The sequence below is a fragment of the Pelobates fuscus genome, chromosome 1 (genome assembly GCF_036172605.1).
Source record: "Pelobates fuscus isolate aPelFus1 chromosome 1, aPelFus1.pri, whole genome shotgun sequence".
Taxonomy (NCBI): domain Eukaryota; kingdom Metazoa; phylum Chordata; class Amphibia; order Anura; family Pelobatidae; genus Pelobates; species Pelobates fuscus.
This window is the reverse complement of record NC_086317.1, coordinates 258,987,435-259,059,523: the sequence shown is the minus strand read 5'-3', so window position 1 is coordinate 259,059,523 and position 72,089 is coordinate 258,987,435. Positions and strand designations below refer to the sequence as shown.

The window sequence follows — 72,089 nt, the reverse complement described above, 5'->3', positions numbered from 1 at the left end:
TTAGCTCGTTCCGCTGCACCATTGGATTGCGGGTGGTAGGCCGAGGAGAAGGAAAGCTGAATTCCCATTTGCTTACAAAAAGCTCTCCAAAATCTGGACACGAACTGGTTACCCCTATCTGAGACTATCACTTTGGGTAACCCATGCAAACGAAAGATCTCCCGACCAAAAATTGTTGCAAGTTCCTGGGAAGTTGGTAGTTTTTTCAAGGGAATGCAATGCGACATCTTCGAGAATCGGTCAACAACCATGAGAACGACTGTATTGCCACGGGAGACCGGAAGATCTACGATAAAATCCATGGACAAGTGGGTCCAGGGTCGTTCACCATTAGGTATGGTTTGCAGGAGACCCACTGGAGGGCGTCGTGGGGTTTTATTTTGAGCGCACACAGGACAGGCAGCTACAAAAGCGGTGACATCCGAACGGAGACCAGGCCACCAAAATTGCCGGGATACGGACCAGATTAACTGTTTTTTGCCTGGATGTCCAGCTGCTTTGGGGTCGTGGTATGTACTCAATAGTTTCGTACGGAGGTTAATAGGTACAAAACAACGGCCATTAGGTTTCTCTGGAGGAGCATTACTTTGTGCAGCCAGAATCTCCTCGCCTAGGGGTGAGGTGAGGTTAGTACAGATGGTTGCCAGTATATGGTCCGGAGGAATCACAGGAGTAGGGGTTATCTCCTCTCTAGATGGAGGGGAGAACTGTCGAGACAAGGCATCAGCCCGAATGTTTTTTGTACCGGGCAAGTAAGAAACCACATAATTGAATCTTGATAGGAAGAGAGCCCATCTAGCTTGCCGGGGGGAAAGTCGCTTAGCTTCCGAAAGATATGTTAGATTCTTGTGGTCTGTGAGTATGAGGATTGGCACTGAAGTACCCTCAAGAAGGTGCCTCCATTCTTTGAGAGCTAAAATTATGGCTAGAAGTTCTCTATCACCAATCTGGTAATTGCATTCCGCCGGGTTCAATTTCCTCGAGAAATACCCGCACGGATGCCTGGAGCTCTCTGGGTTAGGACGTTGAGACAGGAGGGCGCCCACTCCTGTCTCAGACGCATCGACCTCAAGAATGAATGGTAAGGCAGGGTTAGGGTGTGCCAGTATAGGAGCAGCAGCAAAGGCGACTTTGAGAGACTCAAAGGCAGTAATGGCTTCCTGTGACCAATGCTGTGGATCAGCATCTCTCCTGGTCATGTCCGTGAGAGGTTTAACCAAGGAAGAAAAGTTGCGTATGAACTTCCGATAATAATTGTCGAAGCCCAGAAAACGTTGTATAGAGCGAAGACCCGTAGGTCGAGGCCATTTTAGTACAGCCGAAAGTTTCTCTGGATCCATAGAGAATCCAGCATCTGAGATAACATATCCCAAGAATGTGACCTGTTTGCAGTGAAACTCACATTTCTCCAATTTGCAGAACAGATTATTCTCTCTAAGTCTATGTAGAACACGAGAAACGTCTGCGTGATGGTTCTCGAGAGATGTGGAATGGATCAGAATATCATCAAGATAAACCACCACGCATTGCTGCAGCATATCTCGCAGGACGTCATTTATAAATTCTTGGAAAACCGCCGGAGCATTGCAAAGACCAAAGGGCATTACTAGGTATTCGTAATGGCCGCTCCTGGTGTTAAATGCGGTTTTCCATTCGTGGTCCTCTTTTATCCGGACGAGATTATATGCCCCTCTCAGATCAAGTTTGGTGAAGACCGTTGCTCCCTTGAGGCGGTCAAATAACTCCGTGATTAATGGAATGGGGTAGGCATTCTTAATAGTAATGCGATTGAGACCCCTATAGTCGATACAGGGTCTCAACTCGCCATCTTTTTTCTTTACAAAGAAAAAGCCGGCCCCGGCAGGAGAAGATGACTTCCGAATAAAACCCTTAGACAGTGCATCGGTAACATACTCCTCCATGGCTCGATTCTCTGCTACAGACAGTGGGTAAATCCGGCCCCGGGGAGGATTGGTACCCGGTTGGAGTTCGATACCACAGTCATACGGACGGTGTGGTGGCAGAACGCTGGCTTGACCCTTGTCAAATACATCTTGGAATTCTTGGTACTCAGCGGGTAAGGAAGAGGAAGAACATGCGCCCAAAACTTTGACCGGTTTCTGGAGACAGGACAATGTGCATTGCTGGGATCATGATAATATCTCAGCTTTGCGCCAATCAATTGTGGGGTTATGCTTCTGTAACCAAGGGTATCCCAAAACAACCTGGTAATATGGAGAGGAAATGACCTGGAATTGGATCGTCTCATGATGTAGAGCCCCTACAGCCAGAGATATGGGCACGGTTTCTTGGGTCACGTGGGTTGGCTGTATTGGTCTGCCATCGATGGCTTCGAAGGCTAGTGGGAAGTTGCGAGACTGTAAGGGTATAGAGTGCTTTGCTGCAAATGCACAATCTATAAACAAGCCTGCGGCCCCAGAATCAAGAAATGCCCGGGTCTCAATGGATGAATCAGGCCAGGAGAGGATAATAGGCACCAAGGGTTTGCCCACACATATCTCTGGGTCTGCAGAAAGACCACCCAAGATCTGCCCCTGACAGTATCTTGGGTGCGGACCCTTTGCCGGACGGATCGGGCAAAACTTTAACATGTGACCGTGGTGTCCGCAGTATAGGCACAGGCCCTCCCTCCTCCTAAAGGCTCGCTCCTCGACCGAGAGGCGTGAGAAGCCTAACCGCCTTAGCTCCACACAGACAGAGGACTCAGGCCCAGGAGGCATAGGAGGTGAGGGAGGTTTGGGTGGGCAAGAAAAGCTTGGTGCCAAATATACAGGAGGCCTCCGCCGGCGCTCCCTGGATGAGGATCTCTCTCGGAGTCTGATGTCAATGAGGGTGACAAATGAGATCAGTTCCTCGAGATCTTTAGGTAACTCTCTGGCTGCAATCTCATTTTTAAACACATCGGAGAGACCCTGTGCAAAGGCAGCCACGAGAGTCTCGTTGTTCCAGTCACCCTCTGCTGCCATGGTACGGAATTCACTGGCATACTCGACAATAGTTTTTGTGCCCTGAGCATTAGGCATGAGTAGTTCGGCAGTAGGGGTGGAGCGAGCTGGAATATCAAAAACCCTTTTAAAGGACGCAACAAATTCAGGGTAATTGTAAATAATAGGCCTCTCTGCCTCCCAGAGAGGTTTTGCCCAAGCTAGGGCCTTTCCAGACAGCAAAGAAATCATGAAGTGAACTTTGTCACTGTCTGTAGGAAATGCCTGGGGCAGGATTTTAAGGTATCCTTTAACTTGATTTATAAATTCTCTGCACTGAGCTGGGTTGCCCCCAAAATACTGAGGGAGCGGGACAGACCCAGTCATTTCTCTAGCCGCTACAGGTTTGGAGGCTACAACCGGTGCTAGAACAGGAAGTGAGGCAGAGGCGGCCGCAATCGCAGGCTGGCCGGGTACTGGATCCAGATGGGCATACTGGTCCAAATGGTGGTTCTGCTGGTCCCACTGGGTAAGCAGGTTAGGTATAGGTGTCTTGCCTGTACCATCTGTATTCATGGCCCTTGCGTAATGTCAGGGACCAGGAACCAGACAGAGACAGAAGTAGATGCAAACACACCTTTATTAATAAATAACAAATAATAAACAAAAGCAAAGTCCAGGAATCAAGCAGGGGTCAGTCACCAGAGCGGGTAGTCAGACAAGCCAGGATCAGGAGCACGGAGAGCAGCGGAGTCAGGAACAAGGCCGGAGTCAGGAACCAGGAGCAAACAGGAAACACAGGAACAAGGAGACTTCTGGGAAACAGGAAACCACGCAAGGGCAAGGAGGTTCTGGGCTTAGCTGTTTAAATAGGCAGAACTGATTAGCAGCAGGGTTGATTACTACTCACAGGTGAGTAACCGTGGCAACAAGCAGAAGGAGCTGATAGTAATTGCAACTGAAACTCAATCACTGAAACAGAAAAGGGTTGCTGTTTAAAACAGCAAAGAAACCCTGACAGTACCTCCCCCTCAACGACTCCCCCCATCTCTGTTGGTGGGTCCGGGCTTCATGGGGAAGCGGGCGTGATATGAACGAAGGAGGGATGGTGCATGGACATCAGAGGCAGGAACCCAGGAGCGTTCCTCTGGACCGTATCCTTTCCAGTGCACCAAGTATTGGATCTGTCCTCTGAAGACCCGTGAGTCAATGATGCTGCGTATTTCATATTCCTCATGATTGTCAATCAGAACAGGACGTGGACGTGGCACTGAGGTGGTGTAGCGATTACAAACCAACGGTTTCAAGAGGGAAACATGGAAAACATTTGAGATGCGCATGTTAGCAGGAAGGTCAAGTGCGTAAGCTACAGGGTTAACCCTTCGAAGTATACGAAATGGCCCAACGTATCGGGGTGCCAGTTTTTGTGAGGGAACACGGAGGCGTAGGTTGCGGGAAGACAGCCAGACCCTCTCTCCGACCTGATAGGTAGGTGCAGGAAGGCGTCTGCGGTCGGCCTGGAGTTTGTAGTTCTGCATTGCGCGTTGCAAAGAACTCTGGACCTGCACCCAAGTGGAACGGAGTTCCCTGAGATGTTCCTCCAATGCCGGTATCTCCTGTGGCAAGAACGTATCAGGCAACATGGACGGTTGAAACCCATAGTTTGCCAGGAATGGGGATAGCCGGGAGGAGGCATTAATCGCACTATTGTGGGCAAACTCCGCCCAGGGTAGCAGATCAGACCAGTTGTTCTGGTGGTCAGAAATGTAGCAACGCAGAAACTGTTCCAGTGTTTGGTTAGCTCGTTCCGCTGCACCATTGGATTGCGGGTGGTAGGCCGAGGAGAAGGAAAGCTGAATTCCCATTTGCTTACAAAAAGCTCTCCAAAATCTGGACACGAACTGGTTACCCCTATCTGAGACTATCACTTTGGGTAACCCATGCAAACGAAAGATCTCCCGACCAAAAATTGTTGCAAGTTCCTGGGAAGTTGGTAGTTTTTTCAAGGGAATGCAATGCGACATCTTCGAGAATCGGTCAACAACCATGAGAACGACTGTATTGCCACGGGAGACCGGAAGATCTACGATAAAATCCATGGACAAGTGGGTCCAGGGTCGTTCACCATTAGGTATGGTTTGCAGGAGACCCACTGGAGGGCGTCGTGGGGTTTTATTTTGAGCGCACACAGGACAGGCAGCTACAAAAGCGGTGACATCCGAACGGAGACCAGGCCACCAAAATTGCCGGGATACGGACCAGATTAACTGTTTTTTGCCTGGATGTCCAGCTGCTTTGGGGTCGTGGTATGTACTCAATAGTTTCGTACGGAGGTTAATAGGTACAAAACAACGGCCATTAGGTTTCTCTGGAGGAGCATTACTTTGTGCAGCCAGAATCTCCTCGCCTAGGGGTGAGGTGAGGTTAGTACAGATGGTTGCCAGTATATGGTCCGGAGGAATCACAGGAGTAGGGGTTATCTCCTCTCTAGATGGAGGGGAGAACTGTCGAGACAAGGCATCAGCCCGAATGTTTTTTGTACCGGGCAAGTAAGAAACCACATAATTGAATCTTGATAGGAAGAGAGCCCATCTAGCTTGCCGGGGGGAAAGTCGCTTAGCTTCCGAAAGATATGTTAGATTCTTGTGGTCTGTGAGTATGAGGATTGGCACTGAAGTACCCTCAAGAAGGTGCCTCCATTCTTTGAGAGCTAAAATTATGGCTAGAAGTTCTCTATCACCAATCTGGTAATTGCATTCCGCCGGGTTCAATTTCCTCGAGAAATACCCGCACGGATGCCTGGAGCTCTCTGGGTTAGGACGTTGAGACAGGAGGGCGCCCACTCCTGTCTCAGACGCATCGACCTCAAGAATGAATGGTAAGGCAGGGTTAGGGTGTGCCAGTATAGGAGCAGCAGCAAAGGCGACTTTGAGAGACTCAAAGGCAGTAATGGCTTCCTGTGACCAATGCTGTGGATCAGCATCTCTCCTGGTCATGTCCGTGAGAGGTTTAACCAAGGAAGAAAAGTTGCGTATGAACTTCCGATAATAATTGTCGAAGCCCAGAAAACGTTGTATAGAGCGAAGACCCGTAGGTCGAGGCCATTTTAGTACAGCCGAAAGTTTCTCTGGATCCATAGAGAATCCAGCATCTGAGATAACATATCCCAAGAATGTGACCTGTTTGCAGTGAAACTCACATTTCTCCAATTTGCAGAACAGATTATTCTCTCTAAGTCTATGTAGAACACGAGAAACGTCTGCGTGATGGTTCTCGAGAGATGTGGAATGGATCAGAATATCATCAAGATAAACCACCACGCATTGCTGCAGCATATCTCGCAGGACGTCATTTATAAATTCTTGGAAAACCGCCGGAGCATTGCAAAGACCAAAGGGCATTACTAGGTATTCGTAATGGCCGCTCCTGGTGTTAAATGCGGTTTTCCATTCGTGGTCCTCTTTTATCCGGACGAGATTATATGCCCCTCTCAGATCAAGTTTGGTGAAGACCGTTGCTCCCTTGAGGCGGTCAAATAACTCCGTGATTAATGGAATGGGGTAGGCATTCTTAATAGTAATGCGATTGAGACCCCTATAGTCGATACAGGGTCTCAACTCGCCATCTTTTTTCTTTACAAAGAAAAAGCCGGCCCCGGCAGGAGAAGATGACTTCCGAATAAAACCCTTAGACAGTGCATCGGTAACATACTCCTCCATGGCTCGATTCTCTGCTACAGACAGTGGGTAAATCCGGCCCCGGGGAGGATTGGTACCCGGTTGGAGTTCGATACCACAGTCATACGGACGGTGTGGTGGCAGAACGCTGGCTTGACCCTTGTCAAATACATCTTGGAATTCTTGGTACTCAGCGGGTAAGGAAGAGGAAGAACATGCGCCCAAAACTTTGACCGGTTTCTGGAGACAGGACAATGTGCATTGCTGGGATCATGATAATATCTCAGCTTTGCGCCAATCAATTGTGGGGTTATGCTTCTGTAACCAAGGGTATCCCAAAACAACCTGGTAATATGGAGAGGAAATGACCTGGAATTGGATCGTCTCATGATGTAGAGCCCCTACAGCCAGAGATATGGGCACGGTTTCTTGGGTCACGTGGGTTGGCTGTATTGGTCTGCCATCGATGGCTTCGAAGGCTAGTGGGAAGTTGCGAGACTGTAAGGGTATAGAGTGCTTTGCTGCAAATGCACAATCTATAAACAAGCCTGCGGCCCCAGAATCAAGAAATGCCCGGGTCTCAATGGATGAATCAGGCCAGGAGAGGATAATAGGCACCAAGGGTTTGCCCACACATATCTCTGGGTCTGCAGAAAGACCACCCAAGATCTGCCCCTGACAGTATCTTGGGTGCGGACCCTTTGCCGGACGGATCGGGCAAAACTTTAACATGTGACCGTGGTGTCCGCAGTATAGGCACAGGCCCTCCCTCCTCCTAAAGGCTCGCTCCTCGACCGAGAGGCGTGAGAAGCCTAACCGCCTTAGCTCCACACAGACAGAGGACTCAGGCCCAGGAGGCATAGGAGGTGAGGGAGGTTTGGGTGGGCAAGAAAAGCTTGGTGCCAAATATACAGGAGGCCTCCGCCGGCGCTCCCTGGATGAGGATCTCTCTCGGAGTCTGATGTCAATGAGGGTGACAAATGAGATCAGTTCCTCGAGATCTTTAGGTAACTCTCTGGCTGCAATCTCATTTTTAAACACATCGGAGAGACCCTGTGCAAAGGCAGCCACGAGAGTCTCGTTGTTCCAGTCACCCTCTGCTGCCATGGTACGGAATTCACTGGCATACTCGACAATAGTTTTTGTGCCCTGAGCATTAGGCATGAGTAGTTCGGCAGTAGGGGTGGAGCGAGCTGGAATATCAAAAACCCTTTTAAAGGACGCAACAAATTCAGGGTAATTGTAAATAATAGGCCTCTCTGCCTCCCAGAGAGGTTTTGCCCAAGCTAGGGCCTTTCCAGACAGCAAAGAAATCATGAAGTGAACTTTGTCACTGTCTGTAGGAAATGCCTGGGGCAGGATTTTAAGGTATCCTTTAACTTGATTTATAAATTCTCTGCACTGAGCTGGGTTGCCCCCAAAATACTGAGGGAGCGGGACAGACCCAGTCATTTCTCTAGCCGCTACAGGTTTGGAGGCTACAACCGGTGCTAGAACAGGAAGTGAGGCAGAGGCGGCCGCAATCGCAGGCTGGCCGGGTACTGGATCCAGATGGGCATACTGGTCCAAATGGTGGTTCTGCTGGTCCCACTGGGTAAGCAGGTTAGGTATAGGTGTCTTGCCTGTACCATCTGTATTCATGGCCCTTGCGTAATGTCAGGGACCAGGAACCAGACAGAGACAGAAGTAGATGCAAACACACCTTTATTAATAAATAACAAATAATAAACAAAAGCAAAGTCCAGGAATCAAGCAGGGGTCAGTCACCAGAGCGGGTAGTCAGACAAGCCAGGATCAGGAGCACGGAGAGCAGCGGAGTCAGGAACAAGGCCGGAGTCAGGAACCAGGAGCAAACAGGAAACACAGGAACAAGGAGACATCTGGGAAACAGGAAACCACGCAAGGGCAAGGAGGTTCTGGGCTTAGCTGTTTAAATAGGCAGAACTGATTAGCAGCAGGGTTGATTACTACTCACAGGTGAGTAACCGTGGCAACAAGCAGAAGGAGCTGATAGTAATTGCAACTGAAACTCAATCACTGAAACAGAAAAGGGTTGCTGTTTAAAACAGCAAAGAAACCCTGACATTAGCTCTTCCCACAACCCTATACAAATCAGATATGTGAAACAAGCCCCTCACACCACACTAGTCCATATCATCACAATGGAATAAGCAGCCCAACTCTCAATTGGCCTCTCATTCTGAGCACTTTTATGCCATTTAGGCCTGGTAGCTGTAGTGCACTACCATTTGATTCCCTTCTCTATACCTTACATTCCTCTCCTTTTTCTCTTCCCACCTCATACCAGATGCTTGTGCTACTTACTAACACATTTTCTATGAATTGTTGTTAAATATGGATTTTTGACTGCAATTGTATTTGTCGTCAGTGTTGTTTACTTGATTTGCATTGGGGATCAAATTTGGAGAATGATTTGTTTTAAAAAAAAATAATCTGAATTTTACATTTGATTTTTTCTTTTAGAAAAGGGAAGTGAATACGACTTTGTAAACTGTAACTCAGTAAAATAATTTACAAGCAGTAACCAGAAGGGAACATCAACCTGAAGTGTATATAAGTAATTGTATTGTATATAGAGTATATAAACAATTGTCTATATTGTATATAAGAGAGATTGTTGACAGGAATGGCAGCTGTACTAATAGTTGGTAACCATGGTCTTCAGACTATGGAAGAACAGTCCCAAATTTGGGACAATGTATCATCACCCTAAAAGGATGAGCTGCACAAGAGTGATAATCACCTTCATGCAGGCCAGTTTTCATGGCCGGGAGCATCACCAGTGATATAAACTATTGCTGTCTTGCCTTCATGCTAGCCATTTCCCAAATTGCTCCCTCTTGTCCCACACTGAATGTCACAATAGTAGAGATAGGAAATTATAAAGATGTGAACTAGACTATTTGTCCTACCAGTTTGAAAAAGACAGTGGTGAGTAATGTTAATTTGGTGTACATGTCATATATACAGAGTCTTAATCTGAATAACGAACTATAACAGAGCTAATGTAGACACGAAAGCATTGGATATGGAATAATAAGATTTTGATTAAAGTCATTACTAATTGTAACATTGAATTTGACTATAAAGGAGAGGCGGAAATAAAGTTTGTTAATTCTGCTTTGAAGATGTTGTGAGTCCATAGGATGTTGTGAGAATGTGTCCATTAGATAGTTGCTGTGAAGAGTGCAAGTGAAGAGGGAGACGTTTCAAAGTAATTGTACTGTAAACTAAATTAGATATTTGAAAGTTGTGTTCGGGGCCATTTCAGTAACAAAGTGAAATAGAGATGAAGTAATCTACCTTTAATAAGTCGGTTGAGGTGTGCCGATACCGACGTATGTGGTAGGCCTGTAAATAAGTGGGCCTACCATAGATAGAGTTGAATAGAGGGAGTGGAGGGTGGGCCAGCAATACGCCTGGAACCAATCAGGTAAGGTAGGGAATGGGGGGGGGGGGGAGGAGAGGAGTCCCTTTTTAAGTAACTTAAGGCCAAGCCTTCCAATTTGTGTTCAGGGCCATTTCAGTAACAAAATCAAATAGAGATTAAGTAATCTACCTTAAATAAGCAAAGTCGGTTGAGGTGTGCCGATACCGACGTATGTGGTAGGCCTGTGAAAAAGTGGGCAAAAGGAATACCAATCATCATACAAGGCATGAAATGCTGTACCATCGCATGTGTGACAACCTGAATATTTTTTTTTGTTAAATACAGACATTAGGGAGTACACTGATGACAGAAAATAAAGAATAGTCTAGGGACATCATTCTGTATATGTAAAACTGTTGAACCTTGTCTTTGAGTTGTGTGAAAGATGGACCCATGCAATTTCCGCCATAGCAGTGTGAGTATGTAGAGATAACTTTTGTTTTAAGATATGTTTGAAAAGGGTCACGATCCGCTACCACCTCTGCCAAGCACCAAGCTTGTTCTAATATTGGATTGGAAGGAATTGTCCAAGGTGGAAACATAGAATTTCCACATTTGGAAGAATTATTTAACAGAAATGTATCTATTGGTAAAACTATTCAAACAATCCATTTTGAATAGAAAACTTGGAGTTTTGCCCTCCCAGTTTTGCGCATTTGAAACAGGTTGCCAAGTCTTTTCTAACCATGAAATAAAAGTGGTGCAGAGAATACTAGCCATAGTGAATGCTTTTTAAGAACATGTCTTGATAGGAAATGATTGGGGAGTAGTTGGCATTTAGTGTAGTGTGCAAGGAGGATGTCTGTTGGACTGATATGAGAAAAATATGTTCTCCATCTACCTAATTACATGTACTTTTAAAGAGGACCATTCATTAAGCTCTCATAGTGTCACTATTTGTATGACTTTAAAGCACAATCACTGCTTTAACCAATATTAATTCTTGTAATGCAATTATGTATGCATGGAATATATGTGAGAAAATGTACACTTTTGCGTAAGGAGCTATTTAGTATAGTTAGCTTGCCCTGGTTTTATTTGGTAATATCCTATTAATTTGTCTTAATTAAGAATACAATATCTCAACATCATCTTGTTTCCTATTCTGTCCAGCATTGGTTTGTGTTCTTTTCCAGAAGGGTGTGTTACTGTGATTTAGTGTCTGGGTGTGTTTTTTTTTTTCCTGGCTGCACAGCATGGTAAGTCTTGGCATCTGCGATTTCTGCGTCTCTGCAGCCAGACATACCCTATTCTTCCTATATGGCATTTGTGATGACCAGAGTCTCTGCGTTGTATGTGTACACATCATTCCTTCCTTAGCTTTGTTCCCTGTATCTTAGTAGCAGTTTACTGGGAATACCATGCAGTGATCTGAGCTTCTATGTCAGGATACATTATTACACTGCAGCAGAATGTGTTACGTGATCTCCCATACTGCAAATACCAGACAGCATTTGTGATTTGGCGTACATGAAAAGGCTATTGAAATGCACATACACAAAGTAAATTAATTGCAGTTAGATTCAGGAACATGCAGTAATTGAATATTTGTTGGCTTAATTCAATAATCTGAGACATGTTTTATTCATTTTTTTTTTTAGCTTTATATTCGTACTTAATTATCAGCAATAAATGTATCTCTGGTCATTTAAAGCGTCACAGTCAATCTCTGGAGTCATATATTTTTCAAAGACCCTGCAGGATGTCCGGTGGTCGCAGCTGCAGAGGAAGGTGAGTTTTACTTACCGGAGCCTGTCTCTTGTGGTTGCCACCATGATCTTCCTGCAGGTCCTCTTGCAGGTCCTCCTGTGCTTCATCTGCCATGGGCCGACGTCAGTGTTGTATTCTTGTGCACGTGCAAGGTCCCTACTTAGTGTTAGTATAATGTTTTACTGTGCAGGAATTTATAAATTTTAGAATTTATATACATACATATTTATCTACTGAGGTAATGAGAGACCAACTTTAACACAGCAACACAGGTGAAGGAGCAGAAAGGAGAAGGAACAGAAATAAGCAGGAAGGGACATTAAAGGATCACTATAGGGTCAGGAACACAAACATGTATTCCTGACCCTATAGTGCAAAACCCACCATTTAGGTGGCTTGTCCCGCCCCTCTTAAAAGTTAATAAAACTCACCTTTTTCCAGCCCCGCGCGGGTCTGCCAGCGCTGGCCTCACTCTGCATTTTAATCAATGCATCTCTATGAGGAAAATTCAGCTTCCCCATGCAGAGCGGTACTGCTGCCTACTGTGCAGCAATGAGCCAGGAGGCACCTCCAGTGGCCATCTGAGGAGTGGCCACTTGGAGGTTTCCCTAGGGGCAATGTAAACACTGCCTTTTCTCTGGAGAAGGTAAAGTAGGAGAAGGAGTAGAAAGTAACAGAAATGAGCAGGAATGGTCTGCAAGGAGCAGAAAGGGGCAGTAGGGAGCACAAAGGTATAGGAGCAGAAATAATCAGTAGGAGCACAATGGTAAAGTAGGAGAAGGGGCAGCAAGGAGCACAACGGTAAAGTAGGAGAAGGTGCAGAAAGGATCAGCAAGGAGCAGAAGGAGCACAAATGTAAAGTAAGAGAAGGAGCAGAAAGGAACAGAAATGAGCAGAAAGGGTCTGCAAGTAGCAGAAAGGGTCTGCAAGGAGCTGGAAGGGGCAGAAGGAGCACAAAGGTAAAGTAGGAGAAGGAGCAGAAAGGAACAGAAATGAGCAGGAAGTGTCTACAAGTAGCAGGAAGGGTCATAAGGAGTAGAAGGGAGCAAAAGTAGCAGACAGGGATCAGAAAGAGAAAGGAGCAGAAGGGCGCAAAAGAAGCTGAAAGGTAAAGGAGCAGAAGGAGCAAAAGAGAAGACAGTGTCAGAATAAAGAGAAAACTGTGCTAAATGAAGGAGAAGAAAAGAAGATTGGAGCAGGAAGGACAAGTGAAGTGATCCTTCACTTCATTCTGGACACCACATCACAATGCTTTGGTCCCTGGGCCTGGCAGGAAAACTTTGGACCTTCTCATCTCCTCAGGTAAAAAAAAATATCAGTGTTAATGTGTTCACTTTAATTTGCTGAGTGTCAGGAAGTACAGAGTGCTGCAGAGTGGTCAGCTGGCACTCTAAGCCAATCACTAGATCCCCACTCATAAAAAAGTAAAACATTTTTATGAACCGGGAACTAGTGATTGGCTTAGAGCATCAGCTGACCACTATAGCCAATCAGCTGCATCCATGCCTGATGTCAATCTGCACTTCCTGATACTCCGTTTCAGAAGTCGAATACCACTGAGCAATCTGGAGATCTGGAGCAGGAGGAAGCCTTTGGGTTTAAGCCATGTGAGAGTGGTTTAACCCCCATAAGGAAAGAGAGTGCTCAGGGGCCTCCTGGCATCATAGCATTTTAATTTAGATTAAGTTGTTATGGTAACCAGAATGTTACTTTAATTTGCCTAAATGAACACTATAGTGTCAGTAATACAAACATGTTTTCCTGAGACCATGGTTGTGAAAATGCTATTTACGTATCCTGCCCCACCCCAGTAGGTGTTTTTTTTCCTCCAAAATCTGGTCACCCTGGCTTTATGTGATTATTATTATTATTATTATTATTATTGCCATTTACATAGCGCCAACAGATTCCATAGCGCTTTACAATATTATGAGAGGGGGGATTTAACTATAAATAGGACAATTACAAAAAACTTACAGGAACGATAGGTTGGAGAGGACCCTGCTCAAACGAGCTTACATTCTATAGGAGGTGGGGTGTAAAACACAATAGGACAGGAATTTGCAATCAATTAAGGTGGGCTACCTTTTAGGAGAGAGCAAGAGACAGGTATGTGAGGTAGAGGTTTGTCTGGGAGGCCATAAGCTTTCCTAAAGAGATGGATTTTAAGGCACTTCTTAAAAGATGCAAGACTAGGGCAGAGTGTGATGGCGGTAGGCAGGCTATTCCATAGGAAGGGAGCCACCCGCGAGAAGTCCTGTAAGTGTGAGTTGGCCGTATGGGTGCGAACCACGGACAGGAGGTGGTCATGGGCAGAGCGGAGAGATGGAGAAGGGACACACACAGGCAGACAGTCATACACACACACACACACAGACACACACAGACAGACAGTCATACACACACACACACAGACACACACAGGCAGACAGTCCCACACACACACAGACACACACACACACAGAAGCATACAGTCACAATCACACTGACAATCAGACAGTTAACTGTGGAGTTCATTGTGGAGGCAGTGCAGCTCCTGGAGACTGTTTAGTGGGGAAGCAGGGACTCCTTCCTGTTTCCCCTGCAGCAGTTTTCCGGCGCTTTCAGCTCCGCCCCTGCCGCACAGTACAGTTTTTTTTAGCTCCATGGCACCCTGTGCGGCCGCACAGCTCGCACACCCCTAAGGCCGGCCCTGTGCAGGATATGTTTTTAAGATGGAATCTACAGGATTTGGCAACATACTGGATGTGAGGCTCAAAGGTGAGGCCAGAATCAAGTATGACGCCAAGACAGTGTGCTTGCAAGGATGGACTGATGTGGGTACCACAAACTTGAAGGGAGAGTGAAAGAGGAGGATCAGTATTAGGAGGAGGAAAGACAAGGAACTCAGTATTAGAGAGATTGAGTTTCAGAAAGTGGGAGGACATCCAGTCAGAGATGGAAGAAAGGCAAGCAGTGACATGTTGCAGGACGACAGGGGAGAGGTCCGGGGAGGAGAGATATATCTGGGTGTCATCTGCGTACAGGTGGTAGTGGAAACCAAAAGAGGTAATGTGTTTGCCAAGAGAGGCAGTATAAAGAGAAAATAGAAGGGGACCAAGTACAGAGCCTTGATAATGAATATGCCCCTCCCCTTCATGACACTGTCAAAAAGGGGCCAAGCATGGATGTCATTACATTTATGCCCCCCCTTCCTCCCCGTGGAAAAAATCTGCCATATGAACTAATGCCAGTGCTGCACACAGTGTATGTTTACATTAAAAATCCTGCAGTGATAGGCTATAGACACCAGAACCACTACATTAAGCTCTGGTTCGGGGACAATAGTGTCCCTTTAATGTGAAGTAAAATAGAGATTAGTGTTACTAATAATATTCTAGATTGCCTACTTACAATCAGATGAGAATGATACTGGGCTCTGGCTGCAGTTTGGCTCCACTGGTCTGGTGTAGAACGGGATCTCTGGAGGCTGTTTGTAACTGTGTTTGTAACCCATGAGTTAGTTACCTATGCACTTTATTTCAATGTATATTCTGTATACAGGTTACACTATGTTTTGTATATTTGTGTTCTCTGTTTAAGGTCAGTCTGAAAACATTGGGACTATTCATAAGTATATATATATCCATTAAGGTACAGCAAGGTTTCCCTTCATGTTTTCCATATATTTACCACCATAGAGCGCTACACCGATATTTCTTCCTCTTCCACTATGTTCCACCCATGAGTTCGCTCACAGGGAGTGGAGTGTGTAGAGGATGTGTTATGTGTTATTGTAGAGGATCTATAATGTGTGCGTTCATGGAATGTAGTGTATAGGGATATCAGTTTGTGTAGGTGATGCAGTGTGTTTGTGTGTAGTGGAAGCAGTGTGTTATTGTGTAAAGGATAGAAAGCAGTGCGTGTTTGTGTATAAGGGATGTATTGTGTGTTTCTGGTTGTGTGTAAGGGATGCATTGTGTGAATCTGTGTTTGTATGCATAAGGGATGCAAGGCGTGTTTCTGTGTATGTAAGGGGTGCAGTGTGTGTGTCTGTAAGGGGTGCATTGAGTGTGTATAAGAGATGCATCGTGTTTCTGTGTGTATGTAAGAGAAGCAGTTTGTGTTTGCATGTGTGTGTAAGGGATGCATTGTGTGTTTCTGTGTATGTGTGCAAAAGATGCATTGTCTTTATGTGTAAGGGTTGCATTGTGTGTGTGTAATGGATGCATTGTGTGTTTCTCTTTGTTTAAGGGAAGCATGATGTGTTTCTGTGTGTGTATAGGGATACATTGTGTGTGTGTGTGTGTGTGTGTGCGTGTAGTGTGGAAAAGCTCCCTGTCCTGCCCCCTGTCCTATCGAGCTCTCCCTTCTGTCCCTTAGAGCTCTTCCCTTCCCCTTAGTGGTCTCTCCTCTCCCCCCACCCTCCCCTAGCGATCTCTTCTTACCCCCCTCCCTGTGTTCTCTTCACCTCCCCCCTCCCTGTGTCCTTCTCACTCCCCCCATGTTCTTCTCACTCCCCCCCCGTTTTTCACACACACCCACCCTCCCTGTGTTCTTCTCCTCGCCTGTTCTTCTCCCCCCCTGTGTTTTTCACACACCCCCACCCTCCCTGTGTTCTTCTTCCCCTCCCCCCGTGTTTTCACACACCCCCACCTCCCCCCTCCCTCTGTTCTTCTCCCCCCCTGTATTTTTCACCCCCCCCTGTTCTTCTCCCCCCCGTGTTTTCACACACCCCCTCCCTGTGTTTTTCACCCTCCCTGTTCTTCTCCCCCCCCCCTTCTTCTCACATCCCCTTCCCTGTAGCGTGGGTGGCCGAGCTCCTATTCGGTCCGCGGTACAGGAGCTTCTGCTTCCTGTACCCGGCCGGACTGAAATGAAGTGCACACTAAGTGTTATAGCTACTATATCAGCTTATAAACTGATAGCCATGTTATAGCTACTATGTTTTTGAGCAATTTGATGAGTAGAATTGGAGCTGGGGGATAAACTATTTATCCTCTAAACCACTCATGGAAAGGAGACTGACGGATAATATCAGATTCCATAGATCAGAATGAGAGGTTCCCAATTGGTGGAGCCTCTTCCTGGTGTGGAAGGGATATGTTTGTAGCTTACAGTCTCCGTCAGCTGTACCACTACAGAAGTTTGGGTGTGCATATTTTTACTTTTGTAACTTTCTTTCTCCTACCCTTATATAGTCTGTACATAAAAATACACAGTGTACATAACTTCATATTATAACATACAAGATCCAGCGCACTCACTAAACACCAACCTTAATGGCACGCTAGAACTGGCTTTCAGGCAAACCCGGGCAAATGCCCAGTGTGCCGCAATGTCCATGGTCTAAGTGTGCACTTCATGTCAGTCCGGCCGGGTACAGGAAAAAAATATATGCAACCTCAGCTGCACAGATAATGGTTATTTACATAAAAACATGACAAATTTAAAATCTTAGTATTTTGATTATGTCCCACCACAATTTCTAAATTTCTGTCTACAAAATTCAGTTAGCATTCCCCTATGATACGCTGCTAACTCCCTTTTACTGCTCATACACAAAACTGGTTGTTAAATAAGAGGATGCTTTTAGTTGCAGATGTACATTTGTGCGTAGTATTGGTGTTTGAGTGAAGGTTGTAGATCATTTTGGAGTTTGAATGCAAGGATGTGTTTGGATTTAATATTTGTGTTAGATTGCAGAAGTGTGTCTGCAGGGCCGTCTTTAATATTGATTGGACCCTGGGCAAGAATTTACTTGGGCCCCCTGGATCCCGCCTTCCCACACCCTAGCATGCAATCACACCCTCCACACACACACATACCAAAAAAAACACACAACTTGTAGAGTAGTAAACTTTAATAATGTAAACATAAAGAACTGGTTCACAAATAAGTCCTTAGCTTGACCTACTTGCCACCTGTAGCTTCTTTTAACCTCGGTCTTATAGTATATTTTTATTTTAACAGTTATATGTTGTTGGAAGAACAAGCATAATAACAATATCTTTCACCCTAAGGGTGGAGGGGACCTAAAGATGCTATAGTGCTGGGAAAATTAGTTTGTTTTCCTAGCACTATAGTGGTCCTTTAATACAACTCACAGTAATGTGAAGTGTGTCAGTGTATCGCACGGCTCCACAGCAATACAACTCACAGTAATGTGCGATGTGCAAGTACATCACAGATCACCTTAGAATAAAATGCATAGAAAAGTGGAGTGTGTGAGTATCACAAGCTCTACAGCAATATAACTCACAAGAACCCGGCCGGGTGTATTACAGATCACCTTTTTAATACAATGCACATGAATGTCACATGTCACATATATGCACATGTATATCATACCCGACCCACTGCTTTCCCATAGAGAAGCATTGGGAGGCTATTGCGCATGCGTGGCCTCATAGAGATGCTTTGAATCAATGCATTTCTATGAGGAGTGTTTAGCGCGAATGCCAGTTTTGCACGTTGTGCAACACTGGATTAGGAAGCACCTCTAGTGGCCGTCTGATGAGTGGCCACTAGAGGTATTCCTCAGCAGTAATGTAAATACTGCCTTTTTTTCTGAAAAGGCAGTGTTTACATTAAAAAGCCTGCAGAGACATGCTATAGACACCAGAACTACTACGTTTAGCTGTTGTGGTTCTGGTGACTATAGTGTCCCTTGAATATAGAGAGGAAAAAAAGGATCAGCACAAAAGTATTAAATAAAATGGCTGTATCATTATTATAAAAATTAAAAAAGCACAACTTGACACAAATATATAGTATTTAAAAGATTACTTTATTTTTAACAATGTGATAGTACTGTACTACTAACTAACCCCTCCATCCACCCCTCCCCCTCCCCTCTAAACACCCCTCACCACCCCTCCCCCTCCCCTCTAAACACCCCTCACCACCCCTCCCCCTCCCCTCTAAACATCCCTCCCCCTCCCCTCTAAACACCCCTCACCACCCCTCCCCCTCCCCGCTAAATACCCCTCCCCCTCCCCTCTAAACACCTCTCACAACCCCTCCCCCTCCCCTCTAAACACCCCTCACCACCCCTCCCCCTCCCCTCTAAACACCCCTCACCACCCCTCCCCTCTGAACACCCCTCACCACCCATCCCCCTCCCCTCTAACCACCCTTACTCCCATAAAACAATATATATTACTGTAACTTAATCCTTACAGTTCTGAAGACTCCAGCAGGCTCAGGATCAGTTGGGCAGCTGGGCTAAAGGCTAGAGTGGGTGCCGCGCTCTGCTGTTCAGGATGGTGCCGCTCTGCATTTCCGGAAGGCGCCGCGCTGCAGTTCGGGAAGGAGGCGGAGTCACGGCAACGCTCACCCTAGCGTTGCCATGACTCCGCCTCCACGTGACGTCACAGTGCGCGGCGCACGCAAAGGGCAGGGGAGGTCGGGAGGCGGAGCAACAAGTAAGTCCTTCACTATGCAGCAATGCCGCTCGCTCGCATAGTGAAGGTGAAGAATTAGATCGGGGGAATGGAATTTGTGGGCAGTGGCCAGCAGGGCTCAAGAGGCAGCTGCCTTGGGCCCCCCAGGAGCAACTGGGCCCGGGGCAGCTGCCCCTTTTGCCCCGCGTTAAAGACGGCCCTGTGTGTCTGCATGTTATGTTTTTGTTTGATGCACATGCAAACATACACTGCCACATTGTCAGGATTCCCCCATGTTGTTTGGGAATTCCTCCATATTTTATTCCTGCCAGATCGACATTTAGCGATTAGGCCTCATATGCTTGTGATGTCATCCCTTACTGAGTTAAAAGGAAGCTGTACCTGATCACAGGTGCTCAATCACTCTCTCGTGGTTGATGTGCCTCGTGTCTTACTACATGGTTGCTGTTTCATTGCAGAACTCTGCTCATTTGAATTCATGTGTACTGTACCTCTGGCTCCATTCTACTCTGCCACTAAAGAAACAGACTTAACTTTGGATTCCTGCATCTCTTCAGTTACTTCAAGAAACCATAAATCAATCCACACTGGAAGGATTTCAACTCCCGTCATTCATTAAGGAAATATAAATTCTCCTATGATTGTATGTACTAATTGGTTCTAGACACATGTTTCTGGGAAGGATAAGGGTTATCTAAAGTCTGTGTCTGAGATTCTACTTGCTATATCTATTTGAAATCTATAATTGCCAATTACTCAATGATATTACTTATTCCTATTGGAGCCTACTAACTACAACCACTTCACATACCAGGATAATTCGTTACCAAGTTCTTTCTTTATATTAAGAGACTGATACTTTGTACTACAGGATTCCCCTTCTTGGCAACCTTATTGAAGTCTTATGGACTATACTAATTACTGCTAATTAAGCATTCCTCATTGAAGTCACTTGAAATATATTGTTTGCTGCTGATTAAGCATGTCCTTATTTTTATAATTGCTATATTCTTGTGTTGCAAATCTAAAACAAGATTCCAAGCATTAATTGCATTATTATTATTTCAAAACCTATTTGCTGCAAAAGACTGCCAAAGTAAATTTCCTTTATTTAAATAAATTGTATTTTCTTAAAGTTATGGTATCAAATTTATCTTGCTGATGGGAGTGAGTGTGAGGTCTCCAGCAGCTCACATCGGCTTCTTTTCCCCATGCTTCCTATGGTACCACCTCTCCCTCCTGCGCGTTGCTCTCTATTTAAGCTGTCACCTCCTCTTGGGCTGCCAATATTACAGGTGACCTGTCACACTCTTAAATGGTCGCAGTACCTGACCGGGCCTCTCTTCAGCAATGCCTATCGGGTGGCCGTAAATGCATGGCCCGCCCAATAGGCCCCAAAGCATGCGGGCTTTAGTGCAGCACACAAGCTGTAGTTCCATCACTGCCAACCCTGCATAACTTCCATAATGTTAATGTTTTAATTGTGTGTTTTTTTTTTTTTTTTTTTTAGCCTATATCGACGAATGTATTTCCAAGTACATTATGGTGAATATGTTCTCAATAAATGTCAATAGTTTAAAACTCTGAATATTTTCGATATTGTAGTAGTAGTAGTAAAGGTTACCTAACAGTTAACTACATCAGTTTGAAGTCTAGACAAAATAATTTAACATCCTACTAACACTCAGAATTCCAAACAAATAAAAATAAATAAGGTTTTTAAAAACCCACAAACTACCCCAGAAGATTTTTACACAAAACAACAAGAGTTATATTAGTAGTATGTCAATAGTGGCTTAATAAAAATCCAAAAATAACATCTGGCCTTATATTTATGTAGCTAAGGATGTTATTTTTGGACACACTGCAGTGGCCTGCTTATTTAATAAGTTGAATGAAAGGCGTATCTGTCTGACTCAAATTTTGTTACTAGAAGACCAGTACTATGAAACTGGCCTACCAGAGAAGTGAAAAATATGATCAATCCTTTCATGTTAAGTTAGGCAAAATGGATTGCCCCTGTTTAAACTAGACATATTTCAAAACATACTACAAAGGTCACAGCTTCTGTTTGCTTTGATTCTCTTTGATATTTAGATTTTTTTTTTCTCTAAATATATACTTTAGAGTCAGCTAGGAATACTTACTCCATATCACAGCGTTAGATGGGAACACTTGGTCAAACTTTTTTGTGATGTACCTAAAATCTCAGTTGGTTCTTCAGGAAATCCATTTTTCAGACATTTTACCTCACAAAATATATTTGAAGTTATTTTCTAAATAGGAAATTGTCGAGAATGGAGTATGGAAAAGGAAATTGGAAAAAATCTCCAACTGAACTATTCTTTTTGGCTTTTCGATCTAAAAATTGCCTTTTTTTTATGAGGTGAAACGCATTAGTGTTTTTATGATACTCTTTTTATTGTTTTTAAATGGCTATAAAGTTCCCCTGTAATCCTTGCTCCTGTATGCTTCATTTTGAGTACAGAGAGCACTATCCTTATTTTTTTTTTTATTTTTTTTTTTACGTGACACTACTTCTGAGTGAAATATCCAAAAGCAGGGATTGTACCACTGTATTCTAATTTATTGGAGCTATTCAGGGATCTATTACATGCGAGTACATAAATTATATAGTTGCATTATTATTCAAAGAACTGCCTTTCATACTACACCATATTTTGATCCTGTAATAGGCTCTGTTTCATGTCTTGACAAGGACCAACATACAGTACAAGCAGATCTTTCATAAATCCTTGGGTGGGATTGCTCCTCTCAAGCCCAATATCTCAGAGCTGGTGTGAAGTTCAACTTAATGTAAGTGCCACTCCACACTTATTCCCGTCCCAAAAAATAGATATAATCCTATATATATATATATATATATATATATATATATATATAGAGAGAGAGAGAGAGATAATTGGATATATATCCATCTGGAGCGCAACCATCCACCTACTGTGAATTAATAACTTTACATACATTGTAGGGATTGAAGCCATACCTTCACAGCATAATAACAATTGAATTCTACAAATGCCCTAAAAGGGTGACCTTTTAATGATACAATCACATTTCTCAATATTATTTACCTGGGGCTCAAATACACCTGGGAAACAGCAAAAGTCAAGTTATTATTATATCATTGCATAATCCGTGTGCTTCAAAACTTGAAGAAATGGTTTCACGATGATACTGAAACTTTTATTGAGAAGTTTTGTTTAACATGCATTCAACAAGCTAGAAAATCCAGTAGAATTGTGGTGACATGAGTTATCTGAGTTACTGTGCATAAAGGGGGTAATTTCCCAAAGTCCTACTTGAACTATGCAGATGATGCACAAAAGTAATATTTACGTTTTCATAAATCCATGGGGAGTTTTGTTTTCGCACAAACAACTATATATTAACAAAAAAACTTTACCTCCTGCCCATGCTCATTTGCAAAGAATAGTGATGTCCCGAACGGTTCGCTGGCGAATAGTTCCTGGCGAACATAGCGTGTTCGCGTTCGCTGCGGATGGCGAACATATGTGATGTTCGGTCCGCCCCCTATTTGTCCTCATTGAGTAAACTTTGACCCTGTACCTCACAGTCAGCAGACACATTACAGCCAATCAGCAGCAGACCCTCCCTCCCATACCCTCCCACCTCCTAGACAGCATACAATTTAGATTAATTCTGAAGCTGCATTCATTTTTTTTGTATTATTTTTCTTTTTTTTGTGTGTGTTTGTGTTTATTATACATTATCCCCCATAGCCAGTAACCTGTGTTTATTATACATTATCCCCCCCTAGCCAGTAACCTGTGTTTATTATACATTATCCTCCCATAGCCAGTAACCTGTGTTTATTATACATTATCCCTCCCATAGCCAGTAACCTGTGTGTATTATACATTATCCCTTCCATAGCCAGTTACCTGTGTTTATTATACATTATCCCCCCCATAGCCAGTAACCTGTGTTTATTATACATTATCCCCCATAGTCATTTATCGTTGGACCCAGGGCCGGCGCGTCAATGAGTCTGTGTCTGCCAGTGATGTCTGTGTGTTTGTCATTGAATGTGTGACTGTCAGTGTGTACAGAGTGTAGCGGAGCGGAGCGCAGTACAGGAGCTTCTGTTTCCTGTACCTGGCCAGACTGACAGGAGGTGCTCAGACTGACAGGAGGAGCACTCCCTGTCAGTCTGGCCGGGTTCAGAAAACTGAGGCTCCTTTAGGGGATCTGCTCCGCTCGGCAATGCAACAATAGAGGTAGGAGGCACACCAGGAAGGGGAGTATGACCACTAAAGGGGTGTGGGGTGCACCAAGGGACAGGGAGGGAATGGGAGAGAAACACAAGAGGCAGGGAAAAGAGGGGGGAGGGGAGAAGAACACTAAGGGACAGGGAAGGGAAAGGGGCTGGTTAAGAGGCACATAGGTGAATATTTTTTTTGGGGGGGGGCGGAAAAATGCATCTTCGCCTATGTACCTAAAAATCCAAGCACCGGCCCTGGTTGGACCTAGGCAGCATGATGTCTTAGGCCTGCCCAGAGAGTGAGTGAGTGAGTGAGTGAATAATATAATATACATGTTCAGAAACATATTAGTAATATATGTAAATCGGGTTCATGCAAAGAGGGTGAAAAGGTATTAAAGAAAAATACACTTAATGCATCAAATTTATAAAGCCAAACTTTTAAAAGCTTTCCTCGTTTCTTTCTCGGGATGAGGAATATATCAGTTGTAGACTGAGGATTTCCATCTGCCCAATCTTTTAATAATATGCACTGGAGTGTCAGTGTTGAAGGAGACCGAAGCTGCCCCTATTCTAAATGAAAGCCCCGAGACATGGATACAACCCAATCTTAGGAGTAGTGTTCTGATGTAGAAGATGAATTTAGCCGTAGTCAGAGGGATTCAGTGAGAGTAGTGGTGAAATGTGTGTGGCATGACTGAGTGTGGGTAAGTAAGAGTCAAGTATTTTAACTGGGCACTAGTTCTAGGTGGGATAAAGTGGTATAGCGGATGGATGAGTAGTTTGGTTCTTTTAGAGGTTTGTAGAGAAAGTATATAGTGATTGTGACGAGAGCAATCTCGCCACATTGCATTGGAGAAGCCTGGTTGCCCACCTGATACCTTTGGACTATGGACCAGACTTTAAAAGACTTTATTTTCCCTGCAGAAAGGCTTATTCGTGCCTTTTATCTACCGAACAAACTGCCGAAGGAGCGACCACCTGGGAGCTGGAGTGTGCCGCCAATTTACCTCCCTGAAGCTGCGGTTTACCACAGCTTAATTGTCGAATACAGGGTGGTCTTTGTTCGTTTACCGAACACATGGCGGCGGCCATTTTAAAAGTCCCGAGCGGCCAGCGGTGTTCAGCGCTTACACCATGGATCTAAAAACAGACACTTATTTGCACGAACACCGCTGAGCCGTCCGCCGCCTGGTTCTTATTCGTACAGATCTAACTAATACATGTTCATCCGGTAATTTTGTTATGTGAATGTGTTAACCCAGATAGCTATGCCATGAAGCCTATTCGTGTAGTTAAAGACTTTGGCTCCATGGCAATTGAACTGTGTGAATAGGATCTGAGCGCTATTCGGTAGTTTTGTGCGCTCAGATCCCAGCTATCTGGGGACGTGTGACATGTCTGTGTTTTATGTATAAAATATGACTTTCTGTATTTTAAAGTGTTTTTATGGTTTTTTTTTTTTTTTTTTTTTAATTCTTTATTTAGGTTGTGCATGGGTTAACAGAACAGATTTGCACCGCCACAATAGCTGGTGCTATCAGAGCAATAAACAGTGTTAAATGACAGTGTGGCTTGTTATACTGTGCACATTTTCTTTTTTATCTGGTACAGGATTAACCAATAGGCTAGGGGTACAGGTCTATGCTGGACTTGTCATGTATTTTTCCTTAGGGTTTATCATCTAGCCTGGTATTCATTTGCAACGAGAGTAACAGTAAAATACAATAGAAATTGGAAAACATCATGCTTGAGTGCGTGTGTTACTACAGTTAGGCACAGCTATTGTTTTAACAATTGAGTTATACTGAGCATTTTTATAGGTTGACAAGATAGTGTCTAGAGTGCCTGAGGATGCTTGAGTCGTAGTGTTGGTTTCAAGGTCCTGCTAGCTAGCAGGCATGATTTGCATAGTGTAAATAACATGTGAGAAACAGTAACTGTGCTTGGACGCCATGGGTATTACTCTCATGGCTGCTGAGTGCAGTGGAACATAACAAAGTGAAACATTATGCTTTTTAGGTTCACTGCAGAATAAAATTAAAGAAAATACTAATAAACAATAAAATAATAAAACAATAAGACCACTGGGTTGCCCCCCACCATTAGTCATACCAGAGGAGAAATTATGCAATTTAAGGAACAGCTTATGATGTAGCTGCAAGTCAGTTCATCTCCTGCCCCCAAAGTGGAGCATGACCCCAAGGGACCTGCATGTGGCTGTTCATCCAATTCCTTTGTCTGGTAGGTTGTCAATCTTGGGGTGCATAAGTCCGCTGGTTTCTTGATGGGGCTCGGTGTCGTGACGTGGCTTGGTGGGTTGGGGTAGGTTGCGGTGTACATGCTTGTATTTTTCCGGTATCCGTGCTTCGGGCCGCGTCCTCTTTGCTTGTGTCAGGAGTTTTCGTTCTCTTTGCCCTGTGTTCCTAGCCCGAGGTATCTTCGTGTTAGGAGAGTGCTTTAGTCTGCTTGTGCGGTCGGCGGGTTTCCCCTTCTTTCGAGTACCAGGCCCCGGGTGGCATTGGCGTTCCCGAGTGGGGGCTTGAGTCCCTGGCTCTGCAGGGAGCGCGGTGTCTTGGGCTCTTTTCTGGATTCGGTCCCAGAATGCTTGGCACACCGTGTTGAATCTGTGCTCAAATTGTATTCTCCATGCTTGGGTCTCTGGGCTGTCCAGGAGGGTCGTGCGGTCCGACTCGGCGGCCATCTTGGACGCGCCATGCGGTCGCTGGTCCATGGAGAGATGCCCCTCGTGGAGGTGAGGCTTCCCCAGTGGGGACCGGGATATCCCCCGCCGGTCCATAGGGGGGGGTTGCGGGTTGGCAGGAGGTCTGTAGCGTGCAGCGAACCCCGCATCGGGAGATCGTCCGCTTCCCCCGAGTAGCAGGTCACTGCTTCTGCCAGTCCTCGTGTCCAGACGGCTCGGCTTCATTGCCTTCGATGCCAATTTTGTGTGTTGCTCCGCTCACGGTCGGTCAGTTTACAGCGTGCAAACCACTGTGTCCAGTGTGGGCATCAGCAGTTTTAAGTAGTTTTCAGATTATTTTAGCTGGATTGTGTTGGAGCTAACGAACAACATGTCCGGCCATCTTGGCTGCCTGGCTCCGCCCCTGTTTTTATGTTTTTGTGCTCACCATGTGCATAATGGTGATTTGCCTTTGTCCTGGGAGATAATTGAATTACTTCTCAATTATCTCCAGGGCAGAGGAGAGGAAGCCAGGATGCATTGTGGGAAAGTATTGTGACTGTATGTCCTATATTGATACCTGTCTGTCTTTTGTTACAGTCTCCCATTTGGTCCCCTAGGGGAGTGTCCACCAAGTGGGAGACCTGCATAAATACTGGGCGGGTAGCCCATAATAAAGCAGACCACTGCTTGACCCTCAACACGGAGCCTTGTCTCGTCTTTGGAGGGATTCACTGTATGCTGATAGAGACTGATTGCCAGGAGTGTAAGCCGCTTGGGAGCTTTTCCTGTTCGTCTGCTAGCAGCTATTTGTGAGGTTCCAGTTCAGGAGTTTGGAGTGCTACCTTATTCCCTTGTATGCAGTTCGGGAGTTTGGTGCATTCACTTGTATTCAATTCGGGAGTTTGGTGTTTTACTGAAGCTGCCTTTATATCTGAAAGGGGAATATCGCCTAAACGGATTTTAACCCCTTGTCTGCTGAAACTGTCCATTACAATTGGTGGCAAGCGGCGGGATCGTTCCTACAGCCAGAAGGACAGCAACAGGAGACACCAGTCCGTGGATTTTACAATTTGAGGGCAACGCATGTCCCAGTACAGCGACCCTGACAGCACCAGGATGGAACCAGCAGTGGAGTACGTTGAGGGTGTCATGGATGACCGAGATGCAGTCCGCAAAGGCATCTGGTACCAGGCACTGGGTATTGCGGAGTACCTGCGGGACGAGAGATTCCCCAAGGAAGACCAGCGGTTGCAGAAGTGATTAGCCCTGCGGATGCCCTTCCTGGGAGAGCAGCCCCTGAAGGAATGGATGAGGAAATTGGAACACCTAGTATGGCAGGAGATGTGGCTAGAAGATGCCTACCAGGCGCTCTGGTGGTATGGGGCACGGTACCTGCCCTGGACAGCCGAGCATGACAAGCCAGAGGGAGAGGAGTTTCATGGTCCTGGCTTGTTATGGGAGTCTTTTTCAGAGCTCGAATTTGGAAGCCCTACACAAGCCCGGTTCAGTGATCTCTTGGAGTGGAGGGAGAGCAGGTATGACTGGGATGACACTCACGAGATTGAGCAAGACCTGGTCTACCTGGTGACCCGGGAGATAGAGCTAGAACAGGGCTACCAGCAGCTATTTCAATGCAGTGAGAAGGCTCAGCAGGAGAGCAGCATGACAGACCCAGAGCCAGACCCATTCAACTGGGACGAGAGAGTGAAGTTTTACTGTGAAGAACCCCAGGTGGCCAGTGGAGATGGGACCGAGGTCTCTCCACCGATCCTTCCTGGAATTGGGAGCCCAGTCTCCATTCCCCAGCAGCAGTGTAATATGCAGGGAGAGGAGAGCAGCATCCTCCCTCCCCAGCGGCAGGCTGAGTTACAGGGGGCAGAGGTAGTTGTTCCTGCCCTCCAGCAGCAGAGTGATATGCCGAGAAGGCAGTGTGAAGTACAGGGAGAGGAGAGCAGCGTCCTCCCTCCCCAGCGGCAGCGTTATTTTTTGGGAATTGGGAGCCCAGTCTCCATTCCCCAGCGGCAGAGTGTCCAGCAGGGAATAGAGAGCCCAGTCTCCTTTCCCCAGCAGCAGGACTCTGTATTGGGAGTAGAGACAGTCGGTCTCCCTCCATGGAGGCTGGAAGTATATATGGGAGAGGAGCTTGTTACCCCCTCTCCCCAGCGGCAGATTACTAATGTGCAGGGAATAGAGAGGCCAGTCTCCTTTTCCCAGCAGCAGGACTCTGTATTGGGAGCAGAGACAGTCGGTCTCCCTCCCCCAGGGCTGGAAGTATATATGGGAGAGGAGCTTGTTATCCCCTCTCCCCAGCGGCAGCTTAACATACCAGGGGGAGACAGTAAGCCCCACAACTGTGCAGAAGGAGCGACCACCTGGCTTGTAGTGCTGGTATGCGGGCTGTAAAGTTGCAGGATATATGGGGTAGTTCCGCACAGTAATGCATGTGTAGGGTCTGTCAGGCGTTCATAGTGAGATAGGGGTGCTCTGTCATGAGTGTTTGTCTGGCTTCTCGTATCTATTCTTCGGTATTGTGGCGTTGTGTCTCATGGCCCCTTTCCCTGCTGAGTGATGTGCCCCTTACCTTGGGGGTGTCGGGGGGGGGGGGGGGGGAAAGCACAAAACTATTCAGTAGTTTTGTGCGCTCAGATCCCAGCTATCTGGGGATGTGTGACATGTCTGTGTTTTATGTATAAAATATGACTTTGTGTATTTGAAAGTGTTTTTATGTTTTTGTGCTCACCATGTGCATAATGGCGATTTGCCTTTGTCCTGGGAGATAATTGAATTACTTCTCAATTATCTCCAGGGCAGAGGAGAGGAAGCCAGGATGCATTGTGGGAAAGTATTGTGACTGTATGTCCTAAATTGATACCTGTCTGTCTTTTGTTACAGTCTCCCATTTGGTCCCCTAGGGGAGTGTCCACCAAGTGGGAGACCTGCATAAATACTGGGCGGGTAGCCCATAATAAACCAGACCATTGCTTGACCCTCAACACGGAGCCTTGTCTCATCTATGGGGGGATTCACTGTATGCTGATAGAGACTGATTGCCAGGAGTGTAAGCCGCTTGGGAGCTTTTCCTGTTCGTCTGCTAGCAGCTATTCGTGAGGTTCCGGTTCGGGAGTTTGGAGTGCTACTGATACCGGAGAAACTGACGGAAGCCGAGCACAGAGAGATGGACACAGGTTTCTTCAGGAAGGAAGAGATCTTTATTCGATTCACCGACCGGGACTAATGTCACCAAAAAACAGCAAAGTCTGAGCCCTGATCATACAGTGTAGGTCCCTTATATAGGTATATAGCTCCTCCCATAATCAGCTCCACCCACACATACTCTTACCCAATCAACAGAATAAAGACTAACTTCCTGTTTGACCACATGGCTTGCCCAGCACAATGGAGGAGGGGAATTCTCTATATCCTGTATTCCTGCACATGCTCCGTACACTACTGATTGTATCGTTGCCACGTGTAACCAACCGACCGATACATCAGTATATGCACGTACACATACCACGTGGCAATCTCGGCCTACTAAATTTATTTTTACCGAGATTCTACCACACTACCTGTGGCGAAGCCAACCTCGCCACTGTGAACTGGAGGAGCCTGGTTGCCCGCCTGCTGCCTTTAGATTATGGACCGGCAGCTAAAGGGTTAATTTTGCTGTGCAGGAAGATTTATTTCTCCCTCTCTAGCCGTTCGGTAAATTCTATCTACCAAACAAACAGCCGTTTATCAGCTTCCCCAGAGCCGTGGGAAGCCGGCTGGCGCTGTTAATTGGCCACCCAGAAGCTGGAGTTTGCCCTCCATTTACCTCCCTGAAGCTGCGGTTAACCGCAGCTTAATTGATTGTTACTGGGTGGTCGCGGTTACACTTAGCCGCCACACGATGGCGCTGTTCTGGAGCTCCACGGGCAGCCAGCGCTTGTCTGCCTGGCTTTCATGCACCAAACCCGGACACTGTTACGTGCAGGCACCGCTGAACCTCCAGCCCCTGGTTCTAATTCGTATGGATTTGGTGAATGCATGTAAATTCGGTAGTTTGTTTTATGTGAATGTTTTAACCCAGATAGCACAGCCATGGAGCCTGTTCGTATAATTAAAGACTTTAGCTCCATGGCAATTAAACTGTATTTGGGTGGTCTGAGTGCCATTCACCTAATAATGTGCACTCAGACCTGAGCTATCTGGGGATATGTTACATGTCTGTGTTTTATGTATAAAATGTGTCTTTATGTATTTTAAAGTGATAGTCTGTTTTGTGTCCCCACGTGTGTAATGGAGTTTTGCCTTTGTCCTGGGAGATAATTGAATTACTTCTCCAATTATCTCCAGGACAGAGAGGAGGAAGCCAGGATGCATTGTGGGAAAGTATTGTGGCTGTGTGTACTAAAGTGATACATGTCTGTCTGTGGTTTCAGTTTCCCATTTGGTCCCTTAGGGAAGTGTCCACCAAGTGGGAGACCTGCATAAATACTGGGCAGGTAGCCCTCAGTAAAACAGATTCTGCTTGACCCTCAAACCGATGTGTTGTCTCATTTTTGAAGCTGCCTTTATATCTGAAAGGGGAATATCGCCTAAACGGATTTTAAGCCCTTGTCTGCTGAAACGGTCTGTTACAGTGATCATGATTTTTAGCGATATCCAATATTTTTAAGGTGGTCCCAGTGCCACCACTCATATCTGGTGTCACAATAGCTTGCATTTAAAAAAATAAAAAACTTTTTTGACTGTAATATAATAGCAGTCAGTTTCCTTCACACGTGTGCGTTTCAGGGCCTGCCAGGGCACAGTGTCACACCAGTGCAACTCATATCTGGTGTAACAGTAGTGTACATAAAAAAAAAAAACTAGAAATTTGACTGTGAAATAAAAGCAGTCAGTTTCCTTCACATGTGTGCATTTCAGGGCCTGCCAGGGCACAGTGTCACACCAGTGCAACTCATATCTGGTGTAACAGTAGTGTACATTTAAAAAAAAAAAAATACAGGGGGCTTGTTGTCACCTTTCGGGGACCCTTGGTGTTGTACGTGGCTGGGTGGAGGAAGAGACCTTCAATGACATCAGTGAGGACAAGGAACGGGACATGGCTAGCTTGGTATCCAACCTTGTGCAAATGGGGAGTTTGCGGTTGTGCAAATGGACTGTTTGCGGTTGTTTGCGGTGCGTTAAACGGGGAGTTTGGTCTGTCACTGTGAAGCGGGCGTAACCCTTTCACTACTTGATCGATACAACATCATACCTGATGTTTTAAAGCACGTTATCCCAAACAATTTAGGAATGTTAGGTGATTTATGCCCCTTATGGATTAAAACCAGATTTTCCATGGGAGTTTTGCCATGGATCCCCCTCCGGCATGCCTCAGTCCAGGTGTTAGTCCCCTTGAAACAACTTTTCCATCACTATTGTGGCCAGAAAGTCCCTGTTGGTTTTAAAATTCGCCTGCCCATTGAAGTCAATGACGGTTCGCGCGGTTCGCGAACATTTGCGGAAGTTCGTGTTCGCGAACCGAAAATTTCGGGTTCGCGACAACACTAGCTGCCACCCGTGGAGACCTGACACTTACCACAACGAGGAAGACCCTGGGTCGCTAGGGGCATGCAACGAGTTCGTTCTGGATGATGACCTTATGATAAGTGTCTACAATACCTTTTATTCCCTTCTGGAAGTGGGGGGCAGACTCATGCATTTTTCTTACGTGTGGTCACATCTGATGCTTGGGTTCTTCAAGCAGTGACAGGTTATTAGATAGATTTTGTATCACACCCAGTCCAAAACTCCAATACCAGGGATATTGTTTTTCCATCAAGATACTCTCCATGTTTTCAAGGAAATTCAAGAACTGATGCACAAACAAGCCATCATAGAGATTCTGACCCATACTCTGTGTTATGTTAGCAATCTATTCCTAGGCCCCAAAAAAGGTGGAGGTGTGAGACCAGTCATAAACCTAAAACATTTGAACGGTTATGTGTCATACCATCATATTAAGATGGAAGGTGTACATTGTCTACGCGACTTACTCCAACAATCGGATTGGACGGCCAAATTAGACTTACAGGACGCTTACCTCATTATCCCTGTATCAGATCAACATCAAAATTTTCTCCAGTTAATGAACGAAAATGGATGTTCAGGTACCTTCTGTTCAGTCTGTCGTCCGCCCCATGTTGTTTCACCAAGACCATGAAACCCGTGGTTGCTCTAAGAAGGAGTTGAGGCATCTCTTCATTCTCCTCATTCTGGCTCAAGCGACCAATTTCTCCACACACACAACTGGCATGGACTTTGACGTTACTACAAAATCTGGGTTTCCTTATCAGTTGGGAAAAATCCATCATGATGCTTTCCCAACGTATAGAATTCCTGGACCTACTAGTCAATTCAACTATTCAGACTCCATCTGGCAACATCAAAGCTTCAGAATATCAATATTGGCTATTCCCCAGCTCTCCCTCAAACATTTAGTATGAGTCATCAGACTCCTAGCAGCTTCCATCCAAGCCATTCCCGGGTCCTCTTCATTACCAAGCACTTCAATGACGGCAAGCCTCTTAACTCAGAGGTGGAGCATCATATGAACACATGGTGACACTAGGCAAAGAAGCAAAAGACGAACTTCATTGGTGGCTTTTCCACTAGGAAGCTTGGAATGGATGAGCTATACTCGGATCAACCCCAGACCTGATCATAGAATCGGATGCAAGCTTACACACTTGGGGTGCGCGTTGTGGAACCACCTCCACAGGAGGCAGATGGTCAGATCTAGAATCAACACTACATATCAATTGCCTATAACTTCTGGCCGGATCATTTGCAGTACGCAGCCTATCTACAACTCATTCCCAATGCATGATTCCCCTGAAGATGGACAATGGTTCCTCAGTCAGATACATCAACCACCTGGTAGGTATGAAGTCCAAAGTTCTGGTGAACATGGCATGTGATTTTTGGCAGCAACGATTTGACCCTACCAGGTCTTTATCAAGCTTGATAAAGACCCAGTAGGGTCGAAACGTTGCTGCTTTTGACCCAATAAAGCTGCTATTTTTGTTTTCCCGGCTGAGCCGTTCTGCATATCTTGGAAGGGAGGCCTGGCCAGCCTTGGCTTTAAAGCACCTGGGTTATTTGGTGAGTGGAGTGCAGTATCCAATACATCTCTAATTAAATCCCTTATCGGTTCCTTTAACATCCATTCTGCATTTCTTGACTTCTCTTTTCGAGGCAGGGAAAGCGTATCGCATGGTCAACCTTTACTGCTTTGTGCTTTCCGCTGGACACCAAGGCATTGATGGAATCACTCTCGGACGTCATCCCTTTGTCTTTCGACTCCTTAACAGAGTCAGTTTTTCTCGCCCTGCTTTACCTAGATATTCTTCTCTTTGGAACGTTTATCTTGTCCTCAACGTTTTTGAGTCATGGCTGGATAATGTTTCCTTATCCCTTAAAGAACTTTCTGCCAAATTAGTTATGCTTTTTGCCTCATCTCATGCGGGTGAGTTTCTGATGAATGAGCTCTTGACACAGATGCTTGTTCTTTTATGCCGGACATCTCTCAAAGGACCAAGACCTCTTCCAAGTCTGTACTCTACCTGGCTTTCCCAGAAAGACCTCTCCTTTGACTAGTGGCATGTCTATGTGTATACAAAACTTGTACAGCTTCTTTACATAATCCTCTGATGCCTCAACTGCTCATCTCTTTCCTCAAGCCACACCTTCCAGCATCATCTCCTTCCTTGGCCCGATGGGTCAAATGAATTATGAAATTAGCCAGCATCGATACTTCAGTTTTCTCTCCTCATTTGGTGCGTGGTGCTATGGCTTCGGCAGTTGGCTGTTGTTTAGATTATATTTTGCGTGCAGCGAACTGGTAATCAGAATCTACATGATTTTTATTTTAAACCAATTCAATATTTTTTGAGGAACTGTCATTTCACCTTTTAAATTAGCATAATAGGAGCTCAGCGTCTTAATAAAATTACCAGATTTTGCTATTTACATGACATAAAGTCATGAGTTTATTAATGACACAGAGGCGAATATTACCCCTCCCTCCCATTCCCAGATGATTTCCGGTCTGGATAAGTTTCTTCACTGTAAGTCTTAATGCTTCATGATGAGTCTGTACACTTTATTGTATGTTGGCTAGCCCTCAAGCGTATTTAGGATATAATTTATATTATACCTTTTGTGATTAATGATTTTATTACAGAATCATTATTATGTATACATTCAGTTACGGCTTGGATATTACCATATTGTTTTTCTCTTCCAGCTTAAATTCAAGATGAGTTTGTGGTTCCGTTATGATTCCCTTCTATCATTTCTTCTTGTTTATGGAAATTTTCATTGGTTATTCTTCTAGTTTACAAGAAAGAGGAAGTGTTCTATTGCATACTGCCTATTATGCCAAGGAAAGGATGCTGGCTGGCTGTTCCCGTTACTAGGAAGATTCACTTCTTATGTTACATGTTTATTGCTATATCATTTAATGTTTTTTTTTAGCATAATAGCATAATATTCACCATTGTGTCATTAATAAATTCATGACTTTACGTCATGTAAATCGTAAAATCTGGTAATTTATGGTTAATCCTGCTCTGGTTAGGTAGCCTAGGATATCAGGTCCAGTTCCACTGAGTCTGAAGGAACACCTCACTCTTCAACATTTTCAAAAGATTTAGGAGTTGGCTTGTGGTCCAATCTTATTTTATAAAAATTTGAATTTCACGAGACAGCAGCACTTTATTAAAAGTCTTTAATTGCACCCTCTTGGCTGCCAAAGTAGTAATGAGAATCATTCTTAATGATGAGCCCATAGGCCCCATTGGATCGGCCTGGAGATCAGAATTCTTCTGGGAGTAAAGCAGAGCAGCAGCATGAAACCAATATCGCCTCTGGAAACAAACAAAAAAATTTATTATGGGGGTAAATCTCCTAAATTAGCAATTAATATTTATTATTATTAAGTGTTTCCTTAAAGCGGCATTGTCATGGCCGAATCTCATTTTTTTTTTAAACCCCCCTCCCAACTCCACTACATCTGATTGACCCCCTTGTCACCCCCAAATGCCCCTAAGCCCCCCATATTACCTAGTTTTTAAACTTTATTTTCCGGCCCGACCAAGGTCCTGGGCGTCGACATTTTTTATTTTTTTTTGCAGTGCATATGAGCAGTACAAACAGACCTGGGGTGCCCTGACGGTAATCCCTAGGCTTTGCAAAACATTGGATAAGGCATGCACAATTTTTATGGTATGAACAGGAGAAAAACGGGGTAGTGCACTTCCTAGGTAGGTCCATCTAGCTGAAGATCATGGTACAGGTGTATATAGGTAAATTTGGCTAGGAGACTTGCTCGATTAAGTAACATACACAAAGATCATAATATAATACAAGACTGTGTCGGTGTTAAACATGCTAGGCGCACATGAAGGGAAGTCGTCCTATATAGATTGCGAAACAATAACATGTATAGGTGAGTTGGCCGCCGCCATCTTTGTGTGGATATATGAAGGACCTGTGGGAAATGTCACCCACTAGAATCTGCCCACACTTGAAAGCGCTGTGAAATTCCTGCGCATGCACAGTTAAACACTTGGGCATGTGAACAGGAATTTCATCCATTCATTCGTCAGAAAGACGAATGAATAGAAATGTCAGACGAACAAACAAACACCGCAGCTCCCTCCTTGTAAAATTTAAAAATAGAAGCGGCAGGGAGCAGTGTTCCCCCCATGTCCTCCCTCACTCTATGGGGGTCAATATGACCCCATAACAGAATAAGGGAGATTGAAATCTCCCGAATGCCTCTACTCGCTATGCCGCTAGTAGGGGCATGTCTACTAAACAGTGAGCAGCCTGTGACTGCTCACTGTTGTAAAAAAAAAAAAATGGGGGCTTTTTTCCTCCCCCTGGCCCCACCCCTGAGCGGTGGGTGGGGGCCCTAAATAGCAATGAGGGGGGACCTATTTTTCTAAAATCTTCATATTTCAGCCCCAAAAAAGGCCAAATAAAAACCATAATACCCGTCGAACTTTGCCTCTGTTATTAGAAGATGAGTTTTTGAAGACCGAACTTCCTCGAGCCCCACAAGTCATCTTTAAAAAAGGCAAGAATTTTAAGAACATCCTAGCTCCTAGCACTTTTAAGAATTATGTTCAACCGATCCAACTAAATTAGGGCTTTTTTACATGTGGTGCATGCAAGAGTTGTGAAAAGATTTCGAAGAAGACTCTGAATTTTTACAGTACAGTGACAGGCCAAAGTTTTAAAATTAGGGGACACATTACGTGTAATACAAGTAATACAGTTTACCTTTTAAAATGTGGATGTGGAGTCCAATATGTGGGCAGAACCACTAGACCTGTTAAAATACGATTTTTAGAACATAGGAACAATATTAGAAAGAAAATAACCACCCACTCAGTTCCTTTACATTGCAATAGGTGTCCCAGCTTTAGTTTCCACAATTTTAACTGTATCCCGATTGAAAAAGTCACTTTAGACCAAAGAGGTGGCGACTTATTACTTAAACTTAGGCAAAGAGAGGGGTTTTGGATTCATACCCTCAGTACTATGCAACCTGAGGGTATGAACATAGATTTTGATATGGCCTGCTTTTTATGATTTTATGGTATTTTTTCAAGATTTGTAGGAAGTTTTTTACTATAATGACATTGTATATTAATTCATTTTATGGTCCTCCTTTTATGTATTACGCACAGCATCTCTTATTCATTTATATATTCTATACGGTAAATTTGTTCCGTTGGTATTAACTTTACGTTTTGTTTCTTGTTTCTTTTTTCCGAATGAATGATTGTGTTATTAATTTCCTCTACGAGGCCACTCCCACCCGAGTGCTGGAACGCATTTGCGTTCCAGCAGAGTGTAAGGGGAGGAGTTGCTCGTGAGAGGCTGGATACACCATGGTTCCGAACAGCCTATTGGCTATACAGATGCACCTTCTGATAGGTGGCCACGAAATACGAGACTGTTTCCTATTGGCTGATGAAAAGAACTTTTCTCTGGCGGGACATTTAAAAGACCGGAAGATTATGATGTGTACCTCACAAGCCGGATGCCCCTGACGAAGTCTAAGGACGAAACGCTTAGGGCGGCAGGAATACTTTATATTACGGACTTTTTGATTTGTATTTTAATAGTTTTTATTTTGTTCGTGCTTCTTCCGTTTGAGCTCCTGTGTTTCCACCTTGGGATCCACCGAGAAGTTGACAACAATATTTGATGAGCTTTTAACCTTCTGGCATTTTGTAAGTGCATTCAATAAAGTGTTTCCTATATCCTTAAAGTGGTACACTATGATCTTTTATTTTCTCCCCTAAAGCAAATTCTCGGGAGAAAGAAGATTTTATTGATCCTCCTGTCTACATTTAAAGAGGAAGAAATGAAGAACAGATCCTGAGAGAGGAAGAGAAGAGGAAGCGATTGGGAAAGGTAAGTTCAGCATGACAGTGCAGCTTTAACTCAGCTGTATGTGAATAGCCAGATTAGCGCGCATGGACTTCAATTTGCAAATAAGACACCAAGATCACCATCTGCTACTGTACAATAAGGGCTTTGGTATAAATATATATATATATTGTTTATTTAATAAATGAGCTAGCATGCAGGCAGGTCCCAGGCATGGTACTCTGCCTGCTCTCACACAGCGCTGTATTCACTACCAGCTCTATCTCCGCATGGTGAATCAGCACTTGTCAGCGATCTGCCCTCTATCTGCAGCGGCCAGCCCCGTCCCTCCAGAACTCACACTGTATAATGCGCATAAAGCACCCCATGACCCAACATCATTACGGTAAATATTCCAACGGAAAATTAAATAACATTTTAAAAAAATAGCCCTGAATGGATGGGTTTCTGGGAAATGTAGTCTTCACACCAAGGCGTTTCCTTCCATTGGCATCGGTACCGCAAGCCTAGAAAAACTACAACCCCCTTTGTGGATTGCGCGCCACGCCGCGGCCCGAGCGAAGCACTGCACCGCCCACAAGCACCGCCCACAGAGCTGGCGAGCGCCTCTCACGAGCAGTAGAGACGCCGCCTGCCCTTTTAGGGACGCTGACGTCACCGCAGGGGCAACGGCTGTATGTAATGGTGGTGACGTCAGTGGGCGGGCTCAGAGGCGGAGCGCGGGCGAGGTAGGCGTTGTCTCAGGCGGCACGCGCAGACAGCGGGGAGTCACCGGGCAGTCGAGCGACCGTTATTCGCGAGCTGTAGACAGAGCGAGCAGGGCGGGAGACACTCACACACTGCTGAGACTAGCACGGCGCACACACACTTGGTCCCGCCACTCTGGTCTCCCATCACGCTCGCACTCAGCCGCCGCGTGAGAGTCCGTTATCAGCCGCCCGCAGCACACCTCACACCGCAGCAACATGGTGGACCGCGAGCAGCTCGTGCAGAAAGCCCGACTGGCCGAGCAAGCCGAGAGATATGACGACATGGCGGCCGCTATGAAAGCCGTAAGTCCCGGTCAGGGGGAGCAAGGGAGGGCAGGGTCCGACTGCCAGACCCCGGACTGTAACCGCTGGCACCGTGTGTGAATCGTACTGTGTCAGCGGCCGACTCGGGTTACACGTCCTGCACGGAGCTTGGCTCCCCCACAGCCAGCACGGACGGACTGACTGACTGACACCCCCGGTACCGACCGCCAGGCTCCCCCACAGCCAGCACGCACTGACTGACTGACACCCCCGGTACCGACCGCCAGGCTCCCCCACAGCCAACACTGACTGACACCCCCCGGTACCGACCGCCAGGCTCCCCCACAGCCAACACTGACTGACACCCCCCGGTACCGACCGCCATGGGGTCCGTACAGTGCGATCTACACGGTGCGGACAGACTGTCTGCCTCCAGTGCAGCCCTTGCAGTGCTCATCACATGTCTAACACTGCACTAATTCATCTTACAGTATGATAGTCCTACACTGAATAGAGAGCACGTTTGAGACAGATGTGGAGACCTATCTTTTTCTGTACTAATGCAATATATATATATGATTTCCCATGTGTACATGTGAATTTCTATCCAGCATACCTACAGTAGTTTTTCCGTCCACCCTATGCAGAGCTTTTTATTCGGAATGGTTATGGTAGGTCCCATTAGGTAGGTGTGTAGGCCCCTTGTAGGACCCAGTGTGAGCAGATGTGGTGAGCTCAGATAAAGATTTACCCTGTGAAAACCTCTGCCGTATCTTTCTGCAACCCTGGCCGTGATAGGAGGGCGGATACATTGTAACTTATCATATAACTAACTGAACACCTGAATCGTTCTATCCTATGGTGCTTCCTGCTGGTGTGAGCTCTACTAGTCATTTAATTGAACGACACATTATGAACCTTATTTTAAATGTTGCAAAGTACCTATATTATTTAACTCAAAATGAACACAAGTGGATTTGCCTATTATGTTATGCAGCCAGCCAAGATCAGATATGTCTCCCTGAATGTGTGACAAGCGGTATACGTTTCACAGAAATTACGTTTGTCATCTATTCTCTAATTGTAGATTTGCTCCCCCACCCCAATTTGTTTTCCTTGGATCGGGTACATGCAGACACTACCTGTGAAAGCATCTTTAATTGTGTGTAACCATTTTTTCCGACCAACTAACCTCAGCTTTTCATGTCATGTAACCTAAATATGATTTAAAATGTATTGTGTATGGGGGCTTTTAGAAGGAAAAATAGCCTACGATCCTGTAGAGACAAAGCAATGGTGGGAGGCAGTACCAACCCTTCGAGAAGATTCTGCATTTGTCATATTGCAGAGAAGAGGCTGGTCTGGATTGAGAAGGGAGGGGAAATCAGAAAAAGGCATTTAAAAAAAAAAAAAAAAAATTATATAGATGGATACAAAAAACTTTTCTTTTCAGTTTTTTTTTTTTTTTAATCCATGGTTTGTGCAGATGAAAACTGAATGTCCCATCACTCTCTCAGTATTGGTAACACACACCTGTATGCACCATTTTGGCAACTGTTCTGTTAACTATCATGACATCTGTGAGATGCTGATTGCAGAATGTTCTGATTTATTTTATATTTTTTACTAAACCGTTTGTGGTTTTTTTTTTTTTTTATATTCCGGGCAGTCCTTGTATAATTTGTTAAAGCTCTTCTCAATTATGAAATATTAAATGTAATATTGTTTTATTGTGTAGTATAAAGCAGCCTCTTACCAAAAAAAGTATGTATGTTCTCTAAAACAATCATTCGTTATTTATTTATGCAGTGCTACATTTGCTCAAGTTTGAGAATATAGCCAATACATATGTTATGATTTGAGAAGTTTAACTTGAACAAGATCTACCACATTCATACACTTTTTTTTTAATTTAATGAAACCTTGTTTTCTTGCACTTTATTTGCACATAAGGTTATTTTTATGATTGTTTAGTACACCTAACAAATATACACTCATTTTCAATAAGTGTTCAGGGTTGGTATTGGACATATTGTAAGCTTGGAGTAGGCACACACTGAATGCTTTTGCAGATTGTTGTGTGAGACTTTGTCCTTTTCTGCCCTCACCCAGTTCAGATGGAGATGTTACCTCACTTGTTTCCATAGCAACCCATGATGTCAGATGGAGACTAAATCTGCATTGCACCCATGTGGTTGATACAGGCAGCATGCATGGCAACTATCCAAGATAATGCAGAGATTAATACCTTTTCATTTTTAGATTTCACCTATTAAAAACCTGGCCTTTATTTTTTATTTTTTATTATGCAACTAATATAGAAAAACATATTTGTGTCAACAGGGGCATGTATATATGAATTGTTCCCTTGCAATGCTTAATACTTTCAAAGTATTTTTCATTTAATTTTTGTGAAATATCCAGCTTTTTAGATAAAACAGTGGTGCTTTTGGAGGTGAAAATTATTCTGTACATTTCTTGTAACTCTAATTCTGGCAGCAGAATATGGCTTCCACATGTTTTGTTTGTAAGTAGTACAAATTTAAATTCTGAGCCTGATTGCAAGTTAGACCTATAATAAAATTTTGGTAACTTTATTGCAGATTTTTGTTATGCAGCTAGGTTTTTCACACCAGTACTTGAGATCATCCATCAGAAAAACAGTGATTGTTCTAAATTGGCCTGCAAGTTCTACCACTTTCCATAATTCCTACTTACAGTGCAGTGTGTGTGTGTATATATATATATATATATATATATATATATATATATATATATATATATATATATATATTTTTTATTTTTTTTTTAAATTTAGGAAATGCTCAACATCAGAGACTTGTTGTGAGACTTCAACCTACATTTGTTTTCAACTGTCTATTTCAAGGCCATCACAACAATATTTCTTCTCATTCCTATAGCATTAGATAGTGTGTATGTATGGATTTACACAACCTAATCCTATTCTATTGGAATGTGAAAGATTATGGGTGTGATGGCTTTGTAGTAGACTGAAGCCAGATTGACATATCTGATGTTAATTTCCTAAATTCTTTCAAATAAAACAAACCTATATTGATAAACTAGACTGTATTCAGGAATTGTAAAAAATGGTAGAGCTGAAAGGCCAATATATATCCCTTTATACAGGGCTTGAAATTGCTACAAGTAGACTATAAACCTTGCTTATTACTGCAAGCCTAGGAAGGTCAAAGGCATAATTATACCCATTCAATCAGAATTTTTACTGTTTTATGTAAATTAAAGCAAAATGTCGTGGAAACCATTTAAGCAGAAAGAAATACATTGAAGCCCTACATATTCAACTTTGCTCCTATTTTTATTTTCCCTCTAATAATTGAGATACAAAAAAATAAAGTGAAATTACTTTTTTTTTTATTCTTTATTTTGGTAGTGCATTGTTAAGTTTATAGGTACACATAAACATGTCAATGGAGAGCAGTACAAAGTGTCATAAGAAATAATATTAGACACGTTGAGATTGCTGCGCTTTTTTTTTTTAAAGGAAAAGAAAATATTAACGATGGGTAGTATTCAGTGCTTGAGGAGAGAGAAAAGTAGAAAGTATACTGCCATAGGCTACGCACTGACTATGATTACAAGGTTCAAAGATTCAATCTGGGTAATGAAACGATGAACTGTTTACAGCTTGCCAGTGGATAGGAAATCTAGATATACAGAGACATGTTTTCAAGATGTAATTGCTTAAGATCATGACATAGACTGGCAGCTATAAAAGAGCGTAACTAATATAATGGTGTAACATGCTTTAGTAGATATTGATAAGTAAAACCACCGTTAGTAGACCTGGCTTTATGTGTGAGCAAGCTTGGGACCATGTACAGGTCTTGAGTTAGATCTAGCGGTTTCTGCGTTAGGATGTCGGTAGTGTGAGTGTCGGAGTATGACGTCACCCGGTGTTGTGGAGGTGGTTGTGGTGGGCGTCGGTAGGCTATACATCCCAGCGATGATTTTTTTTTTTTTTTTTTCTGTAGCGGGTGGCAGCACTGTGGCTAGCAGCAGCCTTCTCACGTAGTGTGGCAGTTCCTCTTGAGGGACGGTGACCGGGATGTCTTTACGTGGTTGCGGCGGTACCTGTCCTCCTGCGCTGCCACCTGTAGTGAAAGAGCCTGTTGGGCTGTTTGTAGTTGGAGTATAGATGCCTGCATGGTGGAGGTGTCTTGGCGGAGCTCTTTAATATCTGCTTCAGTTGCCTCCAGTCTGCCTGTGAGTTGTTGCATGGAGGATTTTAGGATGGGCAGGTCAGCAGCGAGTAGGCTTTGAATGTCCTGTAGCATGGTGTATAGGATTTGGAGGTCCTGTTTGGTTGCAGGATCAGTGCTACCTGCTGATGCTGTGGGCTGTTGCTGTGTGTCCTCCGCTGGGCTCTGTAGCTGGGATGTTGCAGGAGCAGCAGTGTGGGGAGACCCTGGTGAAGATGGGTATTCTCGGCCGCCATCTTGGCTGAGGTTTGCAGCTGGAGCATAGCTCCGATGTCCCTCTGTTCTGGTGCATTACCGGGTGTAGGTTTCTGGTTTCTGTGCCCCATGGGTGTATTGGCAGGTGCTGTATGAGTCGACCACAGCTCTGCTGCGTTTCCCTCAGGATCCCTGCCCCAGAGATACTCGAGGTCGCGGTATGAGGGCTTGTGATAGGCCCTGGTCCTGCGTTTTGCCTCTAGGTGCTTCGGGGAGTACTGGAAGGGCATCTGTGGGTTCAGCGGGGTGTCCCCAGGCTGTATGTGGTGTTTGCAGGGTCGGATGGTAGCTTGTCACCGAGATAACCCTTAGATTGTGTATTTCATTTTCGGAACTGGGAGAAATGGCGTCCGGTCCGGTTCAGTGCCAGGCTCCGCCCCGAAATTAAATTTTTAAGTTTCTCAAATAAAAATGATAGGCCTGTTTTTATTTTATTTTTTTATTTAAAAGGAATCCTCTAGTCACCACACTGTGCAGCACTGTTATTCAGTGTCTCCACCTCCAGTGTCTCTTCAAGCACACTGAACTTGCCTAAAAGAGATGCGTTGATGCAATTCATATATGAGGAGATACTGATTGGCCAGGGGTGTGTTCGACTTGTGCTGGCTCTGCCCCTGATCTACCTCCTTGGTTGTCTTAGCTAATCCTATGGGAAGCATTGTGATTGGCTCAGACCACCACTTCAGATGTCAACAGGCAGGGCAGAGACAGGAGCTGCAGACTTGAATAAAAGTGTGTTTTTACTATATTTAGAGAGGCAAGGGGGGGCTAGATGGTGGTTTTAACACTAGTGTTCCTTTAACCCCTTAAGGACGGCAGGCAGCATAGCATGTCACCGCCGTCCTTTGTACTTACCTGGTTGCCGGCGATCGCAGTGGGGGGGACTTAAAGGGACACTCTAGGCACCCAGACCACTTCTGCTCATTGGAGTGGTCTGGGTGCCAACTCCCACTACCCTTAACCCTGCAGCTGTAATTATTGCAGTTTTTTATAAACTGCAATAATTACATTGCAGGGTTAACTCCACCTCTAGTGGCTGTCTACTAGACAGCCACTAGAGGTCACTTCCTGGGTTCTAGCACAGGAAACCTGTGCTAGAGCGTCGCTGGACGTCCTCACGCTGTGTGAGGACCTCCAGCGTCGCTCAAAACCCCATAGGAAAGCATTGAAATGATTTTTCAATGCTTTCCTATGGGGAGACGTAATGCGCATGCGCGGCATTTCCGCGCATGCGCATTACGTCTCCTCGGCCGGTGGGCGAGATCAGTCTCGCCCACCGGCCGACGCAATCACTGGGAGGAGCGTCGCGGAGGCGGAGACAGCGGCGAGGGACATCGCCGCTGTCCCAGGTAAGTGACTGAAGGGGTTTTCACCCCTTCAGTAACCGGGGATTGGGGGGTGGGAGGGAGGGGGAAACGGATCGTTTTTCTGGCACTGGAGTTTCCCTTTAACAGCCATGCCAGGCAGTCCCCCGCTGCCGTTCCGGCCTTCCTGGGCCATGTGATCGCAGGCATACCCCGCTTTACATACACTCGCAAGCACAGACATTCCGGCGCGAGTGAACAGGAAATGGAAGGTTCTATTCTCGCCTGGAGCAGTTCAGTGTCTTTGGGGCAAGAACTTTTCACACCTTCTGACATGGCACAGGTTAATCATCTTAAATTTATAATGTCTACTCCTAGCTGAACATATACTTTTTCTGCCCCATACATTGTCCATATTCTGCAATCAGCGCTATCCAGTGAAAGGGTTTACCCTGCCATTTTCTATAACTATGGCTTAGCCAAAATTATGAGGATTCAAAGTTAATCCATAAATGCTTAAAGTGATGAAGAGGTTTTTCTAAACAAAGTGTGAAACTAAGCTGCTAACAAATACAAATTGCAACTGTATTGACAGAAAATGGCCCAGTGGGCAGGTTTTATTTTACTTTGCCTCCTAGTTGTCAGATGAGTAAAACATGAAAGATAAATGGTACAATCTGGAATGAGAGTTTTCTTTTTACCGTTTGTTTTAACGGAGTAAAAGCCCACTGGAAATCTGTAGTTGTAGTATCAGTTATGCCTGTAACTATTGCAATGCAGTAAATGCATTGGGAAGGGAACAAAAAGGTATTGCTTCACTGTAAGTACATTTTCATTTTACATTTATGCTCTGGTCCCATTGTGTACAAAAGTGGGGTATGCCTGTATGTAAATGGAAAATGTACTTAAAGTGAAGCAATACACTTTTATTTTATTTATTTTTTTCTCACTTCCCAATGCATGTACTGCTTTGCAATAGTAATTTACAGGCATAACGGATACTGCAACGTAAAGATAAAATCTATTCAAAATAACAGGGCGCCACAATCACTAATATATATCTATCTCAGCTTGTCTCAGAGTAAAGCGGAAACGTAAAGACAAAAGAGCAAAACAAAAATTACAATTTATTAAGATAGTTAAAAAATAGATGGATAGTAACACAAAAATGCAATCCGTAATAGAAAGTCTGGATAAGATCTGAACCCTTCTGGCTAGCAGCTTATATATCACAATATAAAGTGCACATCTGCAAGTGCAAAAAAAAGCTGTTTAAAGGGAAATATAAAGTGCTAAAGGTGGCTTACAAAAGCCACTGACCTCAACAGTCATTTCACAACATACAAAATTCACAGCTTGGAATAAAGTGCAAGATAACTGCACAAAATTAGTGAGTCAGGGTGGAAAAGGAGCTCAAAGTGACTATATGCAAAGCCACTGACACCAACAATCCCTTCACAGCACGCATCTCATATACACCGTATGGGATAAAGTGCAGAATGATAAAGAGAATTTCCTGAGGAAGTCGAATGATCGGCAAAACGCGTTGAGCCCTGCTGTGAAGAACCCTAAATTTGGTATAAGCAGTCTTTGCACTTATTCTGAAGATCTGTGCATTTTATCATTCCAAGCTATGAATTTGGATGTTGTGAAGGGATAGTTGATGTTCAGTGGCTTTTGCACCTTTAGCACTTTATACTTCCATTTACTTAAACAACTTTTTTTGCACTTGCAGATGTGCACTTTATATTGTGATATATAGCGCTATCCAGGCTTTCTATTATTGATTGCATTTTTGTGTTAATATCCATCTATATATTTTTCTCTTTTGTCTTTCTGTTTCCTCTTTATTCTGAGACAAGCTGGTATAAGTGATTGTGTGTGGCGCCCAGTTGTTTTGTATCGATTTTATCTTTACTTTGGGGTTTTTACGTAAGTTACAAGGTCAGGAGTGACCTTTGGACAGAGGCTTGCCTGCACATAACCATCATCACTCACTCCACCCATCCAATTTTAATTGTTTTTTTTTATAACTGATACAGCAACTGCAGATTTCCACTGATTTATGTAGTGATTTTCCGGTGGGCTTTTATTCAGTTAAAACAGAAAAAAAACTCATTCCAGATTGTACCATTTATCTTTAATGTTTCTCATCTGACAACCTTAAACTAGAAGGAAAAGTAAAATAAACCTGCCCACTTTGCTATTTTCTGCCAATATATTGCCAATTTGTATTTGTTAGCAGGTTAGTTGCACACTTTGTTTAGAAACACCTCATTACTTTAAGCATTTATGGTATTACTTTGAATCTTCAGAATTGTGGCTAATGCTGCTAAGTCATAGCTAGTTTGTTTTTTACAAGCCACTTAGTCACAAACACTGGACAAAATGGGGGTTCAAATTAGTGTTTTTTAGATCTGTCACCCAAAAACAAATATTAACGCTAACTTTGTCCAGTGTTTGTGACAAAGTGGTTACTAAAAGACTGTGGACATACCCCATATGCAATACCTTGGGTTGTCTACTAATGCAAATGGAATGCCATCATAGGGGTAATTCTCATTCCTGGGCTACCACATGCTCTCAAAGGCAATGTAACCAATCTGGTGAGTTTCAATGTGAAAAAAATTAAAAATTTAACATGCTATATTTGACCCTGTAACTTCCCAAAACACCATAAAACTTGTACATAGAGGATACTGTTTTACACATGAGACATCGCTGAATACAAGTATGTGTATTTAATTGCAGTAAAAGCAAACCGTATTGACCTACAGTTAAAATGTCATGTAGAACTAAAAAAATTAAAAAATCGGTTAATTTTTCCATTTTTAAAAAATATTTTATTCAAATTAAATTGTTTCATAGCTAAATATTTGATCTTAAATAAATGAAAGCCCTGTTTCCCCTGAATAAAATGATATATAACAAGTGTGGGTACAATTAATATGAAAGAGGTGAATTATAGTTGAACAGACAGTCAAATTCTAGGTTTTGTTTTGATCACAACATGTACATTTGGCTCAGTCCTTAAAGGACCACTCTAGGCACCCAGACCACTTCAGCTTAATGAGGTGGTCTGGGTGCCAGGTCCTTCTAGGGTTAACCCATTTTTTCATAAACCTAGCAGTTTCAGAGAAACTGCTATGTTTATGAATGGGTTAAGCCTTCCCCCTATGTCCTCTAGTGGCTGTCTCATTGACAGCCGCTAGAGGCGCTTGCGTGCTTCTCACTGTGATTTTCACAGTGAGAGCACGCCAGCGTCCATAGGAAAGCATTATGAATGCTTTCCTATGTGACCGGCTGAATGCGCGCGCAGCCAGCCGACGGGGAGGAGAAGAGGAGGAGAGCAGGAGGAGATCTCTCCGCCCAGCGCTGGAAAAAGGTAAGATTTAACCCCTTTCCAGAGCCGGGCAAGAGGGGGTCCCTGAGGGTGGGGGCACCCTCAGGGCACTCTAGTGCCAGGAAAATGAGTATGCTTTCCTGGCACTAGAGTGGTCCTTTAAAGGGGGCTGTTAAAAAAAAAAAAAAAAAAGTGAAAAAAAAATCCCCTTTGACATACTGCTTTTCTCTGTTCTATTCTGTTTTTATTTCATTTTACTTCGGGTCCCAAGTAAAAAGACTATGGGTAACTATTCTCAAAAAAAAGTTAAATTACCCACATAGATGCATAACACAATATAATTGTTAAGAAACAAAAAAAAAAATTAAAATATAAAATGTATTGGTATTTTAAGGGCCTGTCTACATAATAGTGAAGATACAAGGCAAAGTGAAATACAAGTGACTTGTGAAAGTGTAATATTAAAAAGGAGAAACCTTAGGGGGTCTGCCTATCTGGCATATATATATCTATCACAGCAAGCGTGAGAAAATACTAATTCTTGATCAACCCAAGTAGGATAGCTGTTTAGTAATAAAATGTTATTCCAAGTTGAAGGCTAAAATGTATCCAATTAAATAGCAGCAGCCTATGGGGATTGGAAGAATAAAGCTTTGCATTTAGATTCAAAATTAGAGATATTCAAAAAGGTGAATAAATGGTATGGGTAGATACAATTATAGATATAATGGAAGTAAACTGATATATTAGTGGAGTCTGATTATAAGGAACAGGAGGGCAGGTGTATAGTGTTAATTTGCCACCCCACCTTAATAATTAGACCAAACCCTACTTAAAGGGCAAATATGGGATTTAAAAGGGAAAATAGGAGTCCATAACAATTACCTACCCCCTCCCCTACTACAAACTGCAACCCTGATTATGGTTACAAAGAAAGTAAAACAAAGAACCAAAAAAACGCAGTCATGCAAAAGGGCTGGATCAAAATACACTGAACAAAATTATAAACGCAACACTTGTTTTTGCCCCCATTTTTCATGAACTGAACTCAAAGTTCTAAGACTTTTTCTATGTACACAAAAAGCCTATAATCTCTCAAATATTCACAAATCTGTTAGTGAGCACTTCTCTTTTGCTGACATCCATTCACCTCACAGGTGTGGCATATCGATATGATTAGACAGCATGATTATTGCAAAGGTGTGTCTTAGGCTGTCCACGATAAAAGGCCACTCTAAAATATGCAGTTTTACTGTATTGTGGATGTGCGGAGGGGGGTGGTTCCGAAATCCAGTCAGTATCTTGTGTGACCACCATTTGCCTCATGCAGTGTAACACCTCTCCTTCGCATAGAGATGATCAGGTTGTTGATTGTGGCCTGTGAAATGTTGGTCCACTCCTCTTCAATGGCTGTGCGAAGTTGCTGGATATTGGCAGGACCTGGAACACGCTGTCGTATACGCCGATCCAGAGCATCCCAAACATTCTTATTCGGTGACTATGCTGGCCATGCAAGAACTGAGATTTTTTTTCCGCTTCCAGGAATTGTGTACATATCCTTGCAACATGGTGCCGTGCATTATCATGCTGCAACATGAGGTGATGGTCGTAGATGAATGGCACAACAATGTGCCTCTCGTCACAGTATCTCTGTGCATTCAAAATGCACCTGTGTTCGTGGTCCATAACATGTCTACCCATACCATAACCTCATCGCCACCATGGATCACTCGATCCACAACATTGACATCAACAAACCGCTCACCCACACAACGCCATACCAGCTATTTGCCCTGTACAGTGAAATCCAGGATTCATCTGTGAAGAGAACACCTCTCCAAAGTGCCAGACACCATCGAATGTGAGCATTTGCTCAGTCAGGTCAAAAGTCTGAGGATGACAAGCATGCAGATGAGCTTCCTGAGACGGTTTCTGACAGTTTGTGCAGAAATTCTTTGGTTATGCAAACCGATTTGTTGCAGCAGCTGTCCAGGTGGCCGGTCTCAGATGTTCTTGGAGGTGAAGATGCTGGATGTGGAGGTCCTGGGCAACAGATCTGGTAGACATTCCATGAACCACAAATCCGGAAACTTGATGACATCACACGCGGATTGGCTTTCAGGCAACCCGCGTCAACGCCCTCGGCTATTTAAAAAGCAGACCACAGACTTCTTACAAATATGCCAGCACGAGGAAAGGACTACTTGTTCTCACTTCCCTGAGGAAGTTCACGCTATACTGAACGAAACGCGTAGGGCTATACTTTAGTGTTTAGTTTCTTTAGCACTTTTTTTTTTTTTAAATCCCCATCTGTATGGACTTCACTATCTGCAGTTGGAGTTGAATTCTATGACCTATCTGGATCCAATAGTGGAATTCACTCTTTCCCCTGACAGAATGTGATATGCCTTTTATCACATGTATTTTGTAAGTGTGCTCTGCAGTATTTTCTTTCCTCTTTTATGATTTGATGTTCTCCAAGTCCTGATACCGCTATCAAGACTTCTTTTGGTGGCATTGATATACCTACAATCAATTTGGGTTTGCAAGTAAATTTATTTTCTCCAAATTCCAATTTTAATATTTTTTTTTGTTTTGCAATATTGCCCTATGTCTTTCTATTGTGATTTTTGTATTGTAGATAACCTGTCTTATGGTACTTGTTCATTCCATAAGGTGACTTGAGATGGGGTTGTCCACTAGGTTTTTGGGGGACCTAATGTGTTCCTTCATCCATGGTTTAAAAGGGTGGAAAGTTTTAGTCCATTCTTGGGTCAGGTTTTTCCTGCCCCTCTAGTCGTGTAATATTTTTTTCTTTTTTCTTGTTCTCAAAAATCATTAAGAGAACTTCATTTACCGATGGTGTAACAGGTGATTTTCTAATAATTTGGAATCATTGATGTAGCTGACACCAGAAGGTAACCCAGCATAATTCTTTTAAAATGTGGTAAATAAGCAAGGAATTTTTTTTTAAATAGACAGAGACTTCGAGATAAAACCACATTGAATTCTGTAATACTAATGATTAATGGAAGGATATCTTTCCAATATTGGACAATCTTACGGCATGACCAGAAAATCTGAGATAAAGTCCATATTAGGTCACAGCCTCTCCAAAATGTATTTGTGGTACCAAGGTGTAATTTAGAAAGCTTAGATGATTTATGATGAGAATCCAGACGATTAACACGTGTAATGCCTTTCAGAGTGAGACGGAAGTCATGCCACTCCTTTATAGTGTATACCCCACCCAGTCCACTCTCCCATTTCAACATATAGTCCAACTTGGGACTTATTTTACCTGCAAAAACAATGTAACCGAGAGAGATGGTACGTTTCGGCCAGAGTCCGACAAATGGACTTTTTTCTAATTTTGACATTTCCAATTTCTTCTCATTCGGACCACGGTCAGAAACACCAAAATGTTCTTTAATAGATGTTGTGCATGGGGGCATCAAAAATGCTTAGGCCAACTTTCTCTCTAAATTGATTAAAAGGTAAGAACAAGTTATTGGTTGAAAATCATTAATGTGGGAAATTAAATAGGAAAGCCAATATTCAACATCCAAATCAGGCAAGGCATAACGTAATGCTGTCAGGGGCATAGCTCTGGACCAAGTGGCATTGGGCTGGATTTCCTTTTATAAAAGATTCCTAGAGGGAAACATCTCTGCCAATCGTGGGCGCTAAGGAGGCAGCCCCAGTAAGTATTTAATTAAATCTGGGAGAATTTTATTTGCTTCCATCTCAAGCCACTGGGGACGGCTTTTCTCTCTTCGTTGAAAATGTATGTCAGGAATTTCAGATTCTGGTGCCCTAGAGTTTGCTGTCCTTCAACTCCCACAATTCTATGGTAATGCATTCAGAGAATTCTGGGAGTTTTAGGCAATCAACATCTGAGTGACAGATTTTGAGATCTGTGAAATGTATTGCGAAATATGTAGATCTCAAGCAGTTAAATGATTTAGAAAATGGTGATCCTAGTACCTTCATGATTATTCCTGTCAAACCAGAATGAAAGCATTTAGTGAGCCAGCGCACTGTTTGCATTTGCAAAGAGTATCAATACATGGATTAAGGTGGAAACAAGTTCTGGTGCTCTTAAATGGACTCTCTAGTGTTTTGAGTTCCTAACACTAGAGCACTCTCTGGTCCTCCTCCCCTGCATAAAGGGAAAACCCTTTAGGCTCTTACCCAATTAGAGTGCCAATTTCCTTCTGTGATCTGCATCCTCTGTCACCCGCCTGAGGGATGTAATGCGCATGCACGGAGAGTGATGGTAAGTTCCAGTGATAAAGTGCAGTCAAAACGTTTAAAAGACTTTCAGAGAAAAGTGCAACAGTGGTGAGCGAGGGAAAACCTTTCCACCAGTGTTGCAGTGGTTGTGAGATACTTAGGGCATAGCCAAAAAATAAATATAGAAAGGAGGACTGCAAGTTATAAATTAAATAAACAAATCCACTAGCAGACCTAGTATCCTTGAGAGAATGCTCTATCCTTGAGATGCCTTCGTAAATTAACCGCACGGTCAACATAGGGAAATCCTATACCCCAAATCTCCTTTAGCATTATAACAGCAAGGATTGATTTGAGGCTTATTTACCTCTAGTTGTTAGCACTTGGACTTACTCTCTAACCACTCTCTAACTACATTCGCTGTACTATTGAGCAGTATATCTGCTTTCATTTTGCTGAGGGGGGAGTGTATTCTGTTGTGGCTGTTTGTGTTGCCTAGTTGAAACCTTAACACTACGGCTGTTATTTTGGGTCTCTGACAGATTTGGCAACAGTTTTACATATCATGAGACCTCTTCCCTCACCATATTTAACTATACATGTATAAAGTTATCCACAGCGATTTATGTCACCGAGTGTGGTACTCTTTTAAGCTTATCCTACACTGCTATATGCAGATATCCGTTCATGACACTGTTTCTTGCTGGGATGTTGTAATCGGTGGAAGAATTGATCTACTTTGAATTTACTATAGCTTGCTTCCCGATTTACTTTTCAGTCTGGTGTTCTGCTGCTTTGTATCTCCTCAAATATCCCGTAGCTTGTAAACATCTATTTTTCTATTCTCCCCTATGGTACATATGGGCAATTAGGAGATCTTGATCTCAAGTCATTTATGACCTAACTATTGAGATTTTTTTTTTTCCTGCCCACAATCAAGCACTAATTTATATACCCCTTATAGTAAGATCCAGTTTAATGTCCGACACAGACATGCAAATTTGTTGCAACGATTTGCAACATTATACTAAATAGCAGTCTGTCTGTAACTACTTGGATAAATTGTTACAAAAGGTTGGTCCTATTTGAATTCCTTCTTTTTTTTTTTTTTCACATGATTAGGTTTTTCTACACTAGTTTATGTATATTTTATTTAGTTATTTGCCTCATTAGGGAATAATAAAATTATAGTTTCTTCTTTCTCGCTCTTAATTTACCAAGGCATTTTAACCTATTGAGGATAGAGCTTTCTCTCAAGGATTCTAGGTCTGCTAGCGGATTTGTTTATTTAACTTATCCCTTCCTGTACTTCTTTCTATATTTAAAAGACTTTCACTTCAATTTGGCTTTGTAGCACTAGATGTTAAATCCTTGTTTAGTTGTATGATTGTGTCCACTCACCCGCAATAAGATGTCTTATGGATTTGCTGTTCTCCCATTAGAATTCCTTCTATCTAGTAGGAGGGTGAAGAATATCCTAAAGGGACACTATATAGGCACCAAAACTACTTTAGCCCAAAGAAGCTGTTTTGTTGTATAAAGATGATGCTCTTGCTGTCTAACTGCTAAATTCTGTTACTTAGGAGTTAGAGGGACACTGTAGGCACCCAGAAAACTTCAACTCATTGAAGTGGTCTGGGTGCAATGCCCCACGTCCCTTAACCATGCAATAATTCCATCTCTACTGACTGTCTACCAGACAGCCATTAGAGGGCTTCCTGGTTGTAAATGGACCTTTTGTCCATTATCTGACGCTGCACGTCCTCACGCTCTGCATGAGAACCTTCAGATTTTTCCCCATAGGAAAGCATTGAATAATAAATCCTAATGCGAGCGAGGCCATTGGCGCTCATACACATTTGGTCTCCACCTCTGGCTGATGTCCGTGCGGGAGGAGCGCCAAGGGAGAGGGGCTCTGTAGGATTCTATGGTGCCAGGAAAACAGCCGTATTTGCTTTGTCACCTCAGGCTTTAACTTTCTCCTATTGTTTCCTCTTTTAGAATCTTTTACTAATTTCTGATCTTTCTTTAAAACATGAGACTACTATTGTCTTATCTTTTTTTTTTTTCCTGCACTTGATAAAGGAAGTAAATTGTAGGAAATGCATGAAACAAACTAGTCCCTACTTTGTCATATGCTTTTATAGAGAAATACATAAAAAATGAAGACCGGAGCATTTAGGAAGAGAAGAGACAATAGGAGAAATGCAAGTTTGAGGTGACACACTTTAAATTACTTTTGTTTCTGATTATGCAGCTCTACCCACACACCTCTGCTTGTGACTCATGCAGTCTTCCTTAAAGGACCACTATAGTTAAGCTCAGCTCGCGGTCTTTGCCCGCCCCCTCTCCTCTCTGACAGGCTGGAGAGAGAAGGCGCGCACACAGTGCCTTCTCTCTCCTGCACACGTCAGACGTATTTTCAAACGTCTGATGTGTACAGGGCCTTTTTAGGCCCCTGCATGATAGGAAGTCCCTCTGGTGGCCGTCTGAGTGACGGCCACTGGAGGTATTCCTATCAATAAATGTAAACACTGTATTTTCTCTGAAAATACAGTGTTTACATTAGATTGCCTGCAGGGAGCTATAGATCTCACCTGAACAAATACATTAAGCTGTAGTTGTTCAGGTGACTATAGTGTCCCTTTAAAGGTAGGCAGACCATGTAATAGAGCAGCAGGAAATGCTAGCAGAATGCTTGGTTCCATAGGAAGAGGTATTGGCAGTAGAAAGAGGGAAGTGCTCATGCCATTGTACAGAACACTGATGAGACCTCACTTATTGTACGCAGTACTGGAGAATGTATCTTCAGAAGGATATTGATACTTTAGAGAGAGTTTAGAGAAGGGTTACTAAGCTGGTTCATGGATTGCAGCATAAAACTGACAAGGAAAGGTTAAAGGACCACTCTAGGCACCCAGACCACTTCAGCTTAATGAAGTGGTCTGGGTGCCAGGTCCCTCTAGGATTAACCCTTTTTTTTTTTTTTTTTTATAAACATAGCAGTTTCAGAGAAACTGCTATGTTTATAATAGGGTTAATCCAGCCTCCAAATCCTCTAGTGGCTGTCTCACTGACAGCCGCTAGAGGCGCTTGTGTGATTCTCACTGTGAAAATCACAGTGAGAGCACGCAAGCGTCCATAGGGAAGCATTGTAAATGCTTTTCTATGAGACAGGCTGAATGCGCGCGCAGCTCTTGCCGCGCATGCGCATTCAGCCAAAAGGGAGGATCGGAGGCGGAGAGGAGGAGGAGAGCTCCCCGCCCGGTGCTGGAATAAAGGTAAGTTTTAACCCTTTCCTCATCCCAGAGCCCAGCGGGTGGGGGCACCCTCAGGGCACTATAGTGCCAGGAAAACGAGTGGCGCAGGAAGCTGTTTCTTACCTTACTTGCAGCTCCTCCAAGCTCCCCAGTGCGAGTGGGTCACCATGGCAACACTCCGCGCGGCACTAAGGGCCGCGAGATTTACACTGAAGAGCTGGAGGAGCTGCTAGATTAGGAATCCCAACTAGATCTGCCCCCCCTCTAGTAAGAAGCAGGGAGGGGGGACTAAACAAAAAAAAAAACATTTTAATTTTTTTTTTTTAAATAATTGAATAAAAAAAATGCCCCCCCATTTTACACAAATTACATCACTACACAAACACACACTGCATTATATACACACTGCATTATATGCACACACTGCAGTGTATACACACTACACAAACACACACTGCAGTGTATACACACTACACAAACACACACTGCAGTGTATGCACACTACACAAACACACACTGCAGTGTATACACACTACACACAAACACACACTGCAGTGTATACACACTACACACAAACACACACTGCAGTGTATACACACAAACACACACACTGCAGTGTATACACACTACACACAAACACACACACTGCAGTGTATACACACTACACACAAACACACACACTGCAGTGTATACACACTACACACACTGCAGTGTATATCCACACTACACACACACTGCATTGTATATCCACACTACACACACACACTGCATTGTATATCCACACTACACACACACACTGCATTGTATATCCACAATACACACACACACTGCATTGTATATCCACAATACACACACACACTGCATTGTATATCCACAATACACACACACACTGCATTGTATATCCACAATACACACACACACACTGCATTGTATATCCACAATACACACACACACTGCATTGTATATCCACAATACACACACACTGCATTGTATATCCACAATACACACACACTGCATTGTATATCCACAATACACACACACTGCATTGTATATCCACACTACACACACACTGCATTGTATATCCACACTACACACACACTGCATTGTATATCCACACTACACACACACTGCATTGTATATCCACACACACACACACACACACACACTGCATTGTATATCCACACACACACACACACTGCATTGTATATCCACACTACACACACACACACACACTGCATTGTATATCCACACTACACACACTGCATTGTATATCCACACTACACACACACACACTGCATTGTATATCCACACTACACACACACACACACACTGCATTGTATATCCACACTACACACACACACACACACTGCATTGTATATCCACACTACACACACACACACTGCATTGTATATCCACACTACACACACACACACTGCATTGTATATCCACACTACACACACACTCCATTGTATATCCACACTACACACACACACACACACACACACTGCATTGTATATCCACACTACACACACACACACACACACACTGCATTGTATATCCACACTACACACACACACTGCATTGTATACACACACACACACACACACACACACACACACACACTGCATTGTATATCCACACCACACACACACACACACTGCATTGTATATCCACACCACACACACACACACACTGCATTGTATATCCACACTACACACACACACACACACACACACTGCATTGTATATCCACACTACACACACACACACACACACACTGCATTGTATATCCACACTACACACACACACACACACACTGCATTGTATATCCACACTACACACACACACACACACACACACACACACTGCATTGTATATCCACACTACACACACACACACACACACACACACACACTGCATTGTATATCCACACTACACACACACACACACACACACACACTGCATTGTATATCCACACTACACACACACACACACACACACACACACTGCATTGTATATCCACACTACACACACACACACACACACACACACACTGCATTGTATATCCACACTACACACACACACACACACACACTGCATTGTATATCCACACTACACACACACACACACACACACACACACACACACTGCATTGTATATCCACACACACACACACACACACACACACACACACTGCATTGTATATCTACACACACACACACACTGCATTGTATATCTACACACACACACACACACTGCATTGTATATCCACACACACACACACACACACACACACTGCATTGTATATCCACACTACACACACACACACACACTGCATTGTATATCCACACTACACACACACACACACACTGCATTGTATATCCACACTACACACACACACTGCATTGTATATCCACACTACACACACACACTGCATTGTATATCCACACTACACACACACACACACTGCATTGTATATCCACACTACACACACACACACACTGCATTGTATATCCACACTACACACACACACACACTGCATTGTATATCCACACTACACACACACACACACACTGCATTGTATATCCACACTACACACACACACACACACACACACTGCATTGTATATCCACACTACACACACACACACACACACACACTGCATTGTATATCCACACTACACACACACACACACACACACACACTGCATTGTATATCCACACTACACACACACTGCATTGTATATCCACACTACACACACACACACTGCATTGTATATCCACACTACACACACACACACTGCATTGTATATCCACACTACACACACACACACACCCTGCATTGTATATCCACACTACACACACACACACACCCTGCATTGTATATCCACACTACACACACACACACACACCCTGCATTGTATATCCACACTACACACACACACACACACCCTGCATTGTATATCCACACTACACACACACACACACACACCCTGCATTGTATATCCACACTACACACACACACACCCTGCATTGTATATCCACACTACACACACACACACCCTGCATTGTATATCCACACTACACACACACACACCCTGCATTGTATATCCACACTACACACACACACACACACCCTGCATTGTATATCCACACTACACACACACACACACACACACACTGCATTGTATATCCACACTACACACACACACACACACACACACTGCATTGTATATCCACACTACACACACACACACACACACACACTGCATTGTATATCCACACTACACACACACACACACACACACACTGCATTGTATGTCCACACTACACACACACACACACTGCATTGTATATCCACACTACACACACACACACACACACTGCATTGTATATCCACACTACACACACACACACACACACTGCATTGTATATCCACACTACACACACACACACACACACTGCATTGTATATCCACACTACACACACACACACACACACACTGCATTGTATATCCACACTACACACACACACACACACACACTGCATTGTATATCCACACTACACACACACACACACACACACTGCATTGTATATCCACACTACACACACACACACACACACACTGCATTGTATATCCACACTACACACACACACACACACACACACTGCATTGTATATCCACACTACACACACACACACACACACACACTGCATTGTATATCCACACTACACACACACACACACTGCATTGTATATCCACACTACACACACACACACACACTGCATTGTATATCCACACTACACACACACACACACTGCATTGTATATCCACACTACACACACACACACACACACACACACACACTGCATTGTATATCCACACTACACACACACACACACACACACTGCATTGTATATCCACACTACACACACACACACACACACTGCATTGTATATCCACACTACACACACACACACTGCATTGTATATCCACACTACACACACACACACACACTGCATTGTATATCCACACTACACACACACACACACACACACTGCATTGTATATCCACACTACACACACACACACACACACACACACACTGCATTGTATATCCACACTACACACACACACACACACACTGCATTGTATATCCACACTACACACACACACACACACACACACACACTGCATTGTATATCCACACTACACACACACACACACACACTGCATTGTATATCCACACTACACACACACACACACACACTGCATTGTATATCCACACTACACACACACACACACACACTGCATTGTATATCCACACTACACACACACACACACACACTGCATTGTATATCCACACTACACACACACACACACACACACACTGCATTGTATATCCACACTACACACACACACACACACACACACACACTGCATTGTATATCCACACTACACACACACACACACACACACTGCATTGTATATCCACACTACACACACACACACACACACACACTGCATTGTATATCCACACTACACACACACACACACTGCATTGTATATCCACACTACACACACACACACACTGCATTGTATATCCACACTACACACACACACACACACTGCATTGTATATCCACACTACACACACACACACACTGCATTGTATATCCACACTACACACACACACACACTGCATTGTATATCCACACTACACACACACACACACTGCATTGTATATCCACACTACACACACACACACACACACACTGCATTGTATATCCACACTACACACACACACACACACACTGCATTGTATATCCACACTACACACACACACACACACACACACTGCATTGTATATCCACACTACACACACACACACACACACACACACTGCATTGTATATCCACACTACACACACACACACACTGCATTGTATATCCACACTACACACACACACACTGCATTGTATATCCACACTACACACACACACACACTGCATTGTATATCCACACTACACACACACACACACACACACACTGCATTGTATATCCACACTACACACACACACACACACACTGCATTGTATATCCACACTACACACACACACACACACACACACACACTGCATTGTATATCCACACTACACACACACACACACACACACTGCATTGTATATCCACACACACACACACACACACACACACACACTGCATTGTATATCCACACTACACACACACACACACACACACACACTGCATTGTATATCCACACTACACACACACACACACACACACACACTGCATTGTATATCCACACTACACACACACACACACACACACACACTGCATTGTATATCCACACTACACACACACACACACACACACACACTGCATTGTATATCCACACTACACACACACACACACACACACACACTGCATTGTATATCCACACACACACACACACACACACACACACACACACACTGCATTGTATATCCACACTACACACACACACACACACACACACACTGCATTGTATATCCACACTACACACACACACACACACACACACACTGCATTGTATATCCACACTACACACACACACACACACACACACACACTGCATTGTATATCCACACTACACACACACTACACACACACACACACTGCATTGTATATCCACACTACACACACACACACACTGCATTGTATATCCACACTACACACACACACACACACTGCATTGTATATCCACACTACACACACACACACACTGCATTGTATATCCACACTACACACACACACACACTGCATTGTATATCCACACTACACACACACACACACTGCATTGTATATCCACACTACACACACACACACACACACACTGCATTGTATATCCACACTACACACACACACACACACACTGCATTGTATATCCACACTACACACACACACACACACACACACTGCATTGTATATCCACACTACACACACACACACACACACACACACTGCATTGTATATCCACACTACACACACACACACACTGCATTGTATATCCACACTACACACACACACACTGCATTGTATATCCACACTACACACACACACACACTGCATTGTATATCCACACTACACACACACACACACACACACACTGCATTGTATATCCACACTACACACACACACACACACACTGCATTGTATATCCACACTACACACACACACACACACACACACACACTGCATTGTATATCCACACTACACACACACACACACACACACACACACTGCATTGTATATCCACACTACACACACACACACACACACACACACTGCATTGTATATCCACACTACACACACACACACACACACACACACTGCATTGTATATCCACACTACACACACACACACACACACACACACTGCATTGTATATCCACACTACACACACACACACACACACACACACTGCATTGTATATCCACACTACACACACACACACACACACACACACTGCATTGTATATCCACACTACACACACACACACACACACACACACTGCATTGTATATCCACACACACACACACACACACACACACACACACACACTGCATTGTATATCCACACTACACACACACACACACACACACACACTGCATTGTATATCCACACTACACACACACACACACACACACACACACTGCATTGTATATCCACACTACACACACACACACACACACACACACACTGCATTGTATATCCACACTACACACACACACACACACACACACACTGCATTGTATATCCACACTACACACACACACACACACACACACACACTGCATTGTATATCCACACTACACACACACACACACACACACACACTGTGTGGCGAAACCAACTTCGCCACTGTGGGCTGGAGAAGCCTGGCTGCTAGCCTCCTGCCCTGCGACTATGGCCCCTGGACATATTGCACTTTAAAGACTATATTTGGGCATGTATAATTTATATTGCTGCTACTAGCCCTTTAAAATCAGCGGTGGACATTTTGGGACTAATGTCCCTTTAAGACTTTGTAACATATCACAGTAATACTGTCTTAAATATTATGTAGGTATTTGTGTTCAGTTAAACTGGGGATATGTAGAAATGTGTGTTTTATGTGTTAAATGTATCAGTATGTAATTTTATGTCTTTTACTGTCTTTTTGCAACCATGTGGTTAATGGAGTCTGACTCTAGTCCTAGATAATTGGATTACTTCTCCAATTATCTCCAGGGCAGAAGGGAGGAAGCCGGGATGCATTGTGGGGGATGTTTTACTTCTGTTTGGGCCAGATTGTGCCATGCTGCAAGCAAGGGCCCAAAAGATACTTTTAGTAACTTTTAAACCCCTGGTCGGATTCATGCCATTTTTTAATATGTTGTTCCCCTGAATGGATTGATTGTGGATATGTATTTTTATGTGAATGTGATGTATGGTTTTAAAGTTATGAAAGTTGTGTAAAAGTATATTTTACTCTGTATGCATAATGGGATTATGTGTCACACTAAGGGGAGGGGATGTGTGGGAGGTAACATCTATGTCATTGGTTCTTTTATGCCTCCCCCTGGGTGTGGCCTGTATATGTGAGTTGGAAATAAAAGCCAGTCTGGGTGTCCCAGTCTATAGTTCCTGCTTAACCCTCAAAATGAAGTGTCGTCTCGTTCTTGGGGGGGATTGGATTGTAAGCTGACTGCCAAGAGTGTAAGCCGATTGTATGCTTTTCTTGTTCAGCTGTTCCAGTTCGGAGTGTTATTTCGTATCCAACTCGTGAGTTCTGATGTTCTGCAGTAGCTGTGCCTGTCTCTAGAAAAGGGGATTATCGCCTAAACGGATTTAACCCCTCATATGCTGAAACGGTCCGTTACAATTGGTGGCAAGCGGCGGGATCGTTCCTACAACCAGAGGGACAGCTACAGACAACACCATTCCTGGATTACAAAGTGAGGGCAACGCCAGTACCCGTACAGCGCCCCTATCTACAAGGAACCAACTGCAGCAGAGCAAGCATGGCACCCAGCTACACTCAAGAGGCGTATGACAGAGAGGTCACCGCGGTGCTGGCTATATGCGGACCCAACCTCTCAGAGGAGCTAATACAGTGTGTGAAGAAAGCAGTGCGAGAGTTCTTGCCGCGGGAATCAGAGTGGGCCAGGGGGTTTGCAGACCTCCCTCCCCAGCGGCAATGTGTGGCCCAGGGAGCTGATGGTGTCGTCCATCCTCCCCAGCAGCCGTGTGTGTCCAAGGGAGCCGAAGGTGCAGTCCTTCCTCCTCAGCGGCAGGCTGAGTTACAGGGGGCAGAGGTTGTTGTTCCTGCCCCCCAGCAGCAAAGTGAGATGCCAAGAAGGCAGTGTGAAGTGAAGGGAGAGGAGAGCAGCGTCCTCCCTCCCCAGCGGCAATGTGTGCCCCAGGGAGCTGATGGTGTCGTCCATCCTCCCCAGCAGCCGTGTGTGTCCAAGGGAGCCGAAGGTGCAGTCCTTCCTCCCCAGCGGCAGGCTGAGTTACAGGGGGCAGAGGTTGTTGTTCCTGCCCCCCAGCAGCAAAGTGATATGCCAAGAAGGCAGTGGGAAGTGAAGGGAGAGGAGAGCAGCGTCCTCCCTCCCCAGCGGCAATGTGTGCCCCAGGGAGCTGATGGTGTCGTCCATCCTCCCCAGCAGCCGTGTGTGTCCAAGGGAGCCGAAGGTGCAGTCCTCCCTCCCCAGCGGCAGGCTGAGTTACAGGGGGCAGAGGTTGTTGTTCCTGCCCCCCAGCAGCAAAGTGATATGCCAAGAAGGCAGTGTGAAGTGAAGGGAGAGGAGAGCAGCGTCCTCCCTCCCCAGCGGCAGTGTGTGCCCCAGGGAGCTGATGGTGTCGCCCATCCTCCCCAGCAGCCGTGTGTGTCCCAGGGAGCCGAAGGTGCCGTCCTTCCTCCCCAGCGGCAGGCTGAGTTACAGGGGGCAGAGGTTGTTGTTCCTGCCCCCCAGCAGCAAAGTGAGATGCCAAGAAGGCAGTGTGAAGCGAAGGGAGAGGAGAGCAGCGTCCTCCCTCCCCAGCGGCAGTGTGTGCCCCAGGGAGCTGATGGTGTCGTCCATCCTCCCCAGCGGCAGTGTCTATCCCAGGGAGCTGATGGTGTCGTCCATCCTCCCCAGCGGCAGTGTGTCCTGCAGGGAGCAGAGACAGTCAGTCTCGCACCCCAGCAGCCGGACAAGAGAATGAAAGGGGAGACAGCTGGTCCCCCTTTCCACCAGCAGAGAGAGTGGCAGGGAGAGGAGCCTGCTAACCCCCCTCCCCAGCGGCAGTTTACCGTCCAGAGAGAGGAGCTTGTTACACCCTCTCTCCAGCGGCAGCCTAACCCACCAAGGGGAGATGTTAAGCCCCACATCTGGGCAGATGGGACCGTAGTCTCTGCACTTACAGCCCCAGGGGTAGGGACGGTCGGTCCTGTCCCCCAGCCACAGAGCGATATACCTAAAGGGGAGACAGTCGGTCTCCAGCAGCCAGGCTCCCACCAGACTACTCCCGTGGTAGTGCTGGCAACAGGACAGAGTACCGCTGGTCTCTGCCCCCTCAGCAACCCACCAAGACAGCATATCAGTCTCTCCCACAGCCGTGGGGAGACACCTGAACTTGGACAAAATTCTCCCTCACCCAGGTGTAGTAACTGTTTATTATGGGTGGGCTGCTCTACTACTTCTGTTCTGTGGGTGGGTTGCTGGACTAACCAGGGCACTGACCGGCAGGAGGTCAGATACCCTGTTAGTCTAATTGGTAAAGGGGAGAATTGTGGCGAAACCAACTTCGCCACTGTGGGCTGGAGAAGCCTGGCTGCTAGCCTCCCACCCTGCGACTATGGCCCCTGGACATATTGCACTTTAAAGACTATATTTGGGCATGTATAATTTATATTGCTGCTACTAGCCCTTTAAAATCAGCGGTGGACATTTTGGGACTAATGTCCCTTTAAGACTTTGTAACATATCACAGTAATACTGTCTTAAATATTATGTAGGTATTTGTGTTCAGTTAAACTGGGGATATGTAGAAATGTGTGTTTTATGTGTTAAATGTATCAGTATGTAATTTTATGTCTTTTACTGTCTTTTTGCAACCATGTGGTTAATGGAGTCTGACTCTAGTCCTAGATAATTGGATTACTTCTCCAATTATCTCCAGGGCAGAAGGGAGGAAGCCGGGATGCATTGTGGGGGATGTTTTACTTCTGTTTGGGCCAGATTGTGCCATGCTGCAAGCAAGGGCCCAAAAGATACTTTTAGTAACTTTTAAACCCCTGGTCGGATTCATGCCATTTTTTAATATGTTGTTCCCCTGAATGGATTGATTGTGGATATGTATTTTTATGTGAATGTGATGTATGGTTTTAAAGTTATGAAAGTTGTGTAAAAGTATATTTTACTCTGTATGCATAATGGGATTATGTGTCACACTAAGGGGAGGGGATGTGTGGGAGGTAACATCTATGTCATTGGTTCTTTTATGCCTCCCCCTGGGTGTGGCCTGTATGTGTGAGTTGGAAATAAAAGCCAGTCTGGGTGTCCCAGTCTATAGTTCCTGCTTAACCCTCAAAATGAAGTGTCGTCTCGTTCTTGGGGGGGATTGGATTGTAAGCTGACTGCCAAGAGTGTAAGCCGATTGTATGCTTTTCTTGTTCAGCTGTTCCAGTTCGGAGTGTTATTTCGTATCCAACTCGTGAGTTCTGATGTTCTGCAGTAGCTGTGCCTGTCTCTAGAAAAGGGGATTATCGCCTAAACGGATTTAACCCCTCATATGCTGAAACGGTCCGTTACACACTGCATTGTATATCCACACTACACACACACACACACACACACACACACACTGCATTGTATATCCACACTACACACACACACACACACACACACACACACTGCATTGTATATCCACACTACACACACACACACACACACACACACTGCATTGTATATCCACACTACACACACACACTGCATTGTATACACACTTCATCCACTACATGTGGCATGTGTATTTTGTGCATTTACCTTTAGAATTTGTTTATTTTTTTCAAAATGGTAAATGTACAGAATATCGGCATGCTATTGGCCTGAAAGTTCAGATTATCGGTATCTGCTCTAAAAAATCAATATATTTCTTTACTAAGTGTGGATAGCTCAGTGGGTTTAGACCATGTTCAACTCTTGAGGGTTCACACGTTTATTTCCCCTGCAGGGTTGACTCGGCCCTTCATCCCTTTGAGGTAGATGACTGGAGTACCATTCGATGGAGTCACTTAACATTCCCAGGATGCATTTATCTTAATGTCTCTTTCCTGGCTTTTAAGTGGAACCTACTTGCAATCACTGGTTGCTTGATCTAGTTAAAGAGGGCATTGCTTGCTCTTTTCAAATCTGCCTAATCCATAATCTTCCAAACATCTGATACTCTATTTACAGAAACAGTGTTCCTGTTGGATTCAAGGAGTTTGAGATATGGCTCTGTGAACCACGAAGTTCGTTGGGTTCCTCAGGAATCTCCTGGTTATCAATCTCTGATCACTCCTTTAAACCGGTTATAAATTTAAATTAATTGGTTCCTCTCCTGAGGTTCAGAATTGAAGCTTCTGTAACTGATTCTGCAGAAAGGAATGTCATGGTGTATATAGATCAGATATATTCCCACATATCCCTATTGTGTCCCCTCAAAAAGTTTTCTGAAAATACGCCATAATACGTGGATTGTAGAGATTTCATTGCTCTTCAAAACGCTCCCATAACAGCATATTTTAGGGAAAGAGGCATTCCCTACTTGGGAGTTTGGCTACTTATTGCTAATTGGGACATTTGCCCTTTTAAGTATGTTCGGGTAGCCAGCAGAGCGCTACAGCAACACGGTTGGATACGGAGACTAAAGTATTTTCTTCTTCTCCAGGACACAAGTGTTTTTTTTGTTTTTTTTTAAGGTTCGTGTTAAACTTAAAACGTTTCCTCTGCATCTACTGCTCTCATAAAGGAAAGGTCCAATTACTAATTAAGTGAAAATTCCTCCACAAGGACAGGGAATGAGATTGCTGGGATGTAAGTCAAGTCCTGCAGTCAACTGGGCAAAATCGGATTTAGCCGCTACGGTGGAAAATTCTCCCTTCTGGGTCAAAGTGTGGAAATCTTGGATTTCTGTCTCCTAGACTCTCTTTGAAAAAAGCAGAAGCTGTCCTTTTTGCCTATAGAAGGAGTAATTTTCACCACAGGCTGAGTCGCTCGTCTAAATTCTCTTATGTGCCAGCGTTCTTGGTCCTAAGAAAAATAGATCCGATCATGTTCACTGTCTACAGAGTGATTTTGCCCGGATAGACTTTATGGCAAAGAGGGAGAACATGAGGATTCTCAGGTTTGCCTCGCTGTAAAGGACAGAAAGACCAACTATTCAACGTGAACTACCTATCTAAGGGTATTTCTCCGGGCTTACATTTTTTCTCTCCTATAGACTGTTCCCAAGACTTCATAGAGGTAACGGACAGAGCAGTGGTTCTGCCAATCTTTCCGTACTGGCCAAACACGAGTCAGTTTTCGACCTTGGAGATGACTTTCAAGTTTGGGGTTCTTCCGATCCTGAAAACACTTTTGGAAGAGAGGATTTCCTACTGGAAGTGTTGAATAGGTTCTTATTGACGTTAGGGCACTGCATGGTGGATCCTTAATCTCCTGAGTCTTCATGAGTTCACTTGTTGCGTATAATCTTCTAGTCGTTCCGTCTCTTTTACAGGAGGATTTAGGTAGAGTGTCTACATTGTTGTAAGGAATGTCATGGTCTTCTTGTTAATTTGTCCAGTCTCCCGAGTATAGCAGTACACCCCATGTACAGGTTTTATAGAGTTTTTGAAAGTTACAGGATCAAATATGCTTTCACCAGGGAGGTGCGAAACGCATCCTGGGTACTTGCATCACTTGTTTTTCAGGTAGTGGTGTGGGTGGTCTCTCCCTTGTCTGGCAGTAGCTGGTATTGCGACAATTTATTATTCTCATTTATCTGTCCTATTTTTTTTACAAAGCTTGGATATCTATGCTATTTTTGGAGACATGTCATCTGTAAAATATATTATGCCTGCTTGAACCCCCGAGTACCTATGAGTGCTGCCATTTCAATCTAATGCCATTTGTTTGTCCTTTTTTCATACTTTCCATATCCTGTGTTTATTTTTTTTTTCTATGAACTATAGGGAGTCAACCCTGTGTGCGGACTATTGTAGTTGTATTGTGACACTTTATTCACTTAACTGATTGAAACGCCGATCTTCATTGGCGCTTCACCTCCTCAGACTTCACCCAACGCTTTCACTCCATGCTTTCCTTTGGGGATTTTTACTGATGTTGAATGTCCTCAAGCAGAGGGACCACTAGAGGCTGGCTTAATGCTGCAATTTAAAGATTGCAGTTTCTCTAAAACTGCAATGATTTACATTGCAGGACTAATGGGGACAGGGACAGCGTACTGTTGTGTATCTATAGTGTCCATTTTAAAATAAAAAAGTAAGCTTTCCGCAATATGCATCCTTAACCTCTTAAGGACCAAACATCTAGTCAGCAAGACAACCACATTATGCTGTACTGGTTTTGGTGCCTAGTGTCCTATTTTTTAAAAACAAAAAAACAAAAATAGAAATAGGGACTTGTTTTGGTAATAAGCTATCCGGAATGACCCATAATTTGCTTTGTTAAAAATGTCTATGAATTTTTTTACATGACCTGATGTTGCCAGGCATCTTCTGCTTGTCCAGTGAAAAAAAGCTTTAATATCCAACCTAGATGGGCATACTGGCTCCCTGTTCTCTTAGCTCACATCTGCCATCCAGTTTTAGACACACTTTATAATGTACATGTGTAATAACTGCAATGTTAGTGAGGTTGAAAAGAATGGTTGGCTGCAGATGTGTGACCGCTGGGTTTTATCAAACCGCCTAGCCCTAGACTATTTAACCAGAGGCCCGTGCCCACAAGCTTAGAGGACCTCTTTAAAAAGGAATGTTCTTAAAGGCACACAGCCCTGTACCATATCCACTCCAGCCAACTGTAGTGGTTATGGTTCGAGGAGTACCCTGGCATTGCCCTAGTGTAACTTGTCAATATATTTTAAGAACTTGCCTGGGTCCCCTGAGAGTCTGTGCTGCATATGATCTACCCCTGAAAGAGAAGCTAGGTGGATCCAGTCATCTAAGCATAGCAAATAAGTAGGTTAATAATGTCCACTACTATGTAGTAAGTGTAAGCCGATAGATGCACCAAAGAGTTTTTGTATTATACAATGCACAGTGTGGCTAATGTATAACCACTTGAATTGAATTATATGAACTGACTGTTTTGTGCATTTGTGTGTGTTCAAGTGAGCAGTTCTATATTTCACTTTAAGTGCATTAATTTAAATATTTTGATATTAAGCATATGTATCTTATGTGTATTTTAGAATCCTAAATAATATTTTTCTTGTTCCCCAGGTAACTGAATTGAATGAGCCACTTTCGAATGAAGAGAGGAATTTATTGTCTGTTGCCTATAAGAATGTTGTTGGTGCACGTCGTTCTTCTTGGAGGGTGATTAGCAGCATTGAGCAGAAGACCTCTGCTGATGGCAATGAAAAAAAGATTGAAATGGTAAGGGCTTACCGTGAAAAAATAGAAAAAGAGCTGGAAGCTGTTTGTCAAGATGTTCTAAGCCTTTTAGATAACTTCCTTATCAAGAATTGCAGTGAAACACAGTATGAAAGCAAAGTTTTCTACTTGAAGATGAAAGGAGACTATTACAGATACCTAGCAGAGGTAGCCACTGGTGAGAAGAGAGCAACAGTTGTTGAATCTTCAGAGAAAGCATATAGTGAAGCTCATGAGATAAGCAAAGAGCATATGCAGCCAACTCATCCCATCAGGCTGGGTCTGGCTCTTAACTATTCTGTGTTCTACTATGAGATCCAAAATGCTCCTGAGCAGGCTTGCCACCTTGCCAAAACTGCTTTTGATGATGCCATTGCAGAGCTGGATACCCTGAATGAGGACTCCTACAAAGACTCAACCCTCATCATGCAACTTCTGCGTGACAACCTAACGCTGTGGACAAGTGATCAACAGGATGATGATGGTGGAGAAGGCAACAATTAAGACTTTAGTGGACTGGCAGCCGCACGCTGATGCTACTACCGCAGTCTTTATTTTTTTTCCCACAAGTGGGGGGTTGAGGGTGGGGGAGGGTAAGGAAGGGACAACCTCCCCAGGGAAGACCCTACCACCTGTCTTTGATTGCCTCTTCGACATTTTGCCAAAACACCACGAGTGGAAGTTAGACTGGCTGTGCTGGTATTGGAATGGCAGCCTCACACTGGCACATGGACTGTTCTGTAGTTAATACAAGTGGAGCTGTTTAAATTTTTAAGTTATCGCTAGAATATTTAGAAAGAATTTTATGAGTAGGAATAACTTGAACGGAATGGCTTTTTGTTTTTTTAATAGTTTTGTGGTTCCAGTAATTTATTTTATATTTATTTGTTGGCTATATGCACGTCTTGCCCTACATGCTATCATATTTATATAATATGTTGCTGCTGTGGGCTTTCTGCACTCTGCCTTTTTTGCATCAGTTTCTTCATTGAAAGAACAGTATTAAGGTTAGGTATTTTACTATTTAAATGGTACAGTTTTTCTCACTAATATTCACATTCTATACAGCTTTCTCTAACCCTTGTTTAAAGTGTTTATATGTGTATGTGTGGATACATATAGTAATGTGCATACACCAGAAAAGGGTAAAACTTGAATTTAGAGTGTAATGTTGGAATATTTTTCCATTACATTTTATGGCTGTTCTTTGAATTCTCAAAAAAAGTCTTGTTGCAATCTAATATGATTAACTGCCAGATGAGTACAAAACGCATTATTGCTGTTCATTTTATGACTTCTTACTACTTTACACAGAGCTTGTCAAGGTTATTTAGGATCAAATATGTATTTTTTTTTTTTTTTTTTTTTTATTTTTTTTTTAAACAAAGATTACCTTTTGGGTTATTATAATAACTTGTCCAAACATTGCAAATATTTATCATAAGATTTGTACGATTGTGCGCAGTGTAATTTTAATAATGCTCCCATGAGTTCATTGACATTAGTGAGAAAGTGTCACCTAGTAACAAAACCTGTAGATATGAACATTTATTAAATCATATCTACATCCCAAAAGAAAGGGATTGCTACATCATTGCTTAAAAATATATTTTCACATTTGTGTGCAGCTGTGATATGAATTTAAATTGCTATCTCCATTAAAACAAATCCTGCTTGACACATTATCCTGATAGACTTATTTACAACCCAGTTTTCTAAACGTTCTAGTTTAGAAATTCTTAAAAGAATAGGAGGTGTTTTTGGTTTTGTTTAATTTTTCTCCCCCCTCCTGAGCCATAGGTGACTACAGGCCATTTTAAGGAAGACTTCTGCTAATTAAATTTGAGTTCTCCATTTTTAAATGTATTTCTAGTTTATTGTAACAATTGTGCAGACTAATTCATATATTTTATTTTTGAATATAATTGGTAATATATAATGGCAGTTTCTGCAAAACTAAATTAATCATTCTACAAGTTATGTTCCGCTTTCCTTATCCAATAATCACTGTTGTATTCACGTGTCCAGTTTAGAAGTAATTTACTGGAATTACATGAGCTATTTTATTGGCTGCTGGAAACTTTTAAGATATTTTAAGAGGACTCCAAATGCTAGGATTGAGAAATAGGTTCTAAGCAGCTTTTTTTTTTTTTTTTTCCTCAGTATAAATATTGTTTTTAATTGCACTTGCATATATAACAGTTTTTTCAATGAAATGACTACCGCTGC

General features: G+C 43.7%; 1 protein-coding gene across 1 annotated transcript; it reads left to right on the top strand.

Annotated features, from left to right (window-relative positions):
- The first annotated feature begins 38,250 nt into the window (after window positions 1-38,250).
- YWHAG (tyrosine 3-monooxygenase/tryptophan 5-monooxygenase activation protein gamma) lies at window positions 38,251-71,222 on the top strand. Its single transcript, XM_063456779.1, has 2 exons — window positions 38,251-38,591; window positions 69,708-71,222. The coding sequence occupies exons 1-2, from the start codon at window positions 38,505-38,507 to the stop codon at window positions 70,362-70,364; spliced, it is 744 nt and encodes a 247-aa protein (XP_063312849.1). The 5' UTR covers window positions 38,251-38,504; the 3' UTR covers window positions 70,365-71,222.
- Window positions 71,223-72,089: the final 867 nt, after the last annotated feature.

Excerpts from the sequence above, each read along its gene's own strand:
- YWHAG (XM_063456779.1), top strand. The coding sequence starts at position 38,505 with ATGGTGGACCGCGAGCAGCTCGTGCAGAAAGCCCGACTGGCCGAGCAA. Across the intron at positions 38,592-69,707 it reads TGGCGGCCGCTATGAAAGCC|GTAACTGAATTGAATGAGCC; the intron begins GTAAGTCCCGGT and ends CTTGTTCCCCAG.